We start from the raw sequence: 67,143 nt of genomic DNA, 5'->3' as shown, positions 1-67,143 counted from the left end.
GGACCAGGGCAGTTAAAGCTTGCTGTTTCCATGATGCGATGATTCTAGTCACAGTAGTGAGCTTATTTACACTAATATAGAACTACTGGTGCGTGGTGTGCATGTGTAGCAGTATGCTTTCAGTTGTACTTGTGTGCCCCCTTTTGTTGGCCGTTCCTTGTGTTAATTGGTGAGCCAATCAGGGCTCTCTGTGGGCCTATTTAATATATATGGTAGTGTTCCCTGGGAGTGAGTTCCTGGGGTGGCGTAGTCAACTTCATTCGGTTGGTTTCAATTACTGAGCAACCACGCCGCCACGCCACACATGCATACTTGTATTCAGACGATGAACAGACCTGTGATTGTAAAATGATTGAGAAAGCTGGAGAGTATCAGAAATTAAGTTCTAAGGAATGAAATATTGAAAAATGTCTTGTGTTTGAAAAGGGGCGACCCAATGTCGAGGTACTTTCATTGGCACAAATGGATTATTATAGTGTACAAGTCATGGCCTCTCTCTTGCACATTTTCATTGCACATGGGTGTCTGTATGATTATCTTCAAAAAAATACTCTTTATTTCCTGCAGTGGGCATGTGGTGTATCCACACGTTTAGACTTTGGTAATAAGACTTTATTGAGCCCTATTGTTATCAGAGTTTACAGAGTTTATGACCCTCTCAAGTAGAACTCTCGCTGTTTGTTTGCAGCTCAGTGGCATCATGCCTGCCAGTCTGCGTCGTGCTGTTCACATTTGTCATCCTGGCATGGATAATGCCACGTGCTAGACCCCAAATTGTAATGGGTCATAAATATTAGATGGGTATAGCAGTGCATCAAGCGATTGGCACACAGTTTGTTTTGTCTTGAGACAAAGCAGTCTGAAAAAGTGAGACCAATGCTGACAACTTGAGCAAATGCTGACTTGAACTAAAACAGGCCTTTTTAATTGATCTGTTGATGAATTTGACTTGCTGATGATGATTAATCGGCAATTAGTGACGGTTAGTAATTAGTTAGAAGAAAGATGCTGAGATTTTTGTTGGGAGTGACAAGGATGGACAGGATTAGAAATGAGCAGATCAGAGGGACAGTGAAGGTGGAGCAGTTTGGAGATAAAGCCAGAGAGGCCAGGTTGAGATGGTTTGGACATGTGTTGTGGAGGAATAGTGGATATATTGGGCAAAGAATGTTGGAGATGGAGCTGCTAGGTAGAAGGAGAAGAGGTAGACCTCAGAGAAGTTTTATGGATGTAGTGAAGGTGGACATGGAGATGGTGGGTGTGAAAGTAGAGGAGGCAGTGCATAGGGCAAGATGGAGGCAGATGATCCGCTGTGGCGACCCCTAAAGGAAGCAGCCGAAAGAAGAAGAAGAAGAAGAAGAAGAAGAAGAAGAATTATTAGTTAGAAGAATTTCCCAAAACTTGCATCTCTGGTATCATAGAGTGATTTACTAAGTCTTGATGTAATTTTGAAGATAGCAATTGTGATTAATATCACTAAGGGGCAGATATTGATCTGACGAGCTTTTGGCACCATGGTGGCTGTCATAGTTTTTGAGTATTTAGCCTAAAATATTTATGAAGTATAACATTAGCACAGCTAATGTACAGCCAAATGTGTACTGCTTTGATCTCTCAGACAGCCCTACATTGTAAACCTGCATGCTTCTGTGAATGATATCACTGCCAGACTCAGGAATACCTTTGTTGATAAATACCGATCGTTACTGCATCCACAAATGCAAGTATAGTACACAGCAGAAGTCATATATTGACAAAGTCCAGAAACGCTGCCAATTTCTTACATAAAGTTATTTGTTAATGGAAATAACAGAAGCCATTTTCTGGGCCAAAGAAGAAAAGGTCTGTTCAGATTGTTACCAGTGTAAAGTTCAAATGCCATGATTTGACGTGTTATGGGGTGGGGGGTGGTATTAGTGCTCATAGCATGGGTAACTCACATCTGTAAAAGCATTATTTATGCTGAAAGACACACATTTTGAAGCACACACTGCCTTTTAAACGTCATCTTCTTCAGAGATGTCCATGCTTATTTCAGCATGGCTATGCCAAGAAACCTGCATGTGTTACAATAGGATGGTAGCATAATAAGAAGGCCTGAGGGCTAGATTGGGCAGCCTGTCTTCTATTGAAAAGATGTTTTGAAGCACAAAATATAACAGTGAATGTCCTGTAAGGTTTAGCATATGTTCAGTTAAAGATTTTTAAAATATTCTGCTTTCAGAACTGGATCATTTGGTGTCTTCAATCCCCAAATGATTATTAAACTTAAAACAAATGATTGTGTAACACAGTGGTAAACATGCTCCTGTCTCAGCTGTTTTTGGAACGTGTTCCAGGCATCATATTTCTAATGAGCATATATTTTCAAAAAGGAAATAAAACATCAAATATCGTATTTTTATAGTGTCTTCAGTTGAATACAGGTCAAATGAAATTAACTAATCACTCCTTTCTGTTTTTATTGGCTTTTCACTGACTGCCCAAACTCTTTTGGGTTTGTAACAATTACACAGAAGAGAGATAATTTACTGATATGCCCACATTGAAGTTACATTACAATGACACATTCAAGAAACACTACAGTGCAGAGTCAAAATGAAATATGTAAATAAGATTTAAATGGGTAAGAACCAGAGATATTTAGGTGTCTTTCTACTCCAGCAAGACGTTTAACCCCAAATTGCTCCTCCAGTCTTATACTAGAATAGCATGAATAATGTCTTTAACTGTAGATTTCAGGGACATAGCCTAATTGTTGTTTGTTAGAAAGTGCAGAATTTTATTATTTGAATGTCAGATACAGTATACTACCAAAAGTATTTGCCCGTCTGGCTTCACACGCATATGAACTTGAGTGACATCCCATTCTTAATCCATAGGGTTTAATATGATGTCGGCCCACCCTTTGCAGCTATAACAGCTTCAGCTCTTCTGGGAAGGCTTTCCACAAGGTTTAGGAGTGTGTTTAGGGAAATTGTTGACCATTCTTCCAGAAGCACATTTGTGTGGTTAGACACTGATGGAAGAGAAGGCCTGGCTCGCAGTCTCCACTCTGATTCATCCCATAGGTGCTGTATCAGGTTGAGGTCAGGACTCTGTGCAGAGCAGTCAAGTTCTTCTACACCAAACTCGCTCATCCATGTCTTTATGGACCTTGCTTTCTGCACTGGTGTGCAGTGATGTTGGAACAGGAAGGGGCCGTCCCCAAACTGTTTCCACAAAGTTGGGAGCATGAAATTGTCAAATATGTAAAGCTTGGATGCAGCTGCTCAGCCATGGAAACCCATTCCATGAAGCTCTCTGCATTGCTCTTGAGCTAATCTGAAGGCCACATGAAGTTTGGAGGTCTGTAGCGATTGACTGTAGAAAATTGGTGACCTCTGCACACAATGAACCTCAGCATCCACTGACCCCGCTCTGTCATTTTACGTGGCCTATCACTTTGTGGCTGAATTGCTGTCGTTCACAATCGCTTCCACTTGTTATAATACCACTGACAGTTGACTGTCAACAGTATTTTTTTTCTGACTACACTGTGCGAATGAGTGAAAACCATTTTGCTCAGTAATGGTGTACCATTTCATGGATTCCCCCTCTTTGCTTTCATGCTGTTATCTACAGTGTCATCGGAACTCTCATACTGTCATACAGTACCTTCAATATCTTTAGATCTGACATCAGGTATAGCAGCGAGCCCAAGTTAATTCTCGATTAGTTACACCTAAACACTTAAAAAGATAGTTCTTTAGTAAAGGCAGTGTTTTTTTACAACCCCATGTACAAAAAAATTGGGACACTGTTAAAAATGTAAAAACAAAATGCAAGGTTGTTTAAATCATTTACACCCTATATTTGATTGAAAGTAGTACAAAGACAAGTTGTCAAATGTTGAAACTCAGTTTTTTTTTGTTTGAAAAATATATGCCAATATATGCCTATGCCAAGTTGTGTAATGCTAAAAAAACACCTGGTGGTTGATCATCAACAGGTCAGTAACATGATTGAATATAAAAGGAACATCTCAGATAGGCTTTCAGAAGTAAAGGTGAAGAGGGGATCACCGCTCTGTGAAAGACTGCATGATCAAATTCTCAACATAAAATGCAAAGAACTTTTGCTTTTCATCATATATGGTACATAATAACATTAAAAGAGTCAGAGAATCTGGAGAAATCTCTGTATGCAAGGAACAAGGCCAAAAACCAGTATTTACTAGCCATGATCTTCAGGCCTCGGGCAGCACTGCATTGAAAACAGATATGATTCTATAGGGAAAATCACTGCATAGGCTCAGAAACAGTTCTGAAAAACACTGTCTGTGAATCACTGCATCTGCAAATGCAAGTTAAAACTCTAAAATGTAAAGAAGACACTATATGTAATCTGGATCCAGAAATGCTGCCACCTTCTCTGGGCCTGAGCTCATTTAAAATGGACGGAGGGGAAGTAGAAAAGTGTCCTAAGATCCCACGAATCAACATTTGAGATTCTTTTTGGAAATCATGGACGCTGTGTCGTCCGGGCTAAAGACCACTCAGCTTGTTATCAGTGCACCGTTCAAAAGCCAGTATTCATGATGGTAAAGGGGTCTCTGTGTGGATGATTTATTCACTTTTTACAATGCATATAAGAACGTAAGCTGATTAAATGTCCAATGAGTTCTTAAAATATATCACAGTCTTGTGTTCTGGAAAACAAAACACTGGCAACGAATAAAGAGACCATGTGCACAATCAAGAAAGCGTTAATAAGGACAATTTTTATTTGATATTAGTTGAATAAAGATGTTTTTGACTACACAGATTAAAGAAATGACACTACAACTGCACTTTAAATAAAAATAAAATACATAGGACAAAAACATTTAGCTGGTGCAACAACACTTTTAAATCATCATTTTACATGTATGTAAAAGCAGAAATAATTCTTAATTCTAATTCATTAGAAGAAATTCTCCATGAAGCATCAGTGAGAAAGTGGCGCCATCAGTCTTCACGTGGCGTGAGCTGCTATGTGCAGCATCTGTGTAGAGGGAGATTGTTTAGAGAGACAGATTAGCTGTTTTTATCATGTCATTGTTTTACAGTGCCTGTATGGAAGATGTTGAAATGTGACTGTGAAAAAAATAACATACCCAGCATTCCTGCCACATTCGGTGCTGAAAGCATATGTTCCCCCTATTCTCTGGCACTGATACCTTGTTTTACAAACTCCACGTCCACCTCTGCAGCACAATCCATGAACCAGGCTTTTCTCACCTGAGATCAGGAAAGAGAGAAGAATTTTACTATTAGACATTTCCATAGTATCCCAGTGTGGCAGCCACACGTTTGAATCATTTTTTCACGTGTTTTTCAGAAACATAAATGCTAAAGAAAGCAGGTTTAGAGACTTTTCAGTGCAGTAAATACTAACATGCTAAAAAATTACTTACAGTGAAGGGATAGCACCAGAAGAAGCACAACAACAAGCACTGCTGTCGGTTTCATCTTTCCACAGGGTTGATTTTCGTCCAGCAGGATTCTCAGTGTGGCTGAGTTTGGTCAAGAGCGGCCGGCTTTTATTTGCATCGGAGAGTTCGGATCCCTCCCGCTTCTCAAGAACGTGTCCTTTAGCATTCGTCAACAACAGCCCCTTATTTCCTCTATCATCACAATAAGAAGTCCAAAGTTCAGAACTGACAACAGAATCTGCCATGTGAAGGATTTGAAAGGACCTTGATAAAAACACTTTGCTGCTGTAATTTAAATTTGGAAGCAGTGGGATTCACACGTGACTAAGACATGAAAAGGAAAAAAGCCACAGCCATGACATTTTCCAGACTCTTGCTCAAATGGGGTTAAAGAAATATGCAAAACAATTAATAACTGACGTTAATTTAGGGAACAAATGTGTTGGGGTCAGTATACAGACATTAAAGCACATTGTTCTGTCATTTTATATACTGGAGGTAATAACAGTATCAGCCAGAGCTGGTCAGACTGGGCCAATAATAATGTTAAAAATACCTCTTGTTGCTTAATTTTATCATGTTGGTGTTAAATATTAAGAAAATAATCTACTTTAACGAATATTGAATAAAAAAAAAAAGCAGCCCAAAGCCTTTTGTAATATCTGCAGTGCTAGAGTTCGGCTGCAGTTAAATCAGCCACCAAAACACAGTGAAAGTAGCCACATTTGAAATGTGAGGCTATATACACTCACCAGCCACTTAATTAGGTTCAGTTGCTTGTTAACACAAATAGCTAATCAGCCAATCACACGGCCGCAACTCAATGCATTTAGGCATGTAGAGGTGGTCAAGACAACTTGCTGAAGTGCAGGCCGAGCATCAGAACGGAGAAGAAAGGGGATTTAAGGGACTTTGAACGTGGCATGGTTGTTGGTGCCAGACGGGCTGGTCTGAGTATTTCAGAAACTGCTGATGTGCTGGGATTTTCACACACAACCATCTCTAGGGTTTATAGAGAACGGTCCGAAAAAGAGGAAATATCCAGTGAGCGGTCAGTTGTGTGGACGAAAATGCCTTGTTGATGTGAGAGGTCAGAGGAGAATGGGCAGACTGGTTCCAGATGATAGAAAGGCAACAGGAACTCAAATAACCAACCAAAATCTCTGAGGAACGTTTCCAACACCTTTTTGAAAGTATGACACGAAGAATTAAAACAGTTCAGAAGGCAAAAGGGGGTCCAACCTCTTACTATGACTGTGAATAGTCTTTAATGCACTGTACTGGACTGACCTTAGACTGGGATTGGGAATAATCAGCAAAACTAGAAGACCGAGATAAACCTACAATTGACTTATGCTCTTGTCTTTTTATGGAGTCATGTCCCCAACAGTTTATGTAAAAGTGGTTTTATACATCAATAAAATAAAAGCTTCCTTGTTGTTGTTATCGTAAGCAGCCACACGTGCTGACCCTGTTACGTTATTATACCCTCTGCATGCTGAACTGTTGGAGTAAATAGCCAGGTTTATGATCATTGTGTGGGAAAGGCATTCTCACTTATAAAGGACTAAGCTTTTCTTGGAGGCTCCTTTTACACCCAAGCATGGTTGCACCACCGGTTGTCCAACTTTTTTTGGAATGTGTTGTAGGCGTGAGATTCCGAATGAGTGTTCCAAAAAAGTTCCAGTTTCCAAAAAATCACTAAAATTGGTTAAATTAAGATGAAATATATTCTCTTTGTGTCGTGAATACAAGCGGCAGAAATGAGCTTTCTTCATCAGGTGGCGGGCTACACGCTATGTGATCGAGTGAGGTGCTCGGTCATCCAGGAGGAGCTCAGAGTAGAGCTGCTACTCCTCCGCATTGAGAGGAGCCAGCCGAGGTGGTTCAGGCATCTGATCCGGATGACCCCTGGACGCCTCCCGGTGGGGGTGTTCCAGGCACGGCCTACCGGCACAAGACCACGGGGTCGTTCTAGGACCTGCTGGAGGGATTATATCTCCAAGTTGGCCTGGGAGTGTCTTGGGGTCCCCGGAAATGAGCTGGAGGAAGTTGTAGGGGACAGGGTCATCTGGGATTCTCTGCTCTCCCAACTGCTACCGCGACCCTATCTGGACTAGCGGTCAACGATGATGATGATGATGATGATGATGATCTCTTTGTACTGGTTTTGTTTGATTAGGTGAGAGTGGATTTCCAGTAGATTTCCTGTGGATTTCCCTTTTACCTACTGTACCTACTACCCAACTGATTTGGAATTGGGTTTGTACATCCACTCTATTGCTGCATTTAGTAAGTTGCCAGTCTTTTAGATAGTCAGTTGTAAATGACAGTCCACACATTTTTAACCCATACTTGTGTCCCTTTAGCATGAATTGTGAATTGGCAGGACTTAAATGTGCATTCATTTAGTATTTATAGCTAAGTTGGTCTACTGTATGTATGACCATCATGCTTTCTTCTTGCTACTGACGTTGCTGAAGACCAAAACTTTGACCCTGTATTCCATGGTAGGATCTCAAGTGTAATGGGGAAAAAGGAGAGCCAGCCTCTCCACCTAGAGAGAGCGAGGCCAGCAATGCTTGTTTGGACTTCTAGCCGTGGATGACTTTGGCATCACTGGGGATCTAAGTTCCAATCTCCCACTTATGGGGCCACCACTTTGACAGTTGCACTTAATATTGAAGCAAAAAATATCTGGTTCAACTTTTTTATGCAAGCTGTTCTAAATGTGTCATCTGTTAGAATAGGTGGATCTAACTGCCTTGTTGTCTGGTTTTGTCTACATACTGACTTAGTTATGTTTGTGTTCTTGTATTTTTGTAAAATATCAGGTCATAATACAAACTTTACTAATTTATTTCCCTTAATAATAGTCAGGGTCCCCTGCAGGTCCTTAAAAGTCATGTATTGGCTAAAAAAGCTTGACCTATTTCTGACCCAACATCCTGAAGGGCACATTTGACCATCAAGACATCATCTGTTCAACCTGCTGCCCTCTGGTAAACGCTTTAGGTCTATCCCATCCCGGACAAACAGACTTAAAAACAGTTTTTACCCCAGAGCCGTACGGGAACTGAACACTTCCAAACACACACACTGACAAGGACTTTCTGTAGAACACTGTGCACAGTAGAAGTGACCTGAGCACCACTACAGCTCTTTACTGGCACTGCCTTCATTAGGACACTGGACGCTGTTCCAGCGTTCCACTTCACCTCTGTCCTGTTTATTATTCACTGCACTATTTGTTCTCGAGTTTGTCATCTATAATCTATATTCTTTCTGTGCAATAATTCTTAAGATGTGCAATATTATAAAACTATAAGCTGTCCAGGAATGTGCAATAACTAACTGCTACCTCACTTGTCTATTGTCTATTGTCTGTTTAGAATATATAGTTTTATAGTCCTTTTTCTTTATATTTAAGATTTTTACACTATTTTTCTTGAATCTGCACTTGATATATTTTAGCCATATGTTTGTTTTGTGTGTAGAAAGTGCCGTTGGATTGCTGCTCAATTTCATTTTACACTGTGCAATGACAATAAAGGCATCTTATCTTATCTTTAGTTTCCTTTTTGCGTTCTGTTTACTCCGCTGTTGTCGAAGGGCTATAATCGGACATTAATCATAACTCTCACAAGTGAGGGACACTTTCAAATAGTATCAAAGTGATTTAAATGTCTGGAACAACAGCTGGAACATTTTTAAAGAGGCTACTCAAGCTGTGTGAACCGTGCTGTAGTGTTTTCTGCCAGCTACCTTTCATCTAAACGTGGCCATGTAAAATGACTTAAAAATGTTTTGTACCGCTTGACCCTGAGCAACATAACTTTAAAAGCTATGTACGAAATGCATTCCTGCATTGTTTATCCTCGAGGCAGCTGAGTGTGCCATGTTAGCCTCATGGAAAGGGGAAAGAAAGTTCAGTCTGAAATCTAAGCATATTCATAATCCTACAAGATGGTTAGCTCATGTAAGAAGTCCAAACTAAAGCTGTCGGTTCAGAGTATATAGTTAAAAATAAAAATCATTTTAATGAATTTAAAAAATAAAATGATTCAAGTGCATATTAAACACACCGGTAGCTGAATCCTCAGATCAGTCCATGAAATTCAATGATAAGCCAATATTAAATGCATAAAAAGTAGAGTAAACCACAAAGAATAACAGTCTAGAATCGTGTTATGCACGTAATAAAACAACCTGTTTTTACTTTAGAATTAATTGGAAAGACAGTGTAATAACTGAGTCATGTTGTGTATTAAACTAATCCAGAACAGTCCACCAATCAATGCATCCAGCCAACAGCAGCCCAGTGGTCTATAATGGCCACTGAAGGATGAGAGGACAGCAGAATTGATACCGAATTGAGAATGTAAGGATCATTGTGTTTTTGAATATTTGAATATTATTATTATTTTTAGTAGTAGTAGTAGTGTTAAGTGCTGTCAAGTTGTTTCTGACTTCTGTTTACTGTAGAAATAGTGTTTCTGCCAAAAGGTTTGAATAAAATAGAAAGTTTTTGATGCCATATTTGACTGTGTGTTGTTATGCAGTGGAAATTGCATTGTGTCTGTTACGCTGAGGACTTAAAAACATATTAAAAAGCATTGAACCTGATTTTGAAAATTGTGCAGCAACCTTGATTGGTTCCTTTGTGATATCACCCATGGACCTTCACTTTCAGTGTTAGAAGTTTTTGTATCCTGTGGAAGATTTTTAAAAACTTTTTTAGTTTGTACTTGTTGTGGACCATTCATAGAATGTAGAATTTCCATTATTTCTCAAATGAAGTAATATATGTTATATGTTATATTTTTGCTTTCCACCCAACAACGTGCGCTGTAATATGTTTCATAGCCACATCTGTCCTTTAAACTTGCGTAGGTCAGTGATTGGAAATTTTTTTTTTTTTTTTATTAAATATTTTGGAAGGTGATTATTATATTTAATATATTATTAAAGAGACAAACATCAGTAAAACACAATTTATTAACTGCCACAGAGTGATTAATACAGTTAACTCATTATATAGTCCACATGGTCTTATTTCTTTAAGTAAACTCATTTAATTCAACATTTACAAAGGATTGCATTGAACACCTCAGAAAATCAGAATTACAGTAAATCTTTAACAAAGTTTAAGTATAAAAAAAACACAATAATTACAATAAATATTTCCTGATTTAGTGAATATGATCTTCTTCTGATGCTTTGTGACGTCCTATAAGAGTTTGATCTTGGAGGATCGAGCCACGGAACCTCTGATGATACTTGCCATGGGCTATATACAACACCTGAAGACAAAGAATACAGTTCAGTGATATGACGACCGCACGCTTATAGATTTGTGGAATGAATGATGAAGAGTGACAGAAGTTAAGTTACCTTAAAAATCCACATTCTGTTCTAATGGCAGGATGTCCCCCAAACCTCCGGCATTCGTTGTGTGATTTACAGAGTCCGTTTCCATTATAACAGCATTTTCCCTCAACCACACTGTCCTCACCTAGAACCACAAAGTAATAGTGAGAGTCCATGTTTTCATTATTTCAGTTTCAATACTGGTATAAACATTCTGTATTCATATTTGACCAAAAGTATGTACACTTCACCTGGCATGTCATGTTTAGCTCACAGTTATATCACAATAAAAAAGAGGAAGACTCACAGTGTAACGACAGCACCAGCAGCAGCACGACAACAGCCACGGACAAGGACTTCATGTTTGCTTGTTTCTCTTGAGCCAGTTGTCTTCAGTGTAGCCCTGGACAAAAACGGCTGGATTTATTTCTAGTGAGAAGTTTAAATCCCACCCATCTCTCAACAAGACTGACCAATACTGCTTTACTAATAGTCATAAAGCATAAACACCAGTCCTTTATTTCCTTTATTATGAGTCCAAAGTTGAAATTGGATCATTACATCTGCATGTGAGGGAGCCCATAAAGATTCCCACATGAAGGACACTTAAAAGGAAAGTATGTAGTCCAGTTTTCTACATTTGTGCCCTCTGTAGCCATAATCAAATACCACTGGGACAGGTATGCCAAACATACACTGGGACACAATGGAAGCTTCTTGGAGCCAAACAGCTTCTACAGCAAAGCTGTCGACACAAACACACAAAGTGCCGATGCAAGTATCTGTTGCACGACTCACTACAGATTCCAAACGGCCTCTGCAATCAACATCAGCACAAGAGCCGTGCATCAGGAGCTTAATGAAATGGGTTCCACGGCCAAGCTGTTGCACACAAGCCTAAGATCTGTAGGTGCAATGCCAAGCATTGACTGCTTCACTATCGGGCCAACTGAAAGAGTGAATGTGGTTTAGTGAATGCCAGGAGAACGCTACCTATCACACTGCATAGTGCCAACAGTCGAGTTTGGTTGAGGAGGGATAATGAGTCAGGCATGTTTTTCTGGGTTTTGGACTCTGCACCCTTCCAATTATATGCATCCAACTTTGTGTTTACATTTTGTGGAAGGTGCTTTCCTGTTTCCTGACACATGACTGTGTCCCTGTGCACAAAAGATGGTCCATAAAGACCTGAAGTTTGAGAAGCTTGGTGTGGAGGAATTCCAGTGGCCTGCACATGGATTTGAACAATGATCTCAAGCCAGACCTTCTCATTTAACATCAGTGCCTGACCTCACAAATGCTCCTTTGACTGAATGGGCACAGATTTGCACAGACACCCTTCAAGCCCTTCGCATAGCCTTCCCAGAAGAGTGGAGGCAGTTGGGGGAGTTGGCCGATAGTAATGCCCTTGCATTTGGAATGTCATCCGTTGTAACCACATTCTGGTTGTTTATCTTCTAGTTTAATCTTCATTTCTAAAGCCATTGCTTATTTATTTTAATTTTTTGTGTATTTTAGACATGCTATTTTCCCTTATAATTCTGCTTGTATAAGATTTACATTGCACTTCCAATATATGGGCTGCCTGTAGCTGCCTGCACTATTTTAAAAACCATGCTGCTTCCCTACAAAGCCAAAAATGTACCAGCTCCTTCATACCTCGTTGATGTAGTGTTCATATTTATTGAAATGTCTTACGACTGTATTCTGACTCAAGCTGTGTGACTCTTTATATCATAAAGCTGTTATTACACAATCTTGCCAAATTAGTCAGTAAGGATACATATGCCCAAAAATATCTGAAATAGTCTGGCCATTATTGGCCTGGACCCCACTTTAATTATGGCCCCCCATTTTAAAAGCTTCACTTGGACCAGGGCAGTTAAAGCTTGCTGTTTCCATGATGCGATGATTCTAGTCACAGTAGTGAGCTTATTTACACTAATATAGAACTACTGGTGCGTGGTGTGCATGTGTAGCAGTATGCTTTCAGTTGTACTTGTGTGCCCCCTTTTGTTGGCCGTTCGTGGTGTTAATTGGTGAGCCAATCAGGGCTCTCTGTGGGCCTATTTAATATATATGGTAGTGTTCCCTGGGAGTGAGTTCCTGGGGTGGCATAGTCAACTTCATTCGGTTGGTTTCAATTACTGAGCAACCACGCCGCCACGCCACATTCTGGCGTAGTCGGCAGGATTTACTTTTCCAAAGCAGAGACGTGTACTCTTTATTAGTTTTTTTTTTTCTTGTGTGTATGGTGTTTTTCTTTCTTCTGTTTTTTTTTTTTTTTTTTGCCCAGTTGATACCTTTGTGTATTGCAGGTGCTTTTGTGTATTAGTGGTAGAAGCAAAACAGCAGAGAGCCTTACCAGTTTCATTATTGCTGATCATCAGCTGTTTTTTTTTGTTTTTTTTTTCCTTCTTCTGGTCCTCCTTTCAGTTGGTAAGTCATGGAGGCAGAGTTGCAAGAGCTTAGGGATCTAGTAGCACAATTGAGGGCTGATAATGACAAATTAAGGCAGGAAAGGGTAACTGTCACACAGCTAGGGCCTAGTGAGGGGCGCTCTCTAACTCCACCAGCTCCCTCGGTCTCTGCTAGCCCAAGTCTCCCTGTAACAGAGAAATTGTTTTTTGTACCTCGTGAGAGGAAATGTTCCATGTTCAATGGAAGGTCGGGGATAAGTGTAAATGAATGGGTGGAAGAGGTGCAGGCCTGCATGCGGGCACGTCACCTGTCGACCACCGATCAAGCCTTCTTCTTGTTTGATCACTTAGAAGGTGAGGCAAGGGTGGAGATCAAGTATCGCTCTAATGTAGAGAGGAGCGATCCAGTTAAGATCATTTCTGCTCTGAGAGAACTGTATGGGTGTTCACAGCCTTATGTGGCTCTACAGGAGGCTCTCTTTTCAAGGAAACAGCTGGAAGGAGAGACTTTATTAGAGTTTTCCTTGGCTCTGATGAGCCTTATGGAAAAGGTTACGCAGGTTGCACCTGAGGGACTGGTAAATGCTGATGTCTTATTGCGTGACCAGTTTACTGAGCACGTTATTGACGGTGCCTTGCGGCGGGAGCTTAAGCAATTGGTACGGCGTCAGCCAACCACAACCATGTTAGAAGCCCGAGCGGAAGCAATCCGTTGGGAACGGGAGGGATTGCCAGGGGGTGTACGGGGTCGTAGCCATTCAGTTCCATCTACCTACGGTATCCAGTATGGTGTGCAGGGAGGGGCACGGGTGGCTCTTGGTGGTCAAGTGCAGGGGTCTGAGTTAGCTGAATTAAAGGAGATTTTGCGGCAGCAACAAGAACAGCTGAATCAGCTGTCTCAAAGTGTTACCCTGCTGCATGGAACGCAACAACACTCTCGTCCCCCCCGTCCTAGTGCTGTTATATGTAGGAGGTGCCAGCGGCCAGGACATTTTGCCCGGGATTGTGATGGGGAACGGGTTCCCCCTCGTCGTCGGCCTTCTCCTTTGGTGGTTTCTTCATCTAGTGGGGGTAGAAGGTCATCCCATTCTCTGGTGGAAAACTAATTCCCACCGAACTGCAGAGGCACAGTTTGGGTGGGGAGTCAGCTGGCTCAAGTGAAGTTGGGGCAAGGTCTAGGTTAATGTCTTCTTGCCCTTATTTGGATGTACTAATTGGTGGAGTACTTGTACCTTGTTTAATAGACACTGGGTCTATGGTGTCTACGGTTACTCCTTATCACCCTGCAGGAAACGGTCAGTGTGAACGATTTAATCGAACCCTGCATAACCTTCTCCGCACCTTACCGCCCTCACAAAAGAGGGATTGGCCAGCTTGTCTTCCACAATTACTCTTTTGTTATAATACGACTCCCCACCAATCTACTGGTGAGTCACCTCATTTTTTAATGTTTGGTCAGGAGCTCCGTTTACCCATTGATTTCTTGTTGGGTAGGGTTCAGGAGCCAGCTGCAGGTAGTGTACACGATTGGGTACTCGAACATCAGACTAGACTGCAGGTTGCCTTTAGTGGGGCTCGGGAACGGTTAAAGGTTGCAGCCGATCGTAGAAAAGAGCATCACGATCGCCATGTCCATGACTCACCATTGAGAGTAGGTCAGTTGGTGTACCTTCGTGATTTTAGTGCAAAGGGCCGTCATAAGATCCACGACAGGTGGAGTGCTGTGGTATATCAGGTTGTTAAGCCACCAAAGGCTGGTGGGGCAGTGTATGAAATTGCACCAGTGGGTGATCTAGGTCAGGTAAAGTGTGTACATCGTACTCTCCTGAAGCACCGGCATGGGAGTGAATCTTGTGGTTTCCACAAAGTGGTTTGCTAGAGGAAGAGAGTCGGGCTGTAGAAGAGCACCCAACAAGTGACGATTTGTTTCTTTTGGTTTCTGAAGCCGCCCAGCCCCCTGTAGGATTGCCATCATCCTTGTTTGCCCCCTCGCCCCAACCATGCCCTTCTGCCCCTGTCGACCCTGCTTTAGTTACAGCTGTTTTCCCAGAAGAGTCTTGTATCACAAATACTAGCGGGCAATTAAGGTCAACAGTTCCTGCAGAAGCGCAGCCCTGTATTAATGTGGTAACCCGATGGACTCTAAGGACTACAGCTGATCAACATCCCAATATTCATCATCTTCCCCGAGCAGGGAACAGTGGGACCATAAGTTCAGTTGTTTCGGTGTCTAGTTCGGATTCAGCCTTCTTTAGGCCTTGGTCTTAGGATTTTTGTTTTATCGTCGGGGCGGCGATGCCAGAAGCAGGGGTAGATTGTAGCAGTATGCTTTCAGTTGCACTTGTGTGCCCCCTTTTGTTGGCCGTTCCTTGTGTTAATTGGTGAGCCAATCAGGGCTCTCTGTGGGCCTATTTAATATATATGGTAGTGTTCCCTGGGAGTGAGTTCCTGGGGTGGCGTAGTCAACTTCATTCGGTTGGTTTCAATTACTGAGCAACCACGCCGCCACGCCACACATGCATACTTGTATTCAGACGATGAACAGACCTGTGATTGTAAAATGATTGAGAAAGCTGGAGAGTATCAGAAATTAAGTTCTAAGGAATGAAATATTGAAAAATGTCTTGTGTTTGAAAAGGGGCGACCCAATGTCGAGGTACTTTCATTGGCACAAATGGATTATTATAGTGTACAAGTCATGGCCTCTCTCTTGCACATTTTCATTGCACATGGGTGTCTGTATGATTATCTTCAAAAAAATACTCTTTATTTCCTGCAGTGGGCATGTGGTGTATCCACACGTTTAGACTTTGGTAATAAGACTTTATTGAGCCCTATTGTTATCAGAGTTTACAGAGTTTATGACCCTCTCAAGTAGAACTCTCGCTGTTTGTTTGCAGCTCAGTGGCATCATGCCTGCCAGTCTGCGTCGTGCTGTTCACATTTGTCATCCTGGCATGGATAATGCCACGTGCTAGACCCCAAATTGTAATGGGTCATAAATATTAGATGGGTATAGCAGTGCATCAAGCGATTGGCACACAGTTTGTTTTGTCTTGGGACAAAGCAGTCTGAAAAAGTGAGACCAATGCTGACAACTTGAGCAAATGCTGACTTGAACTAAAACAGGCCTTTTTAATTGATCTGTTGATGAATTTGACTTGCTGATGATGATTAATCGGCAATTAGTGACGGTTAGTTATTAGTTAGAAGAAAGATGCTGAGATTTTTGTTGGGAGTGACAAGGATGGACAGGATTAGAAATGAGCAGATCAGAGGGACAGTGAAGGTGGAGCAGTTTGGAGATAAAGCCAGAGAGGCCAGGTTGAGATGGTTTGGACATGTGTTGTGGAGGAATAGTGGATATATTGGGCAAAGAATGTTGGAGATGGAGCTGCTAGGTAGAAGGAGAAGGAGTAGACCTCAGAGAAGTTTTATGGATGTAGTGAAGGTGGACATGGAGATGGTGGGTGTGAAAGTAGAGGAGGCAGTGCATAGGGCAAGATGGAGGCAGATGATCCGCTGTGGCGACCCCTAAAGGAAGCAGCCGAAAGAAGAAGAAGAAGAAGAAATATTAGTTAGAAGAATTTCCCAAAACTTGCATCTCTGGTATCATAGAGCGATTTACTAAGTCTTGATGTAATTTTGAACATAGCAATTGTGATTAATATCACTAAGGGGCAGATACTGATCTGACGAGCTTTTGGCACCATGGTGGCTGTCATAGTTTTTGAGTATTTAGCCTAAAATATTTATGAAGTATAACATTAGCACAGCTAATGTACAGCCAAATGTGTACTGCTTTGATCTCTCAGACAGCCCTACATTGTAAACCTGCATGCTTCTGTGAATGATATCACTGCCAGACTCAGGAATACCTTTGTTGATAAATACCGATCGTTAATGCATCCACAAATGCAAGTATAGTACACAGCAGAAGTCATATATTGACAAAGTCCAGAAACGCTGCCAATTTCTTACATAAAGTTATTTGTTAATGGAAATAACAGAAGTCATTTTCTGGGCCAAAGAAGAAAAGGTCTGTTCAGATTGTTACCAGTGTAAAGTTCAAATGCCATGATTTGACGTGTTATGGGGTGGGGGGTGGTATTAGTGCTCATAGCATGGGTAACTCACATCTGTAAAAGCATTATTTATGCTGAAAGACACACATTTTGAAGCACACACTGCCTTTTAAACGTCATCTTCTTCAGAGATGTCCATGCTTATTTCAGCATGGCTATGCCAAGAAACCTGCATGTGTTACAATAGGATGGTAACATAATAAGAAGGTCTGAGGGCTAGATTGGGCAGCCTGTCTTCTATTGAAAAGATGTTTTGAAGCACAAAATATAACAGTGAATGTCCTGTACGGTTCAGCAGATGTTCAGTTAAAGATTTTTTAAAAATTCTGCTTTCAGAACTGGATCATTTGGTGTCTTCAATCCCCAAATGATTATTAAACTTAAAACAAATGATTGTGTAACACAGTGGTAAACATGCTCCTGTCTCAGCTGTTTTTGGAACGTGTTCCAGGCATCATATTTCTAATGAGCATATATTTTCAAAAAAGAAATAAAACATCAAATATCGTATTTTTATAGTGTCTTCAGTTGAATACAGGTCAAATGAAATTAACTAATCACTCCTTTCTGTTTTTATTGGCTTTTCACTGACTGCCCAAACTCTTTTGGGTTTGTAACAATTACACAGAAGAGAGATAATTTACTGATATGCCCACATTGAAGTTACATTACAATGACACATTCAAGAAACACTACAGTGCAGAGTCAAAATGAAATATGTAAATAAGATTTAAATGGGTAAGAACCAGAGATATTTAGGTGTCTTTCTACTCCAGCAAGACGTTTAACCCCAAATTGCTCCTCCAGTCTTATACTAGAATAGCATGAATAATGTCTTTAACTGTAGATTTCAGGGACATAGCCTAATTGTTGTTTGTTAGAAAGTGCAGAATTTTATTATTTGAATGTCAGATACAGTATACTACCAAAAGTATTTGCCCGTCTGGCTTCACACGCATATGAACTTGAGTGACATCCCATTCTTAATCCATAGGGTTTAATATGATGTCGGCCCACCCTTTGCAGCTATAACAGCTTCAGCTCTTCTGGGAAGGCTTTCCACAAGGTTTAGGAGTGTGTTTAGGGAAATTGTTGACCATTCTTCCAGAAGCACATTTGTGTGGTTAGACACTGATGGAAGAGAAGGCCTGGCTCGCAGTCTCCACTCTGATTCATCCCATAGGTGCTGTATCAGGTTGAGGTCAGGACTCTGTGCAGAGCAGTCAAGTTCTTCTACACCAAACTCGCTCATCCATGTCTTTATGGACCTTGCTTTCTGCACTGGTGTGCAGTGATGTTGGAACAGGAAGGGGCCGTCCCCAAACTGTTTCCACAAAGTTGGGAGCATGAAATTGTCAAATATGTAAAGCTTGGATGCAGCTGCTCAGCCATGGAAACCCATTCCATGAAGCTCTCTGCGTTGCTCTTGAGCTAATCTGAAGGCCACATGAAGTTTGGAGGTCTGTAGCGATTGACTGTAGAAAATTGGTGACCTCTGCACACAATGAACCTCAGCATCCACTGACCCCGCTCTGTCATTTTACGTGGCCTATCACTTTGTGGCTGAATTGCTGTCGTTCACAATCGCTTCCACTTGTTATAATACCACTGACAGTTGACTGTCAACAGTATTTTTTTTCTGACTACACTGTGCGAATGAGTGAAAACCATTTTGCTCAGTAATGGTGTAGCATTTCATGGATTCCCCCTCTTTGCTTTCATGCTGTTATCTACAGTGTCATCGGAACTCTCATACTGTCATACAGTACCTTCAATATCTTTAGATCTGACATCAGGTATAGCAGCGAGCCCAAGTTAATTCTCGATTAGTTACACCTAAACACTTAAAAAGATAGTTCTTTAGTAAAGGCAGTGTTTTTTTACAACCCCATGTACAAAAAAATTGGGACACTGTTAAAAATGTAAAAACAAAATGCAAGGTTGTTTAAATCATTTACACCCTATATTTGATTGAAAGTAGTACAAAGACAAGTTGTCAAATGTTGAAACTCAGTTTTTTTTTGTTTGAAAAATATATGCCAATATATGCCTATGCCAAGTTGTGTAATGCTAAAAAAACACCTGGTGGTTGATCATCAACAGGTCAGTAACATGATTGAATATAAAAGGAACATCTCAGATAGGCTTTCAGAAGTAAAGGTGAAGAGGGGATCACCGCTCTGTGAAAGACTGCATGATCAAATTCTCAACATAAAATGCAAAGAACTTTTGCTTTTCATCATATATGGTACATAATAACATTAAAAGAGTCAGAGAATCTGGAGAAATCTCTGTATGCAAGGAACAAGGCCAAAAACCAGTATTTACTAGCCATGATCTTCAGGCCCCTGGCAGCACTGCATTGAAAACAGATATGATTCTATAGGGAAAATCACTGCATAGGCTCAGAAACAGTTCTGAAAAACACTGTCTGTGAATCACTGCATCTGCAAATGCAAGTTAAAACTCTAAAATGTAAAGAAGACACTATATGTAATCTGGATCCAGAAATGCTGCCACCTTCTCTGGGCCTGAGCTCATTTAAAATGGACGGAGGGGAAGTAGAAAAGTGTCCTAAGATCCCACGAATCAACATTTGAGATTCTTTTTGGAAATCATGGACGCTGTGTCGTCCGGGCTAAAGACCACTCAGCTTGTTATCAGTGCACCGTTCAAAAGCCAGTATTCATGATGGTAAAGGGGTCTCTGTGTGGATGATTTATTCACTTTTTACAATGCATATAAGAACGTAAGCTGATTAAATGTCCAATGAGTTCTTAAAATATATCACAGTCTTGTGTTCTGGAAAACAAAACACTGGCAACGAATAAAGAGACCATGTGCACAATCAAGAAAGCGTTAATAAGGACAATTTTTATTTGATATTAGTTGAATAAAGATGTTTTTGACTACACAGATTAAAGAAATGACACTACAACTGCACTTTAAATAAAAATAAAATACATAGGACAAAAACATTTAGCTGGTGCAACAACACTTTTAAATCATCATTTTACATGTATGTAAAAGCAGAAATAATTCTTAATTCTAATTCATTAGAAGAAATTCTCCATGAAGCATCAGTGAGAAAGTGGCGCCATCAGTCTTCACGTGGCGTGAGCTGCTATGTGCAGCATCTGTGTAGAGGGAGATTGTTTAGAGAGACAGATTAGCTGTTTTTATCATGTCATTGTTTTACAGTGCCTGTATGGAAGATGTTGAAATGTGACTGTGAAAAAAATAACATACCCAGCATTCCTGCCACATTCGGTGCTGAAAGCATATGTTCCCCCTATTCTCTGGCACTGATACCTTGTTTTACAAACTCCACGTCCACCTCTGCAGCACAATCCATGAACCAGGCTTTTCTCACCTGAGATCAGGAAAGAGAGAAGAATTTTACTATTAGACATTTCCATAGTATCCCAGTGTGGCAGCCACACGTTTGAATCATTTTTTCACGTGTTTTTCAGAAACATAAATGCTAAAGAAAGCAGGTTTAGAGACTTTTCAGTGCAGTAAATACTAACATGCTAAAAAATGACTTACAGTGAAGGGATAGCACCAGAAGAAGCACAACAACAAGCACTGCTGTCGGTTTCATCTTTCCACAGGGTTGATTTTCGTCCAGCAGGATTCTCAGTGTGGCTGAGTTTGGTCAAGAGCGGCCGGCTTTTATTTGCATCGGAGAGTTCGGATCCCTCCCGCTTCTCAAGAACGTGTCCTTTAGCATTCGTCAACAACAGCCCCTTATTTCCTCTATCATCGCAATAAGAAGTCCAAAGTTCAGAACTGACAACAGAATCTGCCATGTGAAGGATTTGAAAGGACCTTGATAAAAACACTTTGCTGCTGTAATTTAAATTTGGAAGCAGTGGGATTCACACGTGACTAAGACATGAAAAGGAAAAAAGCCACAGCCATGACATTTTCCAGACTCTTGCTCAAATGGGGTTAAAGAAATATGCAAAACAATTAATAACTGACGTTAATTTAGGGAACAAATGTGTTGGGGTCAGTATACAGACATTAAAGCACATTGTTCTGTCATTTTATATACTGGAGGTAATAACAGTATCAGCCAGAGCTGGTCAGACTGGGCCAATAATAATGTTAAAAATACCTCTTGTTGCTTAATTTCATCATGTTGGTGTTAAATATTAAGAAAATAATCTACTTTAACGAATATTGAATAAAAAAAAAAAGCAGCCCAAAGCCTTTTGTAATATCTGCAGTGCTAGAGTTCGGCTGCAGTTAAATCAGCCACCAAAACACAGTTAAAGTAGCCACATTTGAAATGTGAGGCTATATACACTCACCAGCCACTTTATTAGGTTCAGTTGCTTGTTAACACAAATAGCTAATCAGCCAATCACACGGCCGCAACTCAATGCATTTAGGCATGTAGAGGTGGTCAAGACAACTAGCTGAAGTGCAGGCCGAGCATCAGAACGGGGAAGAAAGGTGATTTAAGGGACTTTGAACGTGGCGTGGTTGTTGGTGCCAGACGGGCTGGTCTGAGTATTTCAGAAACTGCTGATGTGCTGGGATTTTCACACACAACCATCTCTAGGGTTTATAGAGAACGGTCCGAAAAAGAGGAAATATCCAGTGAGCGGTCAGTTTTGTGGACGAAAATGCCTTGTTGATGTGAGAGGTCAGAGGAGAATGGGCAGACTGGTTCCAGATGATAGAAAGGCAACAGGAACTCAAATAACCAACCAAAATCTCTGAGGAACGTTTCCAACACCTTTTTGAAAGTATGACACGAAGAATTAAAACAGTTCAGAAGGCAAAAGGGGGTCCAACCTCTTACTAGCAAGGTGTACCTAATAAAGTGGCTGGTGAGAGTGTGTGTATGTATATATTATGCTTTATTTCTATGACTGTGAATTGTCTTTAATGCACTATACTGGACTGACCTTAGACTGGGATTGGGAATAATCAGCAAAACTAGAAGACCGAGATAAACCTACAATTGACTTATGCTCCTTTCTTTTTATGGTGTCATGTCCCCAACAGTTTATGTAAAAGTGGTTTTATACATCAATAAAATAAAAGCTTCCTTGTTATTGTTATCGTAAGCAGCCACACGTGCTGACCCTGTTACGCTATTATACCCTCTGCATGCTGAACTGTTGGAGTAAATAGCCAGGTTTATGATCATTGTGTGGGAAAGGCATTCTCACTTATAAAGGACTAAGCTTTTCCTGGAGGCTCCTTTTACATCCAAGCATGGTTGCACCACCGGTTGTCCAACTTTTTTTGGAATGTGTTGTAGGCGTGAGATTCCGAATGAGCGTTCCAAAAAAGTTCCAAGTTCCAAAAAAATCACTAAAATTGGTTAAATTCACATGAAATACATTCTCTTTGTGTCGCGAATACAAGCGGCAGAAATGAGCTTTCTTCATCAGGTGGCGGGCTACACGCTATGTGATAGAGTGAGGTGCTCGGCCATCCAGGAGGAGCTCAAGAGTAGAGCTGCTACTCCTCCGCATTGAGGGGAGCCAGCCGAGGTGGTTCAGGCATCTGATCCGGATGACCCCTGGACACCTCCCGGTGGGAGTGTTCCAGGCACGGCCTACCGGGACAAGACCACGGGGTCGTTCTAGGACCTGCTTGAGGGATTATATCTCCAAGTTGGCCTGGGAGCGGCTTGGGGTCCCCGGGAATGAGCTGGAGGAAGTTGCGGGCGACAGGGTCATCTGGGATTCTCTGCTCTCCCAACTGCTACCGCGACCCTATCTGGACTAGCGGTCAACGATGATGATGATGATGATGATGATCTCTTTGTACTGGTTTTGTTTGATTAGGTGAGAGTGGATTTCCAGTAGATTTCCTGTGGATTTCCCTTTTACCTACTGTACCTACTACCCAACTGATTTGGAATTGGGTTTGTACATCCACTCTATTGCTGCATTTAGTAAGTTGCCAGTCTTTTAGATAGTCAGTTGTAAATGACAGTCCACACATTTTTAACCCATACTTGTGTCCCTTTAGCATGAATTGTGAATTGGCAGGACTTAAATGTGCATTCATTTAGTATTTATAGCTAAGTTGGTCTACTGTATGTATGACCATCATGCCTTCTTCTTGCTACTGACGTTGCTGAAGACCAAAACTTTGACCCTGTATTCCATTGTAGGTTCTCAAGTGTAATGGGGAAAAAGGAGAGCCAGCCTCTCCACCTAGAGAGAGCGAGGCCAGCAATGCTTATTTGGACTTCTAGCCGTGGATGACTTTGGCATCACTGGGGATCTAAGTTCCAATCTCCCACTTATGGGGCCACCACTTTGACAGTTGCACTTAATATTGAAGCAAAAAATATCTGGTTCAACTTTTTTATGCAAGCTGTTCTAAATGTGTCATCTGTTAGAATAGGTGGATCTAACTGCCTTGCTGTCTGGTTTTGTCTACATACTGACTTAGTTATGTTTGTGTTCTTGTATTTTTGTAAAATATCAGGTCATAATACAAACTTTACTAATTTATTTCCCTTAATAATAGTCAGGGTCCCCTGCAGGTCCTTAAAAGTCATGTATTGGCTAAAAAAGCTTGACCTATTTCTGACCCAACATCCTGAAGGGCACATTTGACCATCAAGACATCATCTGTTCAACCTGCTGCCCTCTGGTAAACGCTTTAGGTCTATCCCATCCCGGACAAACAGACTTAAAAACAGTTTTTACCCCAGAGCCGTACGGGAACTGAACACTTCCAAACACACACACTGACAAGGACTTTCTGTAGAACACTGTGCTCAGTAGAAGTGACCTGAGCACCACTACAGCTCTTTACTGGCACTGCCTTCATTAGGACACTGGACGCTGTTCCAGCGTTCCACTTCACCTCTGTCCTGTTTATTATTCACTGCACTATTTGTTCTCGAGTTTGTCATCTATAATCTATATTCTTTCTGTGCAATAATTCTTAAGATGTGCAATATTATAAAACTATAAGCTGTCCAGGAATGTGCAATAACTAACTGCTACCTCACTTGTCTATTGTCTATTGTCTGTTTAGAATATATAGTTTTATAGTCCTTTTTCTTTATATTTAAGATTTTTACACTATTTTTCTTGAATCTGCACTTGATATATTTTAGCCATATGTTTGTTTTGTGTGTAGAAAGTGCCGTTGGATTGCTGCTCAATTTCATTTTACACTGTGCAATGACAATAAAGGCATCTTATCTTATCTTTAGTTTCCTTTTTGCATTCTGTTTACTCCGCTGTTGTCGAAGGGCTATAATCGGACATTAATCATAACTCTCACAAGTGAGGGACACTTTCAAATAGTATCAAAGTGATTTAAATGTCTGGAACAACAGCTGGAACATTTTTAAAGAGGCTACTCAAGCTGTGTGAACCGTGCTGTAGTGTTTTCTGCCAGCTACCTTTCATCTAAACGTGGCCATGTAAAGTGACATAAAAAAGTTTTGTACCGCTTGACCCTGAGCAACATAACTTTAAAAGCTATGTACTAAATGCATTCCTGCATTGTTTATCCTCGAGGCAGCTGAGTGTGCCATGTTAGCCTCATGGAAAGGGGAAAGAAAGTTCAGTCTGAAATCTAAGCATATTCATAATCCTACAAGATGGTTAGCTCATGTAAGAAGTCCAAACTAAAGCTGTCGGTTCAGAGTATATAGTTAAAAATAAAAATCATTTTAATGAATTTAAAAAATAAAATGATTCAAGTGCATATTAAACAAACCGGTAGCTGAATCCTCAGATCAGTCCATGAAATTCAATGATAAGCCAATATTAAATGCATAAAAAGTAGAGTAAACCACAAAGAATAACAGTCTAGAATCGTGTTATGCATGTAATAAAACAACCTGTTTTTACTTTAGAATTAATTGGAAAGACAGTGTAATAACTGAGTCATGTTGTGTATTAAACTAATCCAGAACAGTCCACCAATCAATGCATCCAGCCAACAGCAGCCCAGTGGTCTATAATGGCCACTGAAGGATGAGAGGACAGCAGAATTGATACTGAATTGAGAATGTAAGGATCATTGTGTTTTTGAATATTTGAATATTATTATTATTTTTAGTAGTAGTAGTGTTAAGTGCTCTCAAGTTGTTTCTGACTTCTGTTTACTGTAGAAATAGTGTTTCTGCCAAAAGGTTTGAATAAAATAGAAAGTTTTTGACTGTGTGTTGTTATGCAGTGGAAATTGCATTGTGTCTGTTACGCTGAGGCCTTAAAAACATATTAAAAAGCATTGAATCTGATTTTGAAAATTGTGCAGCAACCTTGAGTAGTTCCTTTGTGATATCACCCATGGACCTTCACTTTCAGTGTTAGAGGTTTTTGTATCTTGTGCAAGATTTTTTAAAACTTTTTTAGTTTTTACTTGTTGTGGACCATTCATAGAATATAGAATTTACATTATTTCTCAAATGAAGTAATATATGTTATATTTTTGCTTTCCACACAACAACGTGCGCTGTAATATGTTTCATGGCCACATCTGTCCTTTAAACTTGCGTAGGTCAGTGATTGGAATTTTTTTTTTGATTAAATTGATTTTTTTATTATTATTATTATTATTATTAAATTTTTTTGATATCATTTTGGAAGGTGATTATTATATTTAATATATTATTAAACAGACAAACATCAGTAAAACACAATTTATTAACTGCCACAGAGTGATTAATACAGTTAACACATTATATAGTCCACATGGTCTTATTTCTTTAAGTAAACTCATTTAATTCAACATTTACAAAGGATTGCATTGAACACCTCAGAAAATCAGAATTACAGTAAATCTTTAACAAAGTTTAAGTATAAAAAAACCACAATAATTATAATAAATATTTCCTGATTTAGTGAATATGATCTTCTTCTGATGCTTTGTGACGTCCTATAAGAGTTTGATCTTGGAGGATCGAGCCACGGAACCTCTGATGATACTTGCCATGGGCTATATACAACACCTGAAGACAAAGAATATAGTTCAGTGATATGACGACCGCACGCTTATAAATTTGTGGAATGAATGATGAAGAGTGACAGAAGTTAAGTTACCTTAAAAATCCACATTCTGTTCTAATGGCAGGATGTCCCCCAAACCTCCGGCATTCGTTGTGTGATTTACAGAGTCCGTTTCCATTATAACAGCATTTTCCCTCAACCACACTGTCCTCACCTAGAACCACAAAGTAATAGAGAGAGTCCATGTTTTCATTATTTCAGTTTCAAAACTGGTATAAACATTCTGTATTCATATTTGACCAAAAGTATGTACACTTCACCTGGCATGTCATGTTTAGCTCACAGTTATATCACAATAAAAAAGAGGAAGACTCACAGTGTAACGACAGCACCAGCAGCAGCACGACAACAGCCACAGACAAGGACTTCATGTTTGCTTGTTTCTCTTGAGCCAGTTGTCTTCAGTGTAGCCCTGGACAAAAACTGCTGGATTTTATTTCTAGTGAGAAGTTTAAATCCCACCCATCTCTCAACAAGACTGACCAATACTGCTTTACTAATAGTCATAAAGCATAAACACCAGTCCTTTATTTCCTTTATTATGAGTCCAAAGTTGAAATTGGATCATTACATCTGCATGTGAGGGAGCCCATAAAGATTCCCACATGAAGGACACTTAAAAGGAAAGTATGTAGTCCAGTTTTCTACATTTGTGCCCTCTGTAGCCATAATCAAATACCACTGGGACAGGTATGCCAAACATACACTGGGACACAATGGAAGCTTCTTGGAACCAAACAGCTTCTACAGCAAAGCTGTCGACACAAACACACAAAGTGTCGATGCAAGTATCTGCTGCACGACTCACTACAGATTCCAAACGGCCTCTGCAATCAACATCAGCACAAGAGCCGTGCATCAGGAGCTTAATGAAATGGGTTCCATGGCCAAGCTGATGCACACAAGCCTAAGATCTGTAGGTGCAATGCCAAGCATTGACTGCAGTGGTGTAAAGCACTCCGCCACTGGACTCGAGAGCAGTGGAAACAGGTTCTCTGAAGCAATCAATCATGCTTCACTGTCGGGCCAACTGAAAGAGTGAATGTGGTTTAGTGAATGCCAGGAGAACGCTACCTACCACACTGCATAGTGCCAACAGTCGAGTTTGGTTGAGGAGGGATAATGAGTCAGGCATGTTTTTCTGGGTTTTGGACTCGGCACCCTTCCAATTATATGCATCCAACTTTGTGTTTACATTTTGTGGAAGGTGCTTTCCTGTTTCCTGACACATGACTGTGTCCCTGTGCACAAAAGATGGTCCATAAAGACCTGAAGTTTGAGAAGCTCGGTGTGGAGGAATTCCAGTGGCCTGCACATGGATTTGAACAATGATCTCAAGCCAGACCTTCTCATTTAACATCAGTGCCTGACCTCACAAATGCTTCTTTGACTGAATGGGCACAGATTTGCACAGACACCCTTCAAGCCCTTTGCATAGCCTTCCCAGAAGAGTGGATGCAGTTGGGGGAGTTGGCCGATAGTAATGCCCTTGCATTTGGAACGTCCTCCGTTGTAACCACATTCTGGTTGTTTATCTTCTAGTTTAATCTTCATTTCTAAAGCCATTGCTTATTTATTTTAATGTTTTGTCCATTTTAGACATGCTATTGTCCCTTATATTTCTGCTTGTATAAGATTTACATTGCACTTCCAATATATGGGCTGCCTGTAGCTGCCTGCACTATTTTAAAAACCATGCTGCTTCCCTACAAAGCCAAAAATGGACCAGCTCCTTCATACCTGGTGGCAGTTGTCAATCGCATCACCATCTTGAATAGCCATCTCTTTGAAAAGCTTTTAAAAGTCTTGCACAAATTTGTATTTATGCACACAAGTGTGTATTTACTTGTATTTTATTAGAATAATAATACTAACAAAAATACTAATACTAAAGAAAATGTAGTGTTCATATCTATTGAAATGTCTTACGACTGTATTCTGACTCAAGCTGTGTGACTCTTGATATCATAAAGCCGTTATTACACAATCTTGCCAAATTAGTCAGTAAGGATACATATGCCCAAAAATATCTGAAATAGTCTGGCCATTATTGGCCTGGACCCCACTTTAATTATGGCCCCCCATTTTAAAAGCTTCACTTGCACCAGGGCAGTTAAAGCTTGCTGTTTTCATGATGCGATGATTCTAGTCACAGTAGTGAGCTTAGTTACACTAATATAGAACTACTGGTGTGTGGTGTGCATGCATACTTTTATTCAGACGATGAACAGACCTGTGATTGTAAAATGATTGAGAAAGCTGGAGAGTATCAGAAATGAAGTTCTAAGGAATGAAATATTGAAAAATGTCTTGTATTTGAAAAGGGGCGACCCAATGTCAAGGTACTTTAGTTGGCACAAATGGATTATTATAGTGTACAAGTCATGGCCTCTCTCTTGCACATTTACATTGCACATGGGTGTCTGTATGATTATCTTCAAAAAAATACTCTTTATTTCCTGCAGTGGGCATGTGGTGTATCCACATGTTTAGACTTTGGTAATAAGACTTTATTGAGCCCTATTGTTATCAGAGTTTACATAGAGTTTATGACCCTCTCAAGTAGAACTCTCGCTGTTTGTTTGCAGCTCAGTGGCATCATGCCTGCCAGTCTGCTTCGTGCTGTTCACGTTTGTCATCCTGGCACGGATAATGCCACGTGCTAGACCCCAAATTGTAATGGGTCATAAATATTAGATGTTTATAGCAGTGCATCAAGCGATTGGCACACAGTTTGTTTTGTCTTGAGACAAAGCAGTCTGAAAAAGTGAGACCAATGCTGACAACTTGAGCAAATGCTGACTTGAACTAAAACAGGCCTTTTTAATTGATCTATTGATGAATTTGACTTGCTGATGATGATTAATCGGCAATTAGTGACGGTTAGTTATTAGTTAGAAGAAAGATGCTGAGATTTTCGTTGGGAGTGACAAGGATGGACAGGATTAGAAATGAGCGGATCAGAGGGAGCAGTTTGGAGATAAAGCCAGAGAGGCCAGGTTGAGATGGTTTGGACATGTGTTGAGGAGGAATAGTGGATATATTGGGCAAAGAATGTTGGAGATGGAGCTGCTGGGTAGAAGGAGAAGAGGTAGACCTCAGAGAAGGTTTATGGATGTAGTGAAGGTGGACATGGAGATGGTTGGTGTGAAAGTAGAGGAGGCAGTGGATAGGGCAAGATGGAGGCAGATGATCCGCTGAGGCGACCCCTAAAGGGAGCCAAAAGAAGAAGAATTATTAGTTAGAAGAATTTCCCAAAACTTGCATCTCTGGTATCATAGAGTGATTTACTAAGTCTTGATGTAATTTTGAAGATAGCAATTGTGATTAATATCACTAAGGGGCAGATACTGATCTGACGAGCTTTTGGCACCATGGTGGCTGTCATAGTTTTTGAGTATTTAGCCTAAAATATTTATGAAGTATAACATTAGCACAGCTAATGTACAGCCAAATGTGTACTGCTTTGATCTCTCAGACAGCCCTACATTGTAAACCTGCATGCTTCTGTGAATGATATCACTGCCAGACTCAGGAATACCTTTGTTGATAAATACCGATCGTTACTGCATCCACAATTGCAAGTACAGTACACAGCAGAAGTCATATATTGACAAAGTCCAGAAACGCTGCCAATTTCTCACATAAAATTATTTGTTAATGGAAATAACAGAAGTCATTTTCTGGGCCAAAGAAGAAAAGGTCTGTTCAGATTGTTACCAGTGTAAAGTTCAAATGCCATGGTTTGACGTGTTATGGGGTGGGGGGGTGATATTAATGCTCATAGCATGGGTAACTCACATCTGTAAAAGCATTATTTTGCTGAAAGACACATTTTGGAGCACATGCTGCCTTTTAATCGTCATCTTCTTCAGAGATGTCCATGCTTATTTCAGCATGGCTATGCCAAGCAACCTGTATGTGTTACAATAGGATGGTAACATAATAAGAAGGTCTGAGGGCTAGATTGGGCAGCCTGCCAAAATATAACAGTGAATGTCCTGTACGGTTCAGCAAATGTTCAGTTAAAGATTTTTAAAAATTTCCGCTTTCTGAACTGGATCATTTGGGGTCTTCAATCCCCAAATGATTATTAAACTTAAAACAAATGATTGTGTAACACAGTGGTAAATATGCTCCTGTCTCAGCTGTTTTGGAACGTGTTCCAGGCATCATATTTCTAATGAGCATATATTTTCAAAAAAGCAATAAAACATCGAATATCGTATTTTTATAGTGTCTTCAGTTGAATACAGGTCAAATGGAATTAACTAATCACTCCTTTCTGTTTTATGAGCTAATCTGAAGGCCACATGAAGTTTGGAGGTCTGTAGCGATTGATTGCAGAAAATTGGTGACCTCTGCACACAATGAACCTCAGCATCCACTGACCCCGTTCTGTCATTTTACGTGGCCTATCACTTTGTGGCTGAATGAGTAAAAGTGTAGTTTCACAATTACGAGTCGTGTGCGGGAGCTGAGAATGCAAAGTAGGTGTCTCTTTGTGACTCTAACACAAAGTTTTCTCCATTTCTGCATTTTACACCCCCAAAGCATATTTCCACTCATGCTTTCTCACCGCTGAATGCAGCTGACATCAGGTATAGCAGCGAGTTTAAAAATAATTCACGGTTAGTTACACCTTAACACTTTAAAAGATAGTTCTTTAGTAAAGGCAGTGTTTTTTTACAAAAAAATTGGGACACTGTGAAAAATGTAAAAACAAAATGCAAGGTTGTTTAAATCATTTACACCCTATATTTGATTGAAAGTAGTACAAAGACAAGTTGTCAAATGCTGAAACTGAGAATTTTTTTTGTTTGAAAAATATATGCCAATTTTGAATTTGATGCCAACAACAAGTTCCAAAAAAGTTGGGACAGGGCAAGCAAATGGCTGGTAAAGTTGTGTAATGCTAAAAAAAACACCTGGCGGTTGATCAGCAACAGGTCAGTAACATGACTGAATATAAAAGGAGCATCTCAGATAGGCTTTCAGAAGTAAAGATGAAGAGGGGATCACCACTCTGTGAAAGACTGCATGATCAAATTCTCAACATAAAATAGCGAAGAACTTTTGCTTTTCATCATCTATGGTACATAATAACATTAAAAGAGTCAGAGAATCTGGAGAAATCTCTGTATGCAAGGAACAAGGCCAAAAAGCAGTATTTACTAGCCATGATCTTCAGGCCTCTGGCAGCACTGCATTGAAAACAGATATGATTCTATAGGGAAAATCACTGCATAGGCTCAGAAACAGTTCTGAAAAACACTGTCTGTGAATCACTGCATCTGCAAATGCAAGTTAAAACTCTAAAATGTAAAGAAGACACTATATGTAATCTGGATCCAGAAATGCTGCCACCTTCTCTGGGCCTGAGCTCATTTAAAATGGACGGTGGGGAAGTAGAAAAGTGTCCTCTGGTCCAACGAATCAACATTTGCACAGGTCAGGACTCTGTGCAGGCCAGTCAAGTTCTTGTACAGTGCTTTCTTCACTGGAGTGCAGTGATGTTGGAACAGGAAGGGGCCGTCCCCAAACTGTTTCCACAATGTTGGGAGCATGAAATTGTCAAATCTCTTGGTGCTGAAGCATTAAGATTTCCTTTCACTGGAACTAAGGGGCCGAGCCCAACTCCTGAAAAACAACACCACACCATGATCCCCCCTCCACCAAACTTTACACTTGGCACAACGCAGTGAGACAAGTATCGTTCTCCTGGCAACTGCCAAACCCAGAGTTATCCATCGGATTGGAGAAGCGTGATTTGTCTCTAGAGAACACGTCTACACTGCTCTAGAGTCCAGCGGCGGTGCTTTGCATTGCACTTGGTGATGTAAAGCTTGGATGCAGTTGCTCAGCCATGGAAACCCATTCCATGAAGCTCTCTGCGTTGCTCTTGAGCGAATCTGAAGGCCACATGAAGTTTGGAGGTCTGTAGCGATTGACTGCAGAAAATTGGTGACCTCTGCACACAATGAACCTCAGCATCCACTGACCCCACTCTGTCATTTGACGTGGCCTATCACTTTGTGGCTGAATTGCTGTCGTTCCCAATCGCTTCCACTTGTTATAATACCACTGACAGTTGACTGTCAACAGTATTTTTTTTCTGACCACACTGTGCGAATGAGTGAATACCATTTTGCTCAGTAATGGTGTAGCATTTCATGGATTCCTCCTCTTTGCTTTCATGCTGTTATCTACAGTGTCATCGGAACTCTCATACTGTCATACTGTACCTTCAATATCTTTAGATCTCATAGGTAATTTATAGACAACTGACCTCTTCAATGCTCTGTATAAGTGTCATCACAGTAACTGGTTTATTAACTTAATAGTAGTTTTTCCCTTTGTGGAAGTACAGATGTCAAAGTTAATGTCAGCATTCATTGCCGTCTTGTAGAAACAGGAAGTACAGTAGGCAGATGAGTAAAAGTGTAGTTTCACATTTACGAGTCATGTGCGGGAGCTGAGAATGCAAAGTAGGTGTCTCTTTGTGACTCTAACACAAAGTTTTCTCCATTTCTGCATTTTACACCCCCAAAGCATATTTCCACTAACGCTTTCTCACGGTAATTCTTGATTTGTTACACCTAAACACTTAAAAAGATAGCTCTTTAGTAAAGGCAGTGTTTTTTTACAACCCCATGTACAAAAAAATTTTGACACTGTGAAAAATGTAAAAATAAAATGCAAGGTTGTTTAAATCATTTACACCCTATATTTGATTGAAAGTAGTACAAAGACAAGTTGTCAAATGTTGACACTGAGAATTTTTTTTTGTTTGAAAAATATATGCCAATTTTGAATTTGATGCCAACAACAAGTTCCAAAAAAGTTGGGACAGGGCAAGCAAATGGCTGGTAAAGTTGTGTAATGCTAAAAAAACACCTGGTGGTTGATCAGCAACAGGTCAGTAACATGATTAAATATAAAAGGAACATCTCAGATAGGCTTTCAGAAGTAAAGATGAAGAGGGGATCACCGCTCTGTGAAAGACTGCATGATCAAATTCTCAACATAAAATGCAACAAACTTTTGCTTTTCATCATCTATGGTACATAATAACATTAAAAGAGTCAGAGAATCTGGAGAAATCTCTGTATGCAAGGAACAAGGCCAAAAAGCAGTATTTACTAGCCATGATCTTCAGGCCTCTGGCAGCACTGCATTGAAAACAGGCTCAGAAACTGTTCTGAAAAACACTGTCTCTGAATCACTGCATCTGCAAATGCAAGTTAAAACTCTAAAATGTAAAGAAGACACTATATGTAATCTGGATCCAGAAATGCTGCCACCTTCTCTGGGCCTGAGCTCATTTAAAATGGACTGAGGGGAAGTAGAAAAGTGTCCTCTGGTCCAACGAATCAACATTTGAGATTCTTTTTGGAAATCATGGACACTGTGTCCTCCGGGCTAAAGACCACTCAGCTTGTTATCAGTGCACCGTTCAAAAGCCAGTATTCGTGATGGTAAAGGGGTGCATTAGTGCACATGGCATTGGTGATGTGCACGTCTGTGAAGGCACCATTAATGCTGAACGTTATATACATGTTTTGCCAACATGTGCTGCCGTCCAGATGACGTCTTTTTCATGGAAGGCCTTAGTTATTTCAGCAAGACAATGCCAAACTACGTTCTGCATGTATTGCAACAGCATGGCTCCATTTGAAGAGTCTTCGTTCTAAACTAGCCTGTCTGCAGTGCAGACCTGTCACCACTGATAACATTTGGCACATTATGAAGTGAAACATATGACAAATGAGCTCCTGAACTATTGAGCAGCTAGTGAGCAAAATATGTCTAGTTGGTGGCAACAGAGTATTGATAGTCAGAGGATCCAAGTAAGTGAGTATGTCCTTCTGCCTTATAGCTGCGGCAAGTGGTTCCATGGCAAGTGCAAATAATAGGTACTTGCTATGGGCAGCCTTGTCTCGACCTCTTCCATTGCTAAGATTTGCAGATTTATACCCGTTTGTAATAACAGCAGAAGATGGGGATGTATACAGTATCTGTACCCATTTAATAAAAAAATCCCCTAGATCCAGTTCTGACCAGATAAAGATTTAATAGGGCTATTCAAGCTGATCAAAGGCTTTTTTAGTGTCAAGGGAAGCAGTGACAGCCTCTGGGTTATACACAGATGCATGCTGAGTGATATTTAATTGTCTTCTAACATTGTGTGAGAGTATATCCCTTTGTCCAGCCTAGTCTAATCTTTATCAACAATAGATGGTAAAACTGATTTTAGTCTTAAGGCAAGAGTTTTAGTTAACAAATCAATTTCAAATAAAGGGAATATTGGCTTCCAATAAAGAAGGGGGGCGGGATCCCCCTGGTGATACCAGAATGTCTACAAATCCTTTATAGAACTCAGCACTGAGCCCATCAAGGATGTCAGACCAGATTCTAAAAGCAAAGGTATGCATACTTTTGCCACTCATAGGTATAACATTGGATCATCAGTTTATTGAGGTCCCAACCACCTTCTGATAAGACCATGAAGAGCAGTCAGTGCAGATGCCTTCATGATTCATCTCCATGCAAGATGTACCTGCATCTACCTGTTTGTTTCCTCTGCGTCCTCCAACATCTTTGCTTGTAAGTTCCATTTGTGTGAATACATACCACACATACACTTTGTGGGGTGACCTAGATTTCTGAGACCAATGTATTAATATCTAGCTGAAACATCTATGTGGTTTTGAAACTGTACGCCTGGTTATATAAACTTCACTGTGCACAAGATTTTGTTTGGAAACAGATGTTGTAGTTAATTTGTTTGTGAAGTATGGGTGCTATTCATTTAACCACTTAGATGGTATGCATATAGTTTTAAATAAAAATACGTGACAGCAGACATCTTTAATGTATAGATTTTAAGAGAAGGTAACTCTGCTCTGTGATCTTTGAAGGAAATTATGAAATTAAGGTGAGTCTGTTTAATATCTTAGACAGTCAAAAGCATAAAGTTCCTGAAACTAAACAAACGTGTGTTCTACTGGAAAAATGAGACGCTTCATAATGGTTTGCCCATATAAAGTTCCATATAAAGCAAGAGACATGAGTTATGTTCTCGCTCTTTCTTTAGTATTTAGCAATAAACCATTGGGCTTTTTCTCACTTACTGTCTGTATGTGGTGTGAACTTGCCTAACTTTGATAAAGGCCTTTGCCAATGCATTGTGCTTTTGTGTTGAAGTATAAATCTATGCCTTTTAATGTTCTCTTCTACTGTAACTGTAGTAATACGAAACACAGTAGCATGCAAAGTTAAACTGTCTAAATATATCGTTGTATGATGCAGTTCAATAACTGTAAGTAGGGGTAACTTCCCTTCCTTTAAACCAGCATCATTTAATAAATTGTCCTTTAGCTCTATGGGATATGGGCGCAGAAGACCCACCAGAGTACCTCTGTTAACACCGCAAAACACCAGACACAGTGCCTCACCAGGGCTTATGAGGTTGCTGACTGCACCCTAGAGGACTGGCAACATGTGGTGTGATTAGTCACGATACCAATTGTTTCGGACTGATTGTAAGGTTTACATGAAGCCATGGACCCCAGTTGTCAACAAGGCACTGTGCAAGCTGGTGGTGTTTCCATACTGGTGTGGCTCATGCCATGGGTTGGGTCCACTGGTCCATCTTTGACCATTTCAGTGCTTAGTGACCATTTTCCATCCTTCATGGACTTCATGTACCCCCACAACGATGGGTTATTCCAGCAGGATAATGCATTAAGTTATCAAGAATTGGTTTGAGGAGCATTCTAGAGATTTCAGACAAAAAATGTGGCCTGCACATTTGGCCAAATCAAGCATTCATGGGATGTGGTGGAGAGGTCCATTTGCAGCAGAGATCCTGCACCTATACAAACACCACAGTGCTGTGGGTGATTGTCCAGACAACATGGCTCAACATCCTCCCAGACGTCTTCCGTCCACTTGTGAAATCAGTGCCACATGGCTTTTGGCATTCCGGAGTTTTTAGTACAGATATGCATGTATATACATTCATATCCTATATCATATAAAAAGTTTGGTCAAATTACACGTTTTGTTGCTTTTCAAAGTGAAAATAAATACACACTTCTGCCCATTAGAATGTATTTGTAACACAACCAGTCTGATCAGACGTACGCAGAGATAATCCAAGCAAACAATCCAAAAGGGTAAAGACGAAAGATAGAGTTCAGAAATACTGGAAACAGGTTCGGTAAACAGATAGAACAAAACAAGAAATAACGCTCAGCCGCTTTATTAAAGGATGCAGTACCTCACAAAGAACTAAGCTAAAAGTCTGGGCTTACATACTAACTAAACAGGTAACAATAGGTGCTGCACGTCAGTACTTGGGTGCATGGCCACAGCTAGATATGAGAAGGGTTTTTCACTTTCCTCTATTCATGAGGCTAAAAGTATCACAGGCCTACCCAACCAGATATTCATTATGCCGCATTTCTGGGAGAATGAAATTTGATTTGTTTTCTGTGAGCACTGTGACTGTATTATGACCAGTCAAAATCTCCCAAGCCCCTGTTATCTTCTAAACTGTCCAATCACTGCTTAGCAACCTCTGCCGTCCGCAGTTGTTTCAGTACATTATCAGCACCAGCGTTAAGGTTCCAAGGTCTTATGAGAGGGTCTTAGCTGACCTCAGAAGAGCTGTGCATCTCTGTATGAGATCCAGAGTCCCAGAGTAACTTTGACTTCTTGAGATGTTTAGGTATGCAGCACACATGCTAAATGATAACATATAACATCTCTATGGTAAAAATGTAAGAGTTTCTAAGAGAGAATATCAGAGTTTTACAGGCATAATTTACATATCATGCTTGTAAAATGCAAAGTCAGTTATTCATTTTCATTTTTCATAAGCAGCTATATTCGGTTGCATTTGATCTCATTAAATTTTATGAGCAGCTACCTTTCCCATTAGCCAGAGGTTGGAACAGACAGACCTTTATAACAGATGTTTAATGTGTGTGTTCAATAAACAGTGAGGACAGAGATGCAAAAGAGATTATATTATATTCTAATATAATAAATTATATGATCAAAAATAATAAATAAGTAATAACATTTTTATGTAAATAATTAATCAGCACTACTGTTTGCCGTTCAGAGAGGCTCTTATATGTGCCGTTTTAAATGTCTATCATTTGGTCACTGATTGATGAAGCCCGTTTTGGATGTCTCAGTTAAAGGTCTTCTGGTGCATGCAGTACATTGATCGTCCACCAGGGGGCAGGAGACATGTATCTGATTTATACATCAGGTTTTTCAGGAAACAAATATCCCGGTGATGTAGAGGTCTCAAAAAGTCCTGTATCAGATATGATTCTCTTGCCGTTAAAGGGTTAGTACTTAGTTATGCTAATTGTCCAGGATGAATAATCGTTTAAATTCTTTTTAATTTATAATTAAGCATTTGTAATAATGTAGTTATAAATGTCACAATGAAGACAGCTTAATGCATCGTGAATAAACCAGTCAGAAGTGGTTAATTAGGGCTTTACTGAATGAACGGTGAAGCCTTAATTAAGACTTTATTATCATGAAGCATCCTGATGATTAACATTGCGTCCTGATGGAGAAGCTGTTGTATGTCGTTGTTTATTATTATTAGTATTAAAACAACTGTGCAAATAATGTATAATATTCCAAACACTTAACCCCTTAAAATCCCAGGCTTATTACACAGTGCAGCTTATCATTCAGTAACTGCAAACTACACTATTAAAAATGATGGTTCTGCAAGGGTTCTTCAGTAAAGAAAATGGTTCTAAATAAAACCATGAACATGTAAACAACTCTTTGCGTGATTAAAGGGTTCTTTGCATTGTTAAATAGTTCTTCAGATTGATGGAGAACAGTTCTATTTGGAACATTATTGATTAGGGTTTTATGTAGTACCGAAAAGTGTTCTTCTATTGTCACGATGTCAAACTTGTAACAATAGAAGAACCTTTTTTGGTGCTATGTAGAAGTCTTTTCAAAAAGGTTCTCCATCAGTCCCTTTGCAATGAAAAGAACCTCATAATTAAGCAAAGAGTTCTGTGAGTGTTCATGGTTCTATATGGAACCATTTGATTTACTAAAGAATGCATAAAGAACCATATTTGGGGTCTTTGGTTCAAGTGTGCAGCTCCGCTGTTCATGAGTCGTAAAACTTCGGGCCCGCTGGTGGGCCCTGGTCATTTAAGGGGTTAAACTCCACTATTCATATATTATTATCTCTTTTTTTCTGTATGTATGTTGTTTTCTGCTGGTCAGACTTTAAACTCCACTCCTGGTTTCTTTTGTTTTTTTACAGCGGGCTTATTTGTGAATGTCACTTTTCAATGTTCACTGTAAAGAACTTTGAAATATCTTACTCTGAGTACGTTTGGATCATTTCTGATGGTCTGTTCATCATGACACTTTCATATGTACGCTATATTTCCAAAAGTATTCGCTCATCTGCCTTCACACGCATATGAACTTGAGTAACATCCCATTAATGCATAGGGTTTAATATGATGTGGGCCCACCCAGTGCAGCAATAACAGCTTCAACTCTTCTGGGAAGGCTTTCCACAATGTTAGGAGTGTGTTTATGGGAATTGTTGACCGTTCTTCCAGAAGTGCATTTGTGAGGTGAGACATTGATGTTGGATGAGAAGGTCTGGCTCGCAGTCTCCACTCTAATTCATCCCAACGGTGCTGTATCAGGTTGAGGTTAGGATTCTGTGCAGGCCAGTCAAGTTCTTCCACAACAAACTGGCTCATCCATGTCTTTACGGACCTGCTTTGTGCACTGGTGTGCAGTCATGTTGGAGCAGGAAGGGGCCGGCCTCAAACTGTTCCCACAAAGTTGGGAGCATGAAATTGTCAAATCTCTTGGTGCTGAAGCTTTAAGAGTTCCTTTCACTGGAACTAAGAGGCCGAGCCCAACTCCTGAAAAACAACCCCACACCATAATCCTCCCTCCACCAAACTTTACACTTGGCACAATGCAGTCAGACAAGTACCATCTCCTGGCAACCGCCACACCCAGACTCGTCCATCGGATTTCCAGACGGAGAAGCGCGATTGGTCACTTCACAGATTATGTCTCCACTGCTTTAGAGTCCAGTGGCGGCGCTTTACATCACTGCATTCCACACTTTGCACTGCGCTTGGTGACGTAAGCTGCTCGGCCATGGAAACCCATTCCATGAAGCTCTCTATGCTGTTCTTGAGCTGATCTGAAGGCCACATGAAGTTTGGTGGTCTGTAGCGATTGACTCTGCAGAAAGTTGCCGACCTCTGCGCACTATACCCCTCAGCATCCGCTGACCCCGCTTTGTCATTTTACGTGGCCGACCCCTTCGTGGCTGAGTTGCTGTCGTTCCCAATCGCTTCCACTTTGTTATAATCCCACTGAGAGTTGACTATGGAATATTTAGTAGTGAGGAAATTTCACAACTGGACTTGTTGCACAGATGGTGTCCGATCACGGTACCACGCTGGAATTCACTGAGCTCCTGAGAGCGACCCATTCTTTCACTAATATCTGTAGAAGCAGTCTGCAGGCCGTGGGGCTCAGCTTTATACACCTGTGGCCATGGAAGTGATTTGAACACCTGCATTCGATTATTATAGTATAGTGTAGTGTATGTCAAAAAATTAGTGGTGGAGTTGCACGGGTTTGTTTTAACAGCACAAGTTATATTGTGTCACTAAATCTGAGCTTGTAGGTAATTTATCTTGTACACTGGAGCATCATAACACAAATTACACATATCTGAACAAAAGCTGAATCACCTGTTCCCAGGATCACCATAAAAGGAAGAGGAACTTTATAAACCCAGGCTATATCTTTTTGTTCTATTGAAATTGAAGAACGTTTTACTGTGAAAAAATGATTACCTGGCTATTTTCTGTGTCAAACACCTTCATAGGTATTTGTCTTTATCTAACAAGCTATACAACTAGGCTGCACATTAAATGAAAAAATGGCAATGTAAAGATTTATTTTAAGATCTGAGAAACTATTCAGGGCTCCTAGTAAGCCTTCACGCTCTTTCAAGAGAATGTAAGTTGCTCCTTCACCCTATATACAAGGTAATGCTTAACTTAATCCAAATATAATATATATAATTAAGGTTGTTTATTTTTGTAATTCTGAAATGAACCAAGCCATAATAGCATGGATTTTTTTTTCTCTATTGTCACAAGTGACTCATTTACCAAGTATGAATTAGAACTGGAACAGTTAAAATATGAAGAAGGTTTTGAAAATAATTAAATAATGAATGCATATATATACTAGTTGGTAGTTCAAAGTTTTCCTCAGCTATGAATTTTGTCTGATATCCTACCTAAGCACAAACAGCGTAATGTACAAGCAGTGCATCCTACACTAACACTATTCCGTTTGGCTGAATAGCCGAGTCAGGGATGTTTCAGGCCCATTTCAAATGAAACTGAAACCGCAGCTGTCCCTCCATCACCTTCAGCTGTGTACTTCACTAACATCTGTAGCCCACTTTGTTTTCAAGGCAGTGGACATAAAAGAATGACCCATATTTTGGGGTTAGCCTTATCCTAGCCTGACACTGGAGTGCTTCTGTTCGCTCTTGTACCACAGCAAAGGAGCTGAATGACTCGACTAGCTGCGTCAGATGACGTTCTTGGGATCGAGTCGTGGACCACCTAGCCTCTTCTTGGAATTTCCCTATTCCGTCTTAAATGGTGTAGCAGTTACATTCAGGTGCCTGTACAGGTTCCAGAATATAACCTGCTGCTCCATTTAAGGTGGAATGGAAAATCTGAACACAACGTTGTTGTATAAGAAGCAAACTTCAGCCGTGACTCATCCTTTAGCATCCTTTTTGCCGGGCCTGCGCTGCTCGTTTTAGAAAGCAGCGTTGATAAAGGTTTATCTGTATATTGTTTCATTTTCTTTTTACTGTTTTGCAAAATTAAATGAATTCCTACTTTGCTTGTTAAAACGGCTCTTATTTAAACGTGAAGGGAGAATAATAAGCTGCTGTTTATCTTCACAAATTGGCTTACTTAAGCATCTTAAATGGTGTTAATTTGGAAAAATAGCACTGCAGCATAAAGCAAAGCCATTAGAAATTTTAATCATACCATGATATATATAAGATTTTGGGCCAGACCACACACTACTATGGGTATGTTTTAGCCACATTACAGTGCCACTTAAACAAAAACTCAAACCAGTGTAGTTGAAAAGTGTTTTCTGGAAGGATGGGCAGCAGTTTTATATGCAGCTTATCCATGTGGATCATTCATGTATGTAGGAGAATCTAAGCTGATTAAATATACAGTAAGTTCTTAAAATATGTCATTTCAGTCGTGTGTTCTAGAGACCAAAGCACTGGCACGACAAAGAATAATGAGGCCTTTCACAATCATGAAAGCTTTGATAGGGAAAGATTTTATTTGCTATAGTTGAATAAAGACATTTTTGACAGCAGGGATCGAAAAATGGCCTTGAACCAAGAAAGAACACCATCAAATCACCATTTCACAAGCATCCTTTTGTATGGACGTGCAGAATTTCCTGCTTGAATAGATGAAAATCTTCATGAAGCATCAATGAAAAGGGATTCCATCAATCTTTTGCCGTGAGATGCTACACGCAGCATCTGTGTAGAGAGACGTTGTTTAGTTGTTGTCGTCATGTCATTGTATTACAGTGCCTGCATGCAAGTTGTTGAAATGTGATAACAAAAAAATGAACATACCCATAATTGTAACCACATTCGTTGCTACCAATAAGTGTTCCTCCTATTTTCTGACATTCAGGAAATGTTTTACAAACTCCACTTCCCCCTTTGCAGCACATTCCATAAACCAGACTGTCCTCACCTGAGATCAGGAAAGAGAGAATTCCGGTTTTAGAGTTAAATCGGTGTCGTTCACGCATTTCCATAGTGTCGCAACATTTTTCTAAGCACTTCTCAGAAATATACTTTATAAATACTAAGGCTAGCAGGGTTAGAGGGTTTTCAGTGCAGTAAGTACATAATAACATGCCCACAAATGACTTACAGTAAAAGGATAACACCAGAAGTAGCACAGCAATGAGCACCACTGTCGCTCTCATCTTTCCGCAGGGTTGATTCGCCTCAAGTAGGATTCTCGGCGTGACTGAGTTTGGTCAAAAACGGCCGACTTTTATATGCATCTGGGAGTTTGAATCCCACCCACTTCTCAAGGATGTGCCCATTACACCTACAGCATTTGTCAACAATGGTCCCTTAATTCCACACAGCAATAAGAAGTCCAGAGTTCAGCCTTGATAACAGAATCTGCCATATGGGAGATGTGAAGCTATGGAATTCACGCATGACTAAGAGACGAAATAAAAGTGATGGCAATGACGTTTTCCAGTGTCCTGTTCAGACCTGATTACAAATCCATAGGCGACATAATTGGTAATAGCATTAACAGTGAACAGTGGTCAGAATTACTGACCTTATAACACATTGTTCTGTCATTCTATATACTGGAGGTAATAGCAGTATCTACCAGAGCCGGTCAAACTGGGCCAATAATAATGTTAAAAAAAAACACTGCTCCATTTGATCATGTCGGACTTAAGTATGATAAAAATGATCTATTTTAATGAATGCTGGAAAAAGAAATCAACCCAAAGCCATTTGTAATACCTGCAATTCTAGCGTTTCGGCTGAAGTTAAGTTCATCAAAACACGGTTAAATGAACCATGTTTGAAATGTGAGCCTCTATATATGTTACGCTTTATTGATTCTACAACTGTAGTCAACCTTGTAATTCCTAAGCACAATCAGGAATACCAAAGACCTGTTTCAATACCGGATTTAACAAGCCCTCATCCACTTGGCCTCATCATTTTCCCAATAAAGGAAACGCCATCTTAAGGACCGTTCCATAACTTTATTAGCTCAAGTCAGGGGCTTTCCTTGAGGGCTGAGATATCAAGTGAACATAAGTGTCCATTCACCTGCCCGGGAATCATTGCAACCTAACAGAACCTGGACAAAGCTCTACGTAAGCCGTAACTGTAAGCTTTAAAATGCTTAATATTTCAAAACCATGATGTTCAGTTTGCTGGGCTTTAGATTATAAACTACATCATCTGTTACACAAGACTGCTGATACAGCTTCATCACTTTACTCTGCTAGCTGGCTGGTTATTATGCTAAAGGCTACCACTCACAATGAGTGAAAGGTTTATCTGTATCCTGTTTCATTTTCTTTTTACTGTTTTACAAAAGGAAAATAATTCTGACTTTCTTTGGATGTTAAAGCGGTTCTTATTTAAACGTGAAGGGAGAATAAGACGCTGTTGTTTATCTTCACAGATTGGTTTACTTACTTACTTGTGGTTGGTTAGTGTAGTGGCTGCTTTCTACACTGTAGACTGGGGTTCAATCCCCACCTGGGCAAAGACCCTACACTATACAAATAAGAGTCCTTGGGCAAGACTCCTAACACCACCTTCGCCTACCTGTGTAAATGATCAAACTGTAAGTCGCTCTGGATGAGAGCGTCAGCCAAATGCCGTAAATGTAAAAATGTAAGCATCTTAAATGGTTTTAATTTGGAAAAATAACTTCAGCACTTTACTCTACTAGCTGGCTGGTTAGTATACTAAATGCTACATGGCCAGCAACAACAAAAAGAAGAGTAATACATGGAAGTGAAAGGCAGATAAAGCATTGCAAAGTTCGCATTGGCTATCCAAGAACGTCAGGAAAGGAGCAGAATAAAATGCTTATTACACTACAAAGTGCTTATTGCACATAAGGAGTATGAAAGACAAGAGTGCCTGCATTGGCAAGTGTTGCGTTGAGTGATGGGGGAGAAAGAGGGCCAATAATGCTTTCCTAGATGTCTAGCCATGGATGGCTTTGGCATTGGAGTTGTGATCACCCAATGATAGGGTCAGCACTTTGACATCTTTTTTTCTTTTTTGGAAGCAAAAAGTAGCTGGTTTGACAGGCTTGTTTATGTAAGCTGTGCCAAATGTTCATAAATCATGTTAGGTGAATCTAAATGTCTTGAGACTGTTTTCTGCCATTGGCCCGAGTGACATGTCTTCAAATGCGTCCGTGCGACCCCTTCCGTGAAGTGAAACACCACATACACACCAGTGAACACACACACTAGGGGGCAGTGAGCACACACTTGCCCAGAGCAGTGGGCAGCCCTATCCACGGCGCCCGGGGAGCAGTTGGGGGTTAGGTGTCTTGCTCAAGGACACCTCAGTCATGGACTGTCGGCCCTGGGGATCGAACCAGCAACCTTCTGGTCACAGGGCCAGATCCCTAACCTCCAGCCCACAACTGCCCCATTCATAGTCCTAGAAGGTTATTTTATGTAAGAAGTTGAAACTAAAGCTGTTGGTTCAGAATGTACAATAATATACTACCATATAATAAAAAAATGAAGGGAGTCAAGCGCCAGCAGGTGAATCATCAGATTGGTCAATCAAATGTGATCATAAGCCAACGTTAAGCATAAAAAGTAGGGTAAAAACAAAACACAACCGTTTAGAACGCCATGTTATGCACATAGAATTAATTAGAAGGTGTAAAAACTGAGTCATCCTGTGTATTAAACTGATCTAGAATAGTCCACCAACCAAGAACACTGGGACCATGCAGTCTCGAAGCTTATATCCATGTTTTTTAACCAGTAGATTTGAATATAATTAAGTATTATCAAGTTGTTTCTGACTTCTGTTTACTGTATAAATGCTGTGTCTGCCGAAAGGTTTGAATAAAATAGAAAGTTGTTGATGCCATATTTCAGTGTGTTGTTATGCAGTTATGCAATTGTATTGTATTGTGTCTGTTACGCTGAGGCCCTAAAAACATATTAAAAATCATTGAATTAGTAGTTCCTTTGTGATATTACCCATGGACTGTCACTTCCATATGTGTTAGATGTTTTTGTATCCTTTGCAAGTGTTTTTAATACCTTTAGTTTGTACTTTACCACTCACAATGAGTGGATCTTTCATAGAATGTAGCATTTTCATAATTTCACAAATGTAGTAATGCTCACGTTTTTGCTTTGCTTTCATATTTTTTATGACCACATCCGTCTTTGAACTTCAAGAACACACAGTTTGTCCTACAGAGGTTGTGTTTCCAGTAAAAAGAGGTAGTTGGAATGTTTTGGTAGGTGACGATTAAGTAGGAAAGATTTTACATTCAAATAAAAGAGACCAACATCAATAAAATAGAATTTATTAACTGCCACAAAGTGATTAATACAGAATTACAGTAAAGCTTTAGACTTGTTAGTAAATCTATTGTGAGATTTTCTATAAAGAAAAAATAGTTACAATTAATATTTTATGATTTAGTGAATAAGATCATCTTTTCTTGATGCTTGAAAGTCTTCATTATCACAGCATCAACAGATTGGAGTCCAGAGTAGGTCCTCTTGGTGACGTCCCATAAGACTTCATGATCTTGGAGGATCGGGCCATGGATCCTCTGATGATACTTGCCATGGGCTATATACAACACCTGAAGACAAAGAATATAGTTCAGTGATATGACGACTGTACGCTTATAGATTTATGGAATGAATGATGTTTGAGGGTGTAAGAAAGTTAAAGATACCTTGAGAACAGACCACATTCTGTTCTAATGACAGGATGTCCCCCAAATCTCCGGCAATCGTTGAATGATTTACAGAGTCCTTTTCCATTATAACAGCACTTTGCATCCACCACACTGTCCTCACCTAGAACCAGAAAGTAATAGTGAGAGTCCATGTTTTCACAAAGTCGTCTTGTTTAATTTACGATTATATTACAAAAAAGACTCACAGTGTAACGACAGCACCAGCAGCAGCACGACAACAGCCACGGACAAGGACTTCATGCTTGCTTGTTTCTCTTGAGCCAGTTGTCTTCAGTGTAGCCCTGGACAACAACTGCTGGATTTTATTTCTAGTGAGAAGTTTAAATCCCACCCATCTCTCAACAAGACTGACCAATACTGCTTTACTAATAGTCATAAAGCATAAACACCAGTCCTTTATTTCCTTTGAGTCCAAAGTTCAAACGGGATAATTGCACCTGCAGCTGGGGGAACCCATAGGGATTACATCATGAAGGACATTTAATAGGAAAATTCCAACTTTCCAACTTCGCTGCATTTGTTCTATCAGCAGCCATAATCAAATACCCTTGGTATATGAATGCCAAGCATACACTGTACTGCTAAAAGTATGTAGACATCCTTCCTAATTATTAAATTCAGGTGGATCAGCCACATCCATTTTCCAAGATTTTCCATCCAAGATTTCAGTGACTTTCAACAAAGGACTCTCATAGGATGCCACCTTTCTGCCCTGCTTGGTCAACTGTAAGTTATTGTGAAATGGCAGCGTCTAGGAGCCACAAGAGCTCCTACAACAAAGCAGTAGACCATGCAGACACACAGAGTGCTGAAGTACCCCAAGATTTGCTGTTGCATTACTTACTACATATTCCAAACTGCCTTTGGAAGCAACATTAGCAAAAGAGCATCTGGAGCTTCGTAAAATGGGTTTCCGTTGCTGATCAGCTACACACAAGCCTAAGATCAGTATGTGCAATGCCAGGCAAATCATGCTTTGCAATCTGGAAGTCTGATGGATGAAGCTGGGTTTGGTGAATGCCAGGAGAACACTTCCTACCAGAATGTATAGTGCCAACAGTAAAGTTTGGTGGAGGAGGGATAATGGTCTGGAGCTGTTTTTCAGGATTTGGGCCCTCTAGTTCCACTAAATGGTAATGTGAATGCATACAAATACATTTTAGACAATTATAAGAATTATAAGAATGAGTGGGCCACAAATTCCCACAAACGCACTCCAAAACTTTTGGACAGCCTTCCCAGAAGAGTTGCGGCTGTTGGAGTGAGCAACTCCATATTAATGCCTTTGGTTTTGGAATGGGATGTCCAACAAGCTTATTTAAGTGTGATGGTCAGGTGTCCACAGATTTTCAGCCATATGGTGTATAATGTTGATAAACAAAATGTTTTTGAGTCACCCACCAACTATCACCATGTTTTGTTTATTTATTCATAGTCTAATCCTCATTTCTAAAGCTAATGGTTGTCAAATTTTAAAAATGCTTTTGATTTTGAATCTAAAATGCCATTTCCCTTGTAATTCTGCTTGTAGGTACATGGCATTAATACCAGTATATGGGCCTGTATATGCCTGTAGCTGCCTAAATTAATTGAAAAAACGCTGCTTTCCTACAAAGCCCAAAATGGAGCTCCTTCATACCTCATGGCAGTTGTAAAATCTCAGACATCTCTTTGAAAAGAACATCAATCTTGCACCTTAAAAAGTGCAGAAGTGTCTGTGCACATATAAGATATATATCTTGGCCCTAAGTGTGTTTTTCCTTGTATATCTAATAATTGCAAAGCGGGGCGGCACGGTGGCGTGGTGGGTAGCGTTGTCGCCTCACAGCGAGGAGGGCCTGGGTTTGATTCCCCGGCCGGGCGGCCAGGGTCCTCTCTGTGTGGAGTTTGTATGTTCTCCACGTGTCTGCGTGGGTTTCCTCCCACAGTCCAAAGACATGCAGTCAGGTCAATTGGACATGCTAAATTGCCCCTAGGTGTGAGTGACTGTCTGTCTGTCTGTCTGTCTGTCTGTCTGTCTGTCTGTCTGTCTGTCTGTCTGTCTGTCCTGCGATGGACTGGCGACCTGTCCAGGGTGTATCCTGCCTTCCGCCCGAAGACTGCTGGGATAGGCTCCAGCATCCCCCTGCGACCCTGATGGAGAAGCAGCTTAGTAAATGAATAACTGCAAAGCCAAATTCACCTCTGTAACTCATGGTATTAAAGCAGTTATTACACATGGTGCCGAAAATGTTTACAACACAAATATAGCCATGTTATTTACTATCTAGGCTGACGGCCTGTCCAGGGTGTTTCCTGCCTTCTACCCAGTGAGCACACAGGTATCTGTATGATTATCCTCCCATTCGTGTGGAGAAATGTCCTTTATTGCCTCCAGTGTATATAAGAATTATCTGCTTGTCTTATGTTAGTCTAATTGTCACATTTACAATCTTTGCTTTTCTTGTATTGGACTGCTATACCAGGCTGGTTAAATAAGGATTAGAGTAGATGCTGTGGATTTAATCTGTGTACTCAGGTATCTAGAACTTTACTCAGCCTTTTTATTAAGGTTTACTCAAAGATTATGATGCTGTTGCAGTTATAGCTTAATGGCATTGTGCTTTGGGGTGTTCACATTTGCCATCATAGCATGGATGGTGCCATGTGTTAGAGACCAAAATTAGACTTTATTGGGTCATAAATATTGGGTGGGCATGGCAGTGCTTCAGGTGATTGGTACACAAGACAAAGCAGTCAGAAAAGTAGCAAATGCTCACATTTTTGATAAAAAATGCTTGACGAGTGAAGGACGATATCCTGACGCTTCTGAAATAGTTCTAATAAGATTTCATTTCAGTTCAGTTCCATTTTCTCTGAAGAAATATATTTTACTGGAGGTTTGTTTTCTATGTGACGAAGTAGCTTTAGTAAAGGTAGGCCTGTGTAAAAACACATGCAAAGTTGATAACATCTGCAAAACGTGTCCAGGCCTGGACCATAGTCCACTGCAGCTATTTGCACTGACTTCATACACCCTGTCTTGACTTCAGGCTATTTAAAAAGTAATGAAATGGTAAAACTAAGGAGATTTTTAATACATTTCTGCATAATTTAGGGGTTGCAATATATATATATATATATATATATATATATATATAGTTAGTATATAATTGGTATATAATTATATGTTATATAATTGGTGTCCAGAGTGGTTTCATATAAAATGGTTCATTGCAGTGAAACATACTGAGTTCTTTCAGTGTTGGTGACAGAAAGCAGGGGCTGTATTACAGAAACATCCTATGTTTTTATCGTAAGATCTGATGGGTCAAGAGAAGATTTTTCAGGAATTTTATCTTTCAGCATCTTATCTTTCAGAATCTTAACTTATTCAATCAAAATCGACAATCAACTGTCACATCTGTTACCTAGACACACACAGCTGAAAAGTAAACAAGTAATCAGATAGTAAGTTACTGAAGAAAAAAGGATCAAACAAAACGAAAGCACTTTGTGCTGTTTGTTAGAGCATCGCTGCTCTACAGTTTCAGTTTCAGTTTCCCAAAAGCCTTAGCTGACAGCTCTGTTATTCCCTCTAATAAATGTTCAGTGTGGTGGTCAGTGGTGTAAAGAATGCAGGAAAGCTCTGGAAAGATGAATCATGCTTTGCTATCAGATAGTCTGATGGACTAAACTGGTGAATTTGGTGAATGCCAAGAAAACGCTACCAAAATGCATAGTGGCAGCGGAGGGATAATGAGCTAAGGCTGTTTTTCAGGATTTGGGCCCCTTAGTTCCAGTGAAGGGAGATGTTAATACCAGCATACAAATACACTTTAGACAATTATATGATTCCAGCTTTGTAGCAGCAGTTTGGGGAATACCCTTTCCTGTTCCAGCCTGACTGGGCCCCTGTGCTCAAAGCAGCGTACACAAAGACGTGCCTTGGCGAGTTTAGTGTGGAGGAACTCGAGTGGCCTGCACAGAGTCCTGACCTCAACTCCACTAAACACTTTCGCTAGGGATTTGGATGTTGATTGCGAGCCAGACCTTCTTGTTCAACATTGGTTTCTGACCTCACAAATGCTCTTTTGAATGAACAAAGTTCCCACAAGGTCCACACACTCCAGAATCTTTTTAAAAGCCTTCACAGAGGAGTTGAGGATATTAAGGTCTTGGTGTTAAAGCTGTTATCACGTGTGGTAGTGCAGAAAAGTCTGTGAAAACCTTTTTTCTTGTATTTAAAAAGTGGTAATCAAATGCCAAGGTACTTCAATTACTACAAATGCATTATTACAGTAGATTATTAATAACAAACAAGTTTAATGCTTTGAGATTTGCCCTCCCTGTTGCATATTATCTTCACATAAGGGTGGAGAAAGAACATCCTTTATTGCCTCCAGTGTATGCAAGCTATATCTGCATGTTTTATGTGAGTCTATTTGTCACATTTACAATCTTTGTTCTTCTTACATTGGGCTACTATACCAGGCTGGTTAAATAAGGATTAGAGTTGAGTAATCTATGTATTCAGGTATCTAAAACTACTGAGCCTTGTTATTATCAAGGTTTACTCAAAGGTTATAACAGCTCTTGCTGTTATAGCTTGCTATATTATGCTTTGGGAGGTTCACGTTCATCATCCTGGCATGGTTGGTGCCATATGTTGGACTCCTACATTGGATGTAAATATTGGGTGGTCACCTCCATGGCGTCTAGGCTGAACACTTAGTGTGTCAGATGAAAAGGTTAGGTTTTCTGTTTTTTTCAGTAAATTATTTTGTGTCATATTTTGTTTGTTTCTAAAATAGTTCTGATAAGTTCAATTTCATTTCTTCTGAAGAAATGTGTCATTTTAGCAACACACTTAGTTGTTTTCTAAGTCATGAAATGGGCTTTAGTAAATGTTGGCCTGAGTAAAAACATGCAAACTTGATAACATCTGCAAGCATATCCAAGCCTGTACCATAGTCCAAGTTGCACTGATCTGTCTTGGCTTCAGCCTTTTTATTTATCTTTCTTTTTCAAAAAATATGAAATGGTAATACTAAGCAGATGTTTTAATACAATTTTGCATAATTCAGGGTTTGAGATATATACAAAGTCGTTCAGCGTGGTTTGATATGAAATGGTATAATGCAGAGGAGCTGATTTCTTTACAGTGGTGGTGATGGGAACCAGGGGTCACAGAGTCTACAACACAAATATAGCCATGTTATTTACTATCCAACACCACTAGTAGGTCTACACATGACTTCAAAGTTTTATATGTAATGTTGATGATTAAAAATAGTGGAAAATCTGAAAAAATCTGGTTTCTTTGGGGATTATTTTACCTTACAATGCCCTACATGTACCCTCCACCAGGGGGAAAAAAAAACACGTTTTAGGTCAACAAATTATCACAAAACTGTTGCAAAACAATGTTGGAAAATTGGTGGAATTACACTAAAGTACAAAACTGATGGACACCAATGTGACAGTGGTGGAATCGGGAAAAAAAACACTTGAGAAAACAATATAGTAAAACTGTTTAATGGAGGAAAGTCAGAAATTATTCTTTCACAGATTTAGTTAAAACGTGTATTAAAAGCAAGGCCAAGAACCACAACTGAATGTCCTTTGATCCCTCAGACAGCACTATATTAAAAATCATCGCATGACGTTCACAAGCTATTCATGGTATTTGTGCACATGGCACAAGTCACACATCTGTGAAAGGACTATTAATGCTGAAAGATTATATATTTTAGAGCAACCTGTGCTGCCTTCTAAACGCCGTCTTTTTCAGGGATTATTATTCATTAAGGTGGTACCTGAGTTTCAGTGTAAATTTGTTCTTATCCTCTTAAATGGCCAGAGCCCACCAGTGAGCCCAAAGTTTTATTACACTCTTCTATAACAAGAATAGCCCAACTAGTTTACATTGAAGTCCCTGTAGTTACTCAATAATAAGACTGCGATTTTAAGGGGTTAAGATAAGTTCTCAGCATTGGATTTGGATTTGTAATATTTAATTACACATAGTGGTCTGCTCTTTTCACATGAAGGTTAGGTTACAATAACACATTCAGTAAATGCATTGAGTAAATTATAAATAACTTCTGAAAAATATTAATAGGATTTTAAGGGGTAATGCCATTTAGGTGCCTTTCCCCTTGAGTAGAACATTTAACCACTGATTGTTCCTCTAGGCTTATACTGGAATAGCATGGCATGAATCTGAAACTGTAGATTTCAGGGATAATTGGTGAAACTGTTATTTGTTAAAAAATACAGTGTAAGTGTGAAATCAAGCTCTGTCTGAATGCAAAACATTCATTTAGGCCTTCTTATTGTATAAAGTCACTCTCCCGCTGAGTGGCGCCACATGTCTTTGGTCCCGCCCAGCTGACCTCTTTACAATGGCTCACGTGGTCCTCGATAGAGCTACTACTTAGTGTAGTGAACGCAGTGTGTGGGTAATCTGCAGATGTTGAGTGGTAGCAACTGCATGCTGTTTTCTGACCACACTGAGAATGAGTGAATAACACGTTGCTCAGTGGTAACGTAGCATTTCATGGGTTTTCCCCCCTTTGCTTTCATGCTGTCATCTGAACACAAGTTCAGTTGTGTCTATAGTATCATAGGAACTGTCACACTGTCATACTGTACCTTCCATATCTCTTGATCTCATAGATAATTTGCAGACAACTGACTCCTTCAATGCTCTGTATAACTGTCATCACAGTAACTGGTTTATGAACTTATTCCTACACATAATTGTGTAAAAACACATTTTAACAGTAGTTTTTCCCTTGTGGAAGTACAGATGTCAAAGTTAATGTCATCAGCATACATTAGACATCTCGTAGAGACAGGATGTACAGTAGGCGCAGATGAGTGAAAGCGTAGTTTCACACCTAAGAGTCATGTGCTGGAGCTGAGAATGCAAAGTGGGTGACTCTAACACTAAAACTTTTCTCCACTTCTGAGTTTTACACCCCCAAAGCATATTTCCACTCACGCTTTCTCTCCGCTGAATGCAGCTGACATCATGTATGACAGTGAGTCTCGAATTAGTTTGCTCCTAACTCTGGATTAGTTACGCCTGCTCTTCAAGACTTCTTAAGTAAAAGCAGTGGTTATGTGAACTGTGAGCTCTATATAGACCCATTTTGTGCTTAAGTGGCTCTTTGCATGGTTAAGATTTTCTAGACAGGACCATTGAAAATTGAACAAAAAAAAAATGAACACTTTACTGTAGGATTCTGTTTATAAGGCTGCATGACACTTAGATAAGCTTGTCATGACAACTGACATAACCCTACATAAATGCTTATGAATGCTTATTTCAGTAGGTGTCATCTGTCATAAAGCCTACGTTAGCAAATTTTGATCAAAACTGGCAAATGATGCCAATTGGAATAAGCACTAATAGACATTTATGTAGGGTTATGTCAGTTGTCATGACAGGCTTATTTAGGTGTCATGACGCCTTTTGACCAGCACCCTACAGTAAAGTGTTACCAACGGTTCTTTATAGCACCAGAAAGGGTACTGCTCTTATTACCATGTCCAGCTTGGGCCATTTCACCATGCAAAGAACTACTAAAGCATGGAACGATTCTATATAGAGCTCATGGTTGTAAATACAACCATTGGCTTTACTAAAAAAAACCCTTTAAGAACCGTTTTAGGCGTGTATAATAATAACTTCTAATCTTTGATATGTGAACAAATCCCTTCATGAATGAAGAACAGTCAAATTGTTTGAATTTCAGAAGATGAAGCTGGGTCTTGGTGCTTGTTTCTACTGCATTGCTGTCTAGTCTTCCTGTGTATTTGCCAGTAAACTCTGGCTTTCTGACTGAGCTCCACAGAGGTCCCTTGTGGTATGGCCTAGATTTCTATACCTCTTGTTCACTTGCATGTGTTGTGCTGTTATTTGTGCTATTTTGTATCTAAAACCTTTTTTAGTATGTGAACTCAGTGAACTCAGTTTTCTTGCTAATTGTGGCCAAAGCATGTTTGCGTGATCGTTCCATAGTGCCAACATTTGATGAGGGTAAGGCCTCAACTGCCTAGGCCCTCACTGATTCTAGCCGAACGGCTCATGGAACATTATAGCTCTTTGCTATTACTCATTTCAGTCCTCCTCACAGTTGCCTGTGATTGAGTATGTTTACATGCACATAATAATCTAATAGGCACAGAAGATCTTTGGTAGTAGTTCATTCAACATATTTACAAGCACTTCAGTAATCTGATCATGGGAAAACTGAATCACTTCATAATCAGATTTCTTTCTAAATACAAAATGTGTTGCGCAATGCTCTGCAAGTCGCCAGTGAACTCACCAAAGAAGCTATTTGTGCAATTTTTAACATTTTTAATACTGTGTTTTTGTCCCATTTTCAGTTTAACACAGGTCAAACAGAATTGACCAAACACTGATCTGTATCGGGCGGCACGGTGGTGTGGTGGGTAGCACTGTCGCCTCACAGCAAGCCTGGGTTCGATTCCCCTGCCGGGTGACCGGGGTCCTCTCTGTGTGGAGTTTGCATGTTCTCCCTGTGTCTGTGTGGGTTTCCTCCGGGTTCTCCGGTTTCCTCCCACAGTCCTAAGACATGCAGTCAGGCCAATTGGACATGCTAAATTGCCCCTAGGTGTGAATGTGTGAGTGACTGTCTGTCTGTGTCTGTCTGTCTGCCCTGCGATGGACTGGCGACGTGTCCAGGGTGTATCCTGCCTTTCGCCCGAAGACTGCTGGGATAGGCTCCAGCACCCCCTCGCGACCCTGACGGAGAAGCGGTTTGGAAAATGGATGGACGGATGATCTGTATCGCAACAGAATGACACAGATGCTCGGGGGTACAACGTGAACGAGAGGCTTTACTAGTGAAAACTGAATCCACCATCGTAGTCAGGTCACAGGCAATGGTCAAATCCAGACAGGGCAAAATACACAAACATGACCAGGTGAACAGTCCAAAAGGCAGGTCAACAAACAAGGCAAAACAGGTCAGATCAGGAATCAACAGTCAAAAATAGAGCTCAGTAGCTTTCTGGAAAGAAGCAGTACCTCGCAACAAAACTACCTACAAGCCTGGGCTTTAAACTAAACTAATCAGAGAAGAGCAGCTGATACAGAACTGGAGCACAAGAGTGAGGCTGGAGTCACATGATGTCCCGAGGGGTTCTGGGAGATGGAGCCAAAGGGGGCCGTGACAGCTTTGTGGGTTTATTTGCATTCCATATCCTGTCCCACCTTTTTGGAATTGCAGTTGTTTCAATCTATATTTGTTCTCTGTGCTTGTGTAGGGCAGATTTATAAAAACGTGATGTTTACAGCTCTGCTGTTCGACTGCCACTCGTATTCTCGTACATAGGGTGACCTTTGGTTCCTTTCTCCACCACTGTAAAGAAATTCGATTCGAAGTTTCTCTGTGTTGAACCTTTTCTCATCAATCCACTCTGAATAACTGTTAACAGTGACAGAGTTATGCAGAAATGTTAATGATTTCCTTTTAACAGTTAGAAGTAATCCTGTTTTGGATATTTAGAAAACAGGATCATCAGCTAAAACGGGATAAAATTGAGGAGTGTAAATGTAGACATATTAAATACACAATAATCAAATCTATACAAATAAAAATAATCAAACACATTTGATCAGACCATAAGATGTGGATTTTTAGCCTAAGAAGGAGGAAAATGGAAACAAAAATCACCCTTTAAAGCAATAATTCCCATCAACATTACTGCAGTTTAAAATGCGGCCAGTTGGCAGCAGCAGTGTATTTTTCTTTTAAAGAGAAGTTAAGATTTAGTTTCATTTTCCAATAAAAGAAACCTAATGCAAAAATTCAGTTTTAGTCTGTAGGCAGAGCCTTATTTTAGCCACACCCCTGCATTTTAGAGCAAGAAGTGAGACTGCATCCCTGTCCCTTGGGGCTACATGGTAAGCAGTTAGATCCCATTGTATTGAAGTAAATGCGTCCCAAAGTCTGTAAGTCAGTGTGGAACATTAAGAATCGTCACTACTGGAACAGATTTCCTGCTATTAAGTGCTATTTTTGTGTTTTAATAATTAAATACTGTGATTTTACGTGTGTACAGCTGTTTAAAGCTGTGTTTGTTAGTCAAGTACTGGCTAGCGTTTCTGAGTTCTGCTCAATTGTCACTGCCAAATCAGTAGTGAAGCTATTGGGAAAGTTTGGGCCATGTTATGATTGTTTTGGTAGTGACAGATTGTAATGTTCAATCATTTGTTTTAATGAAATGATTGTAAAGTCTACGTGTTTTAAGCTCTGCCTTTGAACCTATTTGTTAGAATCATCCATATGTTGAATATATTAGGTGAGTTCAATAGATATTAATCATATTTCTGAATATCCTTCCTTTATAGCCTTAAATATCCAGTGTACTTCACTAAGTTCTTTTCCTTCGTTGTCAGTAAGTGGCATTCTTATGAAGGGGTGAGTTCATCTCTGGGCTCACACAGACTTGATGAGTCTGCGTCCTGTTTGGTTTCCTGAAAGTGTGACACCATGACCGTGTTCAGACTTTTCTTATTAGTATTTTAAAGTGATAACTGCAGTTTCACTTCTACACTCTCATTTCCATTCCATTACATGAACACACTGCTACTGAACTGTGATGAGCCACATAGTCCTATCATCATCATACTAGGGGTAATGAGGTATTGATCTCTATTACACTGTTATTACATTCTCTCTTATATCCCTGCTATTCTTTTGTTTAAGTCTGCGTGGATAAATAATCTGTTATATCATTGCTGGATAAAAATATTACTAATATCGATGATTATGATGATTGGTATTGTTATAATGATTAGTAGTACTGGCCTAACTGCCTAGGCCGGGGGTCGGAAACCCAAATCATAAGAAGAGCTATTTTGTCTTTTCAACAAAAATCAAACCATCTTTATAGCCCCAACATTTTATGTCTATTTTACCATTTTGGCTGTAAATATGCCTCAGTGTGTGCTGATGTGCTAGTATAGGCTAATAGGATATAAACAAAAGCATAGGCTTACGTTGCTCGGCTCTGAGCTTTGGCACAGCATAGCACAGTTTTTCTCGCATCTCCAGCAGGAAACTTTTCCACAAAAGTAGAATAGTTTCTTGTAAAACGCCTCTCAAAGCTTTTTAAAAGGCAGCTTGTCATTGGCCAGCTTCTTGTTCAGATTTTCCTGTTCCACCTTAAATGGTGTCTGATCGTACCTGGCAAGTGAATTAGTTTTACATTTATGGCATTTGGCTGAATCTCTTATCCAGAGCGACTTACAATTTGATCATTTTACACAGGTAGGGCAAGGTGGTGTTAGGAGTCTTGCCCAAGGACCCTTATGGGTGTAGTGTAGGGTGCTTGCCCTGGTGGGGGATTGAACCCCAGTCTACAGCATAGAAGGCAGAGGTGTTAACGGCTACACTAACCAACCAATTAGCAGATATATATATAAAGGAGGATTGTATTTTTACCCAAAAATCTAATTCTGCTGTGGAGCCACGACAGAGCAGCAAAAGAGTTGCATGGAGCCCCAGAGCCACATATTGCTGGCCCCTGGGCTAACAGCACACAAGTGTTCAAATTAGGGCTGCAACTGTCAAATTGTGTTATATTATATTATATTATATTATATTATATTATATTATATTATATTATATTATATTATATTATATTATATTATATATCCCAGTAATCTATAAGAAAAATATATGTTGCAACTTAATAACTGAAAAAAATTTAGGAGGAAGAGTCATAATAGAAGAGGTAGTTCCTTTGTATTAAAACATAAAACATGATCACAAATTAATAATTATTTTCATAGCAAGTGGCATTAAAATGCTAAACTGTGAATCGTGCACAATCTGGCATTTTCTTTATTGTGGAGCATGTTTGCTTTAATGCCTGGCACAGTCTGAATAGTCGTAAAGCTCTCCACTGCTCTTATTTACTCTCCATAATAAATGCAACTGAGAGCACGCCAGCTAGCAATCCTTAGCCTTCATAAACATATGTGGAGTGCACCTGGAGTTAAGACTGATTGACGCCTTGCATTGACAACACTTTTAACACTGTATATATGTGGTGGCTATGGGTGGCCTGGGCAACTTTAGGGAATCCAGTGCATAAACCTAAAAATAAAAATGTATCATTATCAGAAAACAAGGAGAAGAGCGACTCTATTACAACACTGATAATGGATGAATTGATAACTCAGTAGTTTTTTTCTCCACATGCAGTACAGTAGTGAAACACTGGAGGGCATTACCCTGATAACATATACACTCCCAAATATATTGTTGCTGTCATGCAAAAACCTTGTATCTCTATTTTTGTTGTAAGTTTATGATGAACAGAAAAACTGAAATGAAATATCATTCATTTTTTTATTCTCCTCAAAATAACCATTTTGGAGACACAAGGTTTTTCTGATAGCAACAATATACTCTATATTTCTCATAAACACTAATGGGTGAAATAAAAAATATCCTCTCTACAGACCTCAAATTTTAGCTTAGAACAACAGTAAATTTTGTTAAACCATCAGATGACAGTAAGAAATATTACTGCTGATTTAATATAAACCATAATCAGATGCATACAGTTGTGCATTGCAGTGAAGCATTTACAAGATTAATATAAAGCTATAGCCGTCATCTCACTGAACACAAAATCAGGAAATGTCCTGCACCCAGTGCAGGTGGGAGCGGGACAAAACATTCCTATAGACCACAAGTTCCACAAATGAACGAATAGCCAAAAATGGTAACTATTACTTAATGATTGGCACATATTAATAATATCAATAATATAAAAAAGATACAAAAAGTATTTAAAAATGCCTAAATAGGCGTTCTAAACTAATTCTAAATAGAAGCAATCAATCACGTATGGGTAGTGGGTGGGAGCAGAACAAATGGTGCAGATTTTCTGTGGAAGTGGGCAGGAGCTGAATGAAATTGTGCTGGAGTGGGCAGGTGTGGGATTAAATAATTGCTCCATGAAGACCTCTAGTTTAGGGTGGTCAATCGGATTTCCAAGAGTGGCCACTGCCATTTCGGCCACCCCACTGGCTTCACCAGTGTGGTTTAAGTCTCAAGAGCTGTACCAAATTAGTCTCTGCTGAATTTAGCTAGTATTTATCTTGTCCTCACAAGCAAGTATTTGTCATGATTAGCCAACATTGGTTTCCATAGTGATGTGCAGGGATCACATAAACTGTAAACATGTAGGTGTTTCAAATGGCTTTTCTATATTCATGATAAATATTGATAAAAGTTGTATCATATCAGAGTCTTTAGGATGCATCAGTTAATAACACAATGTCACGATTGGCCCCTCCCACTCCTCATGTGCTTTTGTTTACCTTTTAGTCCTGTCATGTGCTTTTGTTTTGATTTCTTCCCAGTCCGGCCCCCTTGTTTTCTGACTCCGCCCCTGATTGTTACCACCTGTGTTTTTCACCTGTGTCCTGTTATCCCTTGTTAGCCCTCTTGTATTTGAGCCCTGTGCTTTCCTCTGTGTGTTTGCTGGTGTTTGTTTGACGTATTGTTTGTATGGGATGTTCTGTTTGAAGTGTGTTTTATTCTCGTGCTGTGTGTTTATTCCAGCCCCCGTTGTGGTTTTCCTGTGTTTCTTTTGTTATGCCTGTCCCTCCTGTTCTCCATGTTGGCTCTCTGACCCTTGACTGTCTCGACCCTGATTATGGATTTTCCCTGAATAAATCTTGCTTAACTCATCATGTGTGTCCGCCTCCTCATCGCTCCTCATTACACACAAGACTTCAGCTGCAGAAATACGCGAGCTATGTTTCATATTTTCAAAGTAAATCCTTTTTTAAAGTTAGGATGTTTTAAGCTACTTATTTTACAATTGCGAAACCAAGGCCTTCTCAAGCCTTTGGGGCCCTAAGCAGGATTTTTTGGCGGGCCTCCACCTTGCTAACTAATAACAATGAGTGCTCAAGCTGTCTAAATTGAAATCATAGCTAGCTACTTTGTGTTTTGCTGATGGTTGGATGCTTGCTTGGGGTTGGAGTAAGCCTTCTCAGCATTCTTGATCTAGTTGCCTAACTTAGCCAGCTAACTTTAAGCTTAGTTTGATCTAATTCTGGCAGCAGTGTTTCTTTTTCAACATTAAAAATACTTCACTTTCTACACATTTTAGTAGCATGATTTTTTCCCCCTTTTTTGGGGACTCCATGTTTTCTGCGACTGGCTGTTCATCATAGACGTCACGCTTTCATGTGCACATGCACAAGAATTCATCTCAGCCTCCCGACACATCTAAACCTAGACTAACAGACAAAGTTGTTAACTCATATTGTTAAACGAGTTAACCGGGACTGTATTGATTTGGTTTTGTGAAGCTCAAATTCCGTCAGGAATTCTTTGAATCTGCGTCGTTAGACAGATCCTGGATCCATTACATCTTGCTGTTCAATTATAAGCCAAAACAAACTGCATGACATAAAAAAAAAAAATCTTTACACTTTTTCTGCTCATCTCTTTTCCGTGTCCAGGTTTCAGCTCCAGGTGCATATATCCTTTCCCGAGACATCAGTTGCTTCCCCTCACTCGAGCATCTTAGATAACATAATGGTACAGTAATAACCCAGAAGTTGTTAAGGGGCTCCCTGATGGCTGCAGGGTCTTAGACAACTGCTTATGTAGCTTATTACGTAGAGCCGGCACTGGGCCACAGTATTTTAATGAAGTACCAGAAGCATAGAGTGATAACATTTGGAGAATGGTTAGAAGTTTCTCCAGATAATCTTCATCTAACATCTACATTTGGAAGATGGGTCAGCTTCTTTCTTTTCTCCTTCGAGTTTAATAGCAGGCTGCTGTATTTTTAATAATGCTGCTTCCTCCCTGAATAAAAAATAGGTGTTAAAGCTGTTCTCTGTGGTTGATTATCTCAATCTGAATCAAAGTGCACAAACAGTGCACCACAGTGAGCTTCTTGTTGCGTGTTTGAAACAGGAAATGCATACAGAGATAAGCTCTACAGTTAGTTAGCGTTTTGATCTTGATTTGAGTTCCCTACAAAAGGTCAGACTAAGCGCTGAGTGCTTTAAAAAGCCGTACAGCATGACGTCGAGGATGCTCTGACTGTCAACTTGTTTCTAAGTAGAGGTGGCCTGTAGCCTAGTGGCAGGAAAGGTGAGCCAGCAGCTGGAAGGTCACGGGTTCAGATCTGCTGCACTGTGTCGGGGGAGACGGGAAATTCGCTTAAGAATCGTTTCAGCTTTGTTGCGCTTTTCATGTTGTTTGTCTCATACATGCCGCTGAACATCCAACGTTGCTGGAATTTGGAAAATATTACAGGTGTTCACTCTTCAGTCCCAGCTGGCACTCCAGTGCAAAACTAGATGTTCTTACATGCATATTGGTATAAATAAATCTGTTCCATGGTCCATTTAAAGACATATTTCACTGCTTTGGATTAAATCTACTCACTCTACCCAAGAAATAAGCGATGTAGACACAGCTAGTGCAGAAGCTTCTCATATGCAGCAATAATAGTGTTTAAATGTTATTTAGGAAAATATCACACTGCACAATCATATCCAACCATCTTTAAAAATCTATTAGTTTTGTTTAATTTGCATTTTATTCTTTCTAGTCTTCTTCATTTTAATGCTGTAAAGCTTGGTCAGTAGGGGGATCAGTGGGCTCACTCAACTCACATTGGCTCACGAGCCACTGCTGTTTTATTGGCGCCCTCCTTAAACATCTGCATGAATTATGGCCCAAGAGGGTTCACCACAGCCTGTTCTGATGCAGCTGACCAGGTCAGGTGGCTACTTTGAAGTGCTAACCCCAAAAGATCAGCCATTCCTTTATGTCCACTGCTTCGAAAACAACGGGGACAACTTCAGATGGAACAGATTAGACAGCAGAAGGTGATTGAGGGACCGCTGTGTTTTCATTTTCATTTGAAACCTGAACATAATCTTTTGGCCTAACCAGCTAAAGCCCAGACTAGACATTCACAGTTGTGCCATTTTGACAAGGCACTTAATGCCCCCAGCTTCCCTTGTAGGACTAAAACATAACATAACAACATTGTTTTTGCTTATTTCAAGAAATATAGACTGTATTTTATTACACTTGTGGATACATTTGTTCTTTTATGGTCCAATTAACAACAGTTTTGAACCATATTTAGCAGCCAGCACAAATAGCTGATGATAAAATATGTCTGTTTCATTTGAATTTGATTATCATTGTGGGCTTTTTTGTCGCAGTGCCTGATATCACTGTTAAAAATTAACTGTAGTGGAATGCCGCCCACACTGACAAAGCCCCCTTTCCCAATACCATTTTAACATCCGAAATTATAAGATATGAAACAAATTATCCAAAAAACCCAGCATGCTGCAGCCACGGAAGCAATCAAATGAACTCAATCAAGAAATAACATTAGACTCTACTCAACCTAAAAAGCCCCAGCATCCTTCTAAAAAGCTACATGGCCAGAGACAGTAAAATGAGAGTATATATTGGTGATGTGTTTGAAAGATGGAGCTCATAAGAACTTTAAGACAGATGCTGAGTTGGCTGATTTCCTCCTAAACAGGTAACAATAGAGCTTTAGTTAAGGTTAGCTAAGCTTAAGTAATTTATCAGGCTTTTGTTTTTGGGATAACAGGCTTATCCTTGGCGACCATACGCAGCCAGTTTTCAGCCGTCTAGCCAGAACTGACAGAGTTCTAAAAATCCACATGATTTGGTTTATAATTTGTAAACAAAACATGGCAAATGTATACATTAGCTCATCAACTTACAGTGGGCTTATCGCTTGCCACTGTCAAAGTTTTATGTTGCGCTTAAACTCTTGTTCATGTAGGTTCAGTGGCCTGGCACCTGGCAGCCCTCATGAGCTTCGAGACTGGGGAGGAGGGGGCAGACAACTCCCTCTAATATTTTGAATTTAGAATGCAGTATCTATAAACACCAGTTGTCAGTTTATGTCAGTATAGCTGTCATCCTGTAGAGGATGTGTTCACTTATTTTCACTAAAGAAATCAACAGAACATGACATTTGACTTTTGTGTCAAGTGGCTTTTGCATACAAAGGTACAGGTGGCTGCATTTGGGATTGGATTGACTACAGGCTAATTTAATGAGACTGACTTTTAAGGTAGACTGATGTATAGTGTATTAAATAGACGGTGATGGTGGGTTCTTGGGTTTGTGGGCTAAGAGGCCTACTTGCAACTAAGACCACTGGTGTGTGAAGAAGATTGAATGGCACCGTCTGTAGTGCTCAACAGGTCGAGATGTAAGTCAAAGTGTTTGCTCCGCAGTGGACGGCCAGAATGACACTGGGTGAGTTTTAAAACATCTTACCGGCTCAGTTTCACAGATAAAACCTGTTTATTTAAACTGCATTCTGGCATTCAAAAACTGTGAAGCTCTTTATGAAACCACATGTTTCTATGACTTGTTTTAAATCGATTTGATGGAAACATTTGGTCATGAGTAACAGAGCAGAGCGTCTAATGAAAGTTTGCCTGCAGGCCACTCAAAACAGCGGTTTGTGGTTAGCATTTTCACTATCAGCAAAAACCACCTGACCGTGGCTGATAGTCAGACATATAGACTTCAGTCCTAACGATCTGTTTTAGAGCTTTCTTTTGAAGCAGTAATCTTGGTGAAATCTAAATACAGCCAGGTCCATAATTATTTGGACAGTGCCAGAATATTTGTAACTTTGCCTTGGAACTTTGGACACCACCACAGTTGATTTGACATGAAGCATCAAGACGTGACCGAAGTGTAGACATTCGGCTGTAATTCAAGGGGTGTAACAAAAATATCAACTGTTTAGGAATTACAGCCATTTTTTACATAGTCTCTCCACTTCCACAGGCGTAAAAGTAATTGGACAGCAGTTTCATGTCCAGGTGTGACCTGTTCCCTCATTAATTGATGTTTTTTTTTTTTTCAATTAAAGATTCAATTTTTTTTACTTTGTGATCACAAATTTAAATAAACTTTTTTTATTGTAATATTCTTGGCTACATTGTAAGTGAGGGTCACCCTTAGCGTTCTTGAAATAAAAGTTGGTTGAATGATGTGCGGAGCAGAGGTCATCCCAGTGTGCTGACCACTTTTAGCGCAGCTTCAATGTGAAACATCCAGAAACATAGTCATTCTTCCATTCACTGACATGAGTTGACCAAAAGGTTTGCTTTCATTTTCACAACGATGTGGTTAAAGTGTGGTATTTCCATTTAAGCGCTACAAGTAATTAAGAAAGCAAAGGAAATAAATAGAATTTGGTCCCATGACTTTTACTTTTCGACGTGAAAATAACACAACCTCCTCAGGAAACACTTAAATGGGACAATTTCCAGCTCATTTTAGTGCACAACTTAGATTTGTTTGAGTTTAACATAATAAAAAGAACCTTACATGTTATATGTACCATCATTTTGTATTTATTTATATTTTATTCTTTTCAGAATTCAGAAATGAACAGTAGCTGTGCATTAAAATATGCAGAAGTGTATTCTCTGTAGAAGATGTGTGTATTTTCACTCAGAAAACCAACAAAACAATCAAAAAGTCCACTTTTCAGCCACGTATTCCATTGTATTTATTTATAGTTATATTTAGGCAGTACTGTAACTAAACATGATCAAGAAAGCGTATTGAATTATTCTAGGGAAATATTTCTTGAGCTTGTAGATTATTTTATTATTTTTCTGTAACATATTTCTGTCCATTGTTCTGAGAACATGAGCAGCTTCTTTGTTTGAATTCCGAATATTTTTTTTTTTGGTCTGTTCTTTTCTCAGTCAGAGCTTCTTGACAGCTGCACATCTTTTCAGACGCATATCACTGAGTCGTCTTCTCACAGTGGAAGGACGGACAGAAGCACCTGTGGGTGTTTTCAGATCTGAAGCGGCTTGATTTTCTCCTCTCTCTCAAAGATGAAAGCTTTAAGTGTTGTTTATCTGATGGGACAGTGCTGGTGGTCTACTAGGTCTTACAGGTGGTTGTTAGGGGTCCCATTTTCTCAGTATCTTCTAATCTAAATTTTTGGAACTCCAATTTGAATAGTGCTATGTTCTTCTGTTCTAGTACTATGTTCTCTGTGTTCTTTATATCCCTGTAAGACCTGTATTTTTTTTTTTCTTTCAATTTTTGAATGTAAAATAAAAAACTTTTTTTATAACATTCATGTTCAAAACTATTGGATCCATTTTACTCCTTAAAATACGAGGCTTATTGCACACTAAGGCTTATTATTAGAGGGACTTCAATGCAAACTGACTGCGCTATTCTTAGATTATAGAAGTGTGCAATAAAACTTTGGGCCCGCCGATGCACCCTGACCATTTAAGGGCTAAACAAGTTTGCCAGGGCTGCCAAAAGTATGGCCAATGAGGATGTTTGATTAGGCCCTCTAAGCCTCACCATATTTTCCACTATGTATAACTTATTACATTTTCAAATAGTACTTTTGTGGTGTTATAGTACCAAATACATAATTTATAAAATGTAAAAAAATTCAACTTTTTTATTTTCTTATTGTTTTGTCTTTTCAGCCCTTGACCCACCACAAACACTGCACCCCAAGACACAACGCTTGGGCACCCCTGCTTGTATATTGTTACCAAGCCCTGGTAATGAACTCAGATTTGCAAAGTAAATAATAATATTGCTAACTAATGAGATGCTAAACTAATTTAATATTGTAGTAATATTATGTTACATTGTAGCTGCTTAAAATGAATCATCCTTATTTAGTTGGAAATCTTTTGTGAATTAATATACATACAATATACACACACACACAATATACACTTATATTCAGAATGCAAATATTTTTTATTGTGCAATATGTTCATAAGTGCAATGCAGATCTTATGCAATACTTATTTTTATTCTTATTTTTATTTTGTTGTGAAAAGTCTAGAGATTTAACTTTAATTTTGATTATTTTTAATGTCAATGTCAAATTTATTTATAAAGCACATTTAAAAACAACATCAGTTGGCCAAAGTGCTGTACAAAGTGCAATGATAATATCGAATAATATAAATAAAACATAAAATAATAAACTCACACAATAAATACAGGCTAATGTAAAAAGCAATTAAAAACTATTCAGAAAAAAAATATACATAGAATAAAAGGAGAAATGGAAAATTAATTTGGGTGAAATGCCAAAGAAAATAGATGTGTTTTTAGACCAGCCTTAAACTGTTCTAGAGACTGATCGCACATTTAAAGGCAGACGGTTCCAGAGTTTTGGAGCCGCTACCGAGAAGGTTCCGTCTCCTCGAGCCGAGCCGAGCCGAGATTTGGGAACAGCTAGGAGCAGCTGATCTGCAGACCTTAGAGCTCCGGTTGGACAATAAGGCTGCAGCAGTTCTGTCAAATATGCCGGTGCCAAACAGTTTAAACATTTAAAAACAATCATTCCAATTTTAAAATGAATTCTAAAAGCAACTGGGAGCCAGTGCAGGGAGGCCAGTACAGGGGTGATGTGCTCTCGTTTTCTTGTTGAGGTCAGAAGGCGGGCTGCAGCATTTTGAACATTCTGCAGGTGCCGGAGCAAACAAGCAAGCAAGCAAACAAGCTAAATTTATTTATATAGCGCTTTTTACAACAGGGGTTGTCACAAAGCAGCTTTACAGAACAATCAGTATTACAGAGAGAAAAGAAGAAAGAAAATCTGGGTCCAAGCCCCCATGAACAAGCCAGCGGCAACAGTGGCAAGGAAAAACTCCCTAAAAGAGGAAGAAACCTTGAGAGGAACCAAGACTCAGAAGGGGAACCCATCCTCCTAAGTTCGACACCTGATAGCAAACATTATTAGTATGAAGTTTTATAGTAAAGTGGGAAAAGAAAAGATCTGAGGGTGAGGACTGCACAGCGTTGTAAAGTAAGAAGCTCAGTGGTGGTCAAACCGGTCCAGAAGGCTGGTGAGCAGCGGCACCAATCAAGGCAGAAGAGGCAACAGCATCAGACGCACAGGATGGGCAGCTGATCAGCTCGGCAGAGAAAGGAAAGAAAACACAGAGTCAGTTCTGTAAAGAGTGGCTGACCACAGATTACAGTAAAACAGAGCAGCAGAGACTCCAGCAGGTCTAGACCTGACAGGGAAGACTAATCACCAAAGACTTGACTGTACAAG

The 67,143-nt window shown here is 39.8% G+C and overlaps 6 long non-coding RNA genes across 6 annotated transcripts; all 6 read right to left on the bottom strand.

The window, feature by feature from the left end:
• Positions 1-4,732: 4,732 nt before the first annotated feature.
• Positions 4,733-5,597, bottom strand: LOC119264779. The gene is made up of 3 exons (XR_005131218.1): positions 5,438-5,597; positions 5,138-5,261; positions 4,733-5,025 (listed from the first exon to the last, which is right to left on the bottom strand). It is a non-coding gene; the product is annotated as an uncharacterized LOC119264779 (long non-coding RNA).
• A 4,838-nt stretch (positions 5,598-10,435) lies between these two features.
• LOC119264762 lies at positions 10,436-11,283 on the bottom strand. The gene is made up of 3 exons (XR_005131197.1): positions 11,133-11,283; positions 10,850-10,970; positions 10,436-10,758 (listed from the first exon to the last, which is right to left on the bottom strand). It is a non-coding gene; the product is annotated as an uncharacterized LOC119264762 (long non-coding RNA).
• Positions 11,284-20,173: 8,890 nt separating this feature from the next.
• Positions 20,174-21,041, bottom strand: LOC119264773. The gene is made up of 3 exons (XR_005131213.1): positions 20,880-21,041; positions 20,580-20,703; positions 20,174-20,467 (listed from the first exon to the last, which is right to left on the bottom strand). It is a non-coding gene; the product is annotated as an uncharacterized LOC119264773 (long non-coding RNA).
• Positions 21,042-25,960: 4,919 nt separating this feature from the next.
• Positions 25,961-26,814, bottom strand: LOC119262565. Its single transcript, XR_005129755.1, has 3 exons — positions 26,658-26,814; positions 26,375-26,495; positions 25,961-26,283 (listed from the first exon to the last, which is right to left on the bottom strand). It is a non-coding gene; the product is annotated as an uncharacterized LOC119262565 (long non-coding RNA).
• Positions 26,815-41,765: 14,951 nt separating this feature from the next.
• Positions 41,766-42,498, bottom strand: LOC119262566. The gene is made up of 3 exons (XR_005129756.1): positions 42,397-42,498; positions 42,090-42,213; positions 41,766-41,990 (listed from the first exon to the last, which is right to left on the bottom strand). It is a non-coding gene; the product is annotated as an uncharacterized LOC119262566 (long non-coding RNA).
• Positions 42,499-45,597: 3,099 nt separating this feature from the next.
• On the bottom strand, positions 45,598-46,297 carry LOC119262567. Its single transcript, XR_005129757.1, has 3 exons — positions 46,176-46,297; positions 45,967-46,090; positions 45,598-45,870 (listed from the first exon to the last, which is right to left on the bottom strand). It is a non-coding gene; the product is annotated as an uncharacterized LOC119262567 (long non-coding RNA).
• Positions 46,298-67,143: the final 20,846 nt, after the last annotated feature.

This window comes from Pygocentrus nattereri, chromosome 2 (genome assembly GCF_015220715.1).
Source record: "Pygocentrus nattereri isolate fPygNat1 chromosome 2, fPygNat1.pri, whole genome shotgun sequence".
In the NCBI taxonomy this organism is placed as follows: domain Eukaryota; kingdom Metazoa; phylum Chordata; class Actinopteri; order Characiformes; family Serrasalmidae; genus Pygocentrus; species Pygocentrus nattereri.
Note: the sequence above shows the minus strand (reverse complement) of the source record. Positions and strands in the feature narration are given on the sequence as shown.